Below are 72,089 nucleotides of genomic sequence, written 5' to 3' on the forward strand. Positions count from 1 at the left end.
TACATCTCTTTATCATTTTGTTTTTTTCAAAAAATTTGAGGATGGATCAATATATTAGGTTATTGTTGGTTAAAGTAAAGCAAAATGTGGGTGTCTACAGATGCCCCTCTTTGGTAGAGACGACGTAGTCATCGAATACCAAAGTCAAAATGACAGAACCATTTTGCGTAGCTTTAATCGACAAAGGACCCCCTAAACACAATGCAACCTAATATAATGCAAGACCTTAGATGAAATCCTAGAATTGGAATGCAATAAAACAAACCCGCTGCGGTGCCGCTGGCAACGAGAGAAATGGGATACCATTTTCAAATGGATTTTCGGAGGGAAAGGAATATCGCTTTTGAACAGCTTCAGAGGAAATGAGACGTCATTTTCAAATGGTCTCAGAGAATAATGGATGACTTTTGAAAGATTCTTAATGAAAATGCAGCATCATTTTTGAATGGGCTTGGGCAAGATGAAATACCGTATTTATACGGATTCCAAGGAAATGAGACATCATAGTTGTATGATGTTCAAAGGGTATAAGAGACCATAGTTGTATGGATTCGAAGAGAATGAAATACCGTATTTGTACGGATTCCAAGGAAATGAGACATCATAGTTGTATGATGTTCAAAGGGGATAAGAGACCATAGTTGTATGAACTCGAAGAGAATGAAATACCGTATTTGTACGGATTCCAAGGAAATGAGACATCATAGTTGTATGATGTTCAAAGGGGATAAGAGACCATAGTTGTATGAACTCGAAGAGAATGAAATACCGTATTTGTACGGATTCCAAGGAAATGAGACATCATAGTTGTATGATGTTCAAAGGGGATAAGAGACCATAGTCGTATGGACTCGGAGAGTGAAATACCGTATTTGTACGGACTCCAAGGAAGCGAGATATCATATTTGTGTGATGTTCAGAGAGAAAATATCTTTTTCCAAATGGATTCAGAGAGATATGATGATTTGAGCTTTAAGAGAAATCGAAATTTCCAATTAACAACTTTAGAAGCAAAGGATTTAATAACACTATGCAGCAAAAGAACTTCAGGGCTTAAATATGGGATGCCACTTCATTAGCAATCTGCCTCAGTTTGAGGCATTCTAACCTTCTTCTATTCGTTGACCAGAGATTATTCTTTCAAAGATCTTCGTCATTCGTGACAGCGTCACCTTTTTCCAAGTTCCTCAGAACCTGTTAATGAACCTGCCTTCAGAGTGATTGCACCCTACAACAATTCTAAAAATAAATTTTTTTTTTTAAATAGAACTACAGACACTTGTAATAAAAATACAAAATAAGAAAGATTACTCCAGTAATCTCGTGATGCTTCTGACTTATCAGTATTTTCTTTTGGGTTAGACTAGCCTCTTTTAAAGAACGTTTCTCCATTGATAAACATCTTCACTTATTTTTAATACAGTGATACCTCATATATCTTTCTATCAACTTTCAGATTGCTTCAAAATTAATGCCCCTAGTTTCGAGAATCATTGTGTATTAGCTTCGCCTGACCTACCGCGAGTTCAGAGACCGATGTAATTCTTTTGGCGTGAGTCCAATCTTACCACGACCAAGTCTTCCTTTTTTGGATTTTCAACTTGGTGGACCGCTCGGCCTTAACTTTTGCCTGAATCGCCTTTTCAGGTTTTCGACTCAGCGGGCCACCCCCTTACCTTTTGCCTAAGCCGCCCTTTCAGGTTTTCAACTTAGCAGGGGAATGATCCTAAATTTTGCCTAGATCGCCTTTTCATGTTTTTCAATCTAGCGGATCTTCAAGCTCCATTTCTTTTCTTTTTTATTATTTTTTTTTATCTTCTTTTCTTTTTACTTGAACACCAAAAGGACTTTATAGGTGAGGTAGGGCTTTTCAAAGAATGGCTTAAGGTTTTGCAAGGGTCTCGACCGAACCTATGAACAGGTTGCCTACGTATCCCAGTGTAGGAATCAGATCATGCGTAGTTCAGGGTGAATGCCCCTAGTATATTGGGATTTGAAGGAAAATTTTATTTAGGCTCAAAAGGGTTTGCAAAAGGTTATAAATTTTTTGATTTTTGGTTATGAATTTGGGATTTATTCGGCCAAAGGACGGCCTTCTGATGTTCAAGCATAGAACCTCTTAAGTTGATCAAGATTTGTTGGTTCTGGCAATATTTCTCCATTTAAATTACGGAGCTTGACGGCTTTTCCGGGTAAGATTTGGTCCACAATGTATGGTCCTGACCAATTTGGTTTGAACTTGCCCCTTGGGTCAAACATTGGTGCTCGATTCTCTTTTAGAACAAGATTGCCTTCTTCTAAATCTCTGACCTTAACCTTTTTATTAAAAGCACGGGCTATTCTGCGCTGATAACCTTGCACATGGTAAAGCGCCTTTAATCTCTTCTCGTCTAGCATGTTCAACTCTTTATACCTGGCATCTGCCCATTCATTTTCTGGTAACTTGACTTCAGTCAATACTCGGAGCGAAGGTACACGGATCTCAACAGGTAGCACTGCTTCCATCCCGTAAACAAGAGAGTAAGGGGTTGCCCCAGTTGAAGCCCTAATTGATGTTCTGTAAGCCCACAAGGCGTATGGTAACTTATTCGACCAATCTTTATAAGTTTCTGACATTTTGCTAATGATAGTCTTGACATTTTTGTTTGCAGCTTCTACCGCTCCATTTGTCTGCGGACGATAAGGCGAGGATTTATGATGCTTAATCTTGAACTCTTCGCAAAGAGAGATTACTTCCTTCTTGAAATGAGATCCATTATCTGAGATAAGTTCATGGGGAATTCCATATCTGCAAATTATGTTGGTGCGTATGAATTTAGCAACTGATGAGGATGTAAGCTTTGCATAAGAAGCGGCCTCAACCCACTTGGTGAAGTAATCAATAGCAACGAGTATGTACTCGTGACCATTAGACGACTTGGGAGAAATCTTGCCAATGATGTCAATTCCCCATACCGAAAACGGCCAAGGAGAGGTAAGAGAATGCAATTCGGTGGGTGGTACATGGATGAGATTCGCATGTATCTGACATTTATAGCATCTCTTCACAAATGTGTGACAATCTGCTTCTAATGTCGGCCAATAATACCCCAGACGTAGGATCTTCCTTGCCAACATCTTCCCATTCATATGAGGCCCACACACCCCTTCATGAATATCTGCGAGAATTTCTTCTGCCTGATCTTCAGTGACACATAAGAGTTGAATTCCATCGAAAGACCGTCGATACAACTCTCCTCCACAAATGACGAAATTAGCTGCCAATCTCTGCAAAGTCCTTATTTCTTTACTCGACGCCTCATTGGGATGCCCCTGGCCTGAGATGTAGTTCTTTATGTCTGTATACCATGGCTTTCCATCGGGACATCTTGCAGCTATTTCTATAGCATCAACATATGCAGGAGCCCATTGCTCTTGAACCGTGATGGGCCTCATCTTCATATTGTGAGGTATGTCAATCATGGAAGCTAACGTTGCTAAGGCATCGGCGAATCTATTCTTCAACCTTGGCAAATAACTGAAAGTGACGCGTTGAAATTGCTTAGCGAGAATATCCAAGTATTCATGATATGGCAATAGCTTTTCTTCTTTGGTTCTCCACTCTCCTTGAGTTTGGCAAATGATTAGCTTCGAATCTCCATATACGTCAAGATTCTCTATGCCTAAGGCCAATGCAGCCTCAAGCCCAACAATGCATGCTTCATATTCTGCCATATTGTTGGTGCAATTGAATTGTAACTTAACGGCAACGGGGACATGCTCATTTCGAGGCGACACAAGCAATGCCCCTACTCCTTGTCCTGTTTGGTTTGCTGCTCCATCAAAATAGAGGGTCCAACCAGTTTCTGGATACTCATCTTCAACCATCATGATCTCTTCATCTGGGAACATCGGCTTGAAATGCTGACTTTCTTCTCGGGGTGCTTCCGCCAATTGTTCAGCAATGGCTCGGCCCTTTACTGATTTTTGGGTTACATGAGTGATGTCAAATTCAGACAACAATAATAACCATCTGGCAGTCCTGCCTGTCAAGGCTGGTTTTTCAAAGAGATACTTCAGAGGATCCATCCTCGACAAAAGCAGGACCTTATGTGATAAAAGGTAATGCCTGAGTCGCTGAGTGGCCCAAACCAAGGCTAAGCAGGTTTTTTCTAGGACAGTATACTTTTGTTCATACTCCAACATCTTCTTGCTAAGATAATACACAGCCTTTTCATGCTTGGTTTCTGGATCTTGCTGTGCTAACATACAACCCATTGTGGTTTCTGTTACTGACAAGTAAAGCAGCAATGGATGCCCCGGTATCACTGGTGCTACTATCGGTGGCTCAGACAAACTTTGCTTTATCTTTTCAAAGGCCTGCTGACATTCCTCTGTCCATTCTTTGGAAGAGTTCTTCTTTAAGAGCTTAAAGATAGGTTCACAAGTTGATGTCAGATGAGCGATGAATCGCCTTAGGAACTGTATCCTTCCTAGGAATCCCCGAATTTCCTTCTCGGTTCTAGGCGGTGGCATCTCCTGGATAGCCTTAATCTTCTGAGGATCTACCTCTATACCCCTTTGACTCACCATAAATCCAAGCAACTTACCGGAGGTAACCCCGAACACACACTTGCTAGGATTCAGGCGAAGCTGGTATTTGAGAATTCTTTCAAAGAACTTCTTAAGGTTCGGGATATGATCTTTCCTTTCCTTGGCTTTTACAATCATATCATCGACATAAACTTCGACTTCTCTATGTATCATGTCATGGAGCAAGGCTGTAGCTGCTCTTTGGTATGTCGCACCGGCATTCTTAAGACCAAATGGCATTACCCGATAGCAATATGTCCCCCATTGTGTAATGAACGAGGTCTTAGCCATGTCCTCGGGTGCCATCTTAATTTGATTGTAGCCCGAGAAACCATCCATAAAAGATAGTAATTCATGCCCGGCCGTATTGTCCACCAAGATATCGATATGTGGTAGAGGGAAATCATCTTTTGGACTTGCCTTGTTCAAATCCCTGAAATCTACACACATTCTCACCTTTCCATCTTTCTTCGGTACAGGTACTATATTTGCGAGCCATTCTGGATATTCCACCACTTGCAGAAATCCAGCATTCAACTGCTTAGTAACCTCTTCTTCTACTTTCAGGACCCACTCAGGCTTCATTCTCCTTAGCTTCTGCTTTTTAGGTTTAATCCCAGGCAATAAAGGTAGCTTGTGCTGAACAATGTCTTCGCTCAACCCGGGCATATCTTTGTAGGACCAGGCAAAAACTTCTTTATATTCCTTAAGTAGGTTTATTAATTCATCGCGCTCTTCAGAGGATAGAGTATTTCCAATTCGTATTTCCTGTATTAAATCTTCTGTTCCGATGTTTATAATTTCGATTTCATCTTTAAGAGGCTGGGCTCGGCGCTCCTCCTCTTGTTTGAGCATATGCTGCAATTCAAGGGGAGTTTCGTCGATCCCCCCTTCCTCATCTGAGGAGGGAGTGTTATCATTATTATTAAAGTCAGAAGCAAACACAGAGACATACTGAGAATCAGATTTCATTGAATTGAAAGAAGTTACATCATTATCATTGGACTCATCCTGAACAGGTTCAGGATTCACATAGTAAATAAACTCAGAAAATGACTCGCCTGGACTAGGCACTGACACTGATTCACTCGACTTGACTAGACTTGACTTAGCAATAAAATAAGATGGAAAAACATCAGAACTCCAGTTTGAAAGATTTTCTGTTGCAGGTGCAATCTGACTCTGAGGTTCAGTAAAGGTATCATTACTCTGAATAACTGCCACTAGCATATCTTCACAATCTGTCTCTTCTTGTTCTTCAGAATAGTAATCAACATCAGGCACATTTTCTTCAAACAAAGATTCCAGCACATCTGGCTCAAGGTAGACTAACCAGTCCTCAACAGTTTTCTCAACATAATATATCGGCGGTTCTGTTTCTGGGAGAGCAAGGCCACTGAATATTTCAAAACCGGGTATCATGATCCCTGTCACTGAGTCATACCATGGTTCAGAAAACCCATAGTATGGAAACGTCTCACCTTCTTTGATAAAATGACCATTCATTGATAAGGGATATGGAGCCATTAGGAGTACCCTTCCGGTGCGGCGGATTTCTTCCTTCAATTTCAACAATTTTTCCATGGCTTCCTCCTCCTCTTCAGTAGGTACATATCCAAGACCGAAAATTCCATGGTTTGCTTTGATTGGGCGCCAGTGAGATGCCTTGCTTGGATCACGGCCCAAATTCATACCAGGGAAGTAGTTCATTTTTCTCATCATCTTGGCCACCACAGAACTGATGGCGAACGGCAAACACAACTCCTCCCGAGAGGCATCCTTGTAAGAGATAACAGCAACCTCGAATGCGAAACCATTCAAGTTGTAGTCATCTGCTTTTGCAACTGGAAGGATCAAAGTTTCTCCTGTTATTTGCCCTATTTCTGGCTCTTCATCACCTCTGACAGTGAACAACTTCCCATCTTTAATGAACTTCAATTTTTGGTGAAGGGTTGAAGCGACAGCACCTTCCTTATGCAACCAGGGACGTCCTAGAAGCATATTGAACGAGGCTTTGATATCAATAACTTGAAACTCAACCTCAAATTCTTGACCGCCCATAACGATCTTGGTGGTGAGGACTCCGACCACATTTCTTCGGGTATTGTCATATGCGAGGATACCAAGGGTTGATTCGGCAAAATCAGTGGGACCGAAACCCAAGGTAATGGCAGTTCTTAATGGACACACATTCAACGCGGATCCGTTATCTACCAACACAGATGGTACTTTCTTGCCTCCACAAACAATAGTGACATGAAGAGCTCTAGCATGATTCCGACCTTGAGGAGGCAGCTCTTGATCTGAGAAACTAATGGCCCTGGTGGCCTGGGTTAGAGCAACAACTTCAGCCAGTTGCTCCGGAGATATCTCTGAGGATACCTGTGTTGTATTCAATTCTTTTAACACAGCCTCTCTGTGTTTCTTTGATGCAATCAATAATCCCCATACAGATATAACAGCCTGAGTTTTCTTTAACTGCTGCACAACTTCATCATCTGGATCTTTCACATATTGCGGCTCCTCTCCTCGAGCCAATGCCCCTGGATTTTCGACTCTCAATTCAACAGGTTTGAAAATTCTTCCGCCCCTTGTCACATGTCTGACTTCATCCAATTCAGGCTCATCATAAGTGATAATTTGAGGGACTTGTGGCTCATAGGTGATTACCAAGGGAGGTACAGACTCTCTTAGGTGTGATTCATCACAGAATATGATTTGGGGTTCAGAGATGGGTTCTAAGGCACATATGAGGGTAAGAGGGTCAAACTCAGGATCTCCTATGGTTATGGCATTAACGGCAGCAGGAGGATTTGCATGACCAGGTAATGGGTTTTGGGTGACATTGGGTCTTGGCTGGAATGCAATGACTTTCTCATCAATGAGTTTCTGGATTCTAAATTTCAAGGCAATGCAGTTGTCAGTAAGATGACCAGGACCTCTGTGGTACTCACAGTGTAGGTCAGCTCGCCAACTTGCAGGTAGAGGATTGGGGGGAGGCCGGATGGCAGGTAAGGTTATGCGACCTGAAGCAAGACACTGCTTAAGCACCTCTGAAGATGGAATGGGAAGAGGGGTAAATTCTACCCGGGTTTGTTGCCGAGGTGCGGTTGCGGTTTGAGCATAGTCCATTACTAAAGGTTCTTGGGACCTAGAGGATTGAGCATTGGAACGGAAAATACTATTGACTTGGGCTGGAGGGGACTTTTTGAAATCTCTGGGGTTTGGGTTGCTACGGTTGAATACACCTTGAGCCATAGCCTCCTCTATCTGGGTGCCAGCCACGATGAAGTGTTTGAAGTCTGGATAGTATTGCAAAGACATGTGATACTGGAGCTGGGGGGAAATATTTTTCATGATTATCTGGACTTGTTCTTCCTCAGACGGGCGCTCCATCATCTGAGCTGCTATTCTCCTCCATCTTTTCACAAAAATCAAAAAGGATTCCCTCAAGTCTTGCTTTGTTCTCTCTAAATCCTTTCTGGTGATTTCTGTCCCATCATCATATTTGAATTGCCTGATGAACTGCTCGCCGATATCCTTCCATGTCCTGTAACGAGTCTTGTCCAAGACCATGAACCATCTCCTCGCAACCTTGGTTAGGGAAACTGGGAACAATTGAGCCATTTGCTCAGAAGATAACCCTTGAGGCTGACACATGATGGTGAACATTTGCAAATGTGTGATTGGACAACCCACACCATCATATTTGTCGAAATCGGGCATTTGAAAATTGGCAGGAAGGCGAATTTCGGGAAATAAAGTAAGATCACTGGGATTGAAACCACCCTGGTCTTGAAACTGAATGTCTTGAACTTTCCTGGTAAGAGTCTCTAATTTCTCCATAACAGACTTATCAACCATGGACTGAGAAGGCCTACTGTGATTCTCGCTGTACTGCTCTTTTTCTAAGTCTTCTTCGACTTTATCAGGGATATTGATGAACACTGTTTGGGCAGGTGCTACTGGAGTAGCTGCTTGGCGCATAGGCCCTTTATCCTTGGACAACGACGGTCCCAACTTTTCAGAAAGCTGAGCCTTGATAACTCGGTTTTCTTCTTTGAGTTCTTGAAGCTGTTGGAGAATCAAGGTAAGAGTATCGGTAATAGCAGCGGGTGGAAGACCATCTTGGTTGTCTGCCATTGGTGAGGATGAGGACGGGAAAGAAGGAGATGCTGGGGTTCTTAGAGAAGGTGGCGGAGAAACAGATTTCCTCTCTAACCGCGAAGAGACCCGAACCCAAGGAGTATTAGGGTTAGCTATGATGTTTATTGCCCTGTAATATCCGAAAGACATATTTTAAAATCAGAGAGAAGAATAGACGATGATGCACACATAGACAAAGATAATGAAAGAGAATGATGGACTTTATTGATCAATCATTAAAATTTGAGTACATGGTTCAATCTTTCAAAGATAAACATGGAACTAAGCATTCTTTTTAGACTTCTTCTTCGGACGACAATCTTCCTCAACTGACTCCTTTAAAGGTTTGATGATTCTTGCATCCCAAGCAGATGAAACAGCTTTGACAATCTTGGGCTTGAGACCCTCAGGCGGATAGAAATGATGAAGGGGAGGCACAATGGATTGCTCCCTTCCATACTGACGCTGAATCCTGGCAGGAACATAAAAGGAAGTCTTTTTGAGACCAAGAAGGCGAACGTAGTTAGCTTCTCCGGTGTTGAAGACAGCTTCTTGGATTCCGGGAATTTGCCAATAAATCTGATCTTCTTGGCGAGAATTTAACCATTCAACCCAATCGCTTTTATGATCGAAAGAAACATCATGACGCCATTCACTGAAGGTGTATAACGTATGATCAAAATGGACAGGAGCTGCAATTTTTAGCTTGTGGCATAACCACACTTGAAGTAATGCAGGACATCCTGAGAAAGACCCAACGAAAGAGCGAATATAAGAGCTTGGACCTGAACTGGCACGAAGGTGAGCCATATCATCCAATCCATTGAAAGTTTCTGCAAGCATAGTAGGAATTGGATTGGCGCCACGATCCATTTGATCAACGAGGTCCAGAAGAACAGCTGACGCAAAGCGAGAAGGCTGGACAGTGAGGAACCTAGCAAAGGAGCAGAATCTCAAAGCGCGCCGTCGAGCTTTTTGAATATCAACAGCACCAATGTATCCAACAGGAGGGTAAATGTCAATCAGTCGCTGCATGGACACTTCTTGGCCTTTCATGAAAGAGTTCATGGATTCATCTGGATTATCCATCAAGCAAAGGAACAAAGGACGATAATCTGGAACACAGGATGGCTTCACTAGAGGGCCATCCACAGGATATTCCAATAAGGCACACCATTCTTCAAAGGTGGGACACATTTCTTGGTTGCCAAAACGGAAGACATGATGATCGGGATCCCAACACTCTGATGCGGCATAGAGTAATCCCCAATCGAGCTTGATGGTTGCCACGTAGCCGAAGAGATTTTTCTCTTGTTCACTTATGGCGTAGATATGGGATTCTCTTAATGTACCACGGATCCAATCAAGAATTGTACGAGTAGACATAGTGCCCGTAAGCCAAGAGAAGGGATATAAGAATGATCAGGATTACATGAACACGAGATTGGGATAAGTTCCTGCCAGTACAAGGAAAGTATGAATACATGATCGAATCACACGATAGAAGAATGAAAGGCATACGATCGAAAGATTAGATGAGATAGCATAAGATTGCTTTCAACGGATAGATCAAGAATGACTAATCCTATGAGATCTTTGGAAATGATAGGATTTATATCCTAACCCCTAAAGGAAATTTTTTTTTTAATCTCGCACATTTTAACAGTGTGACCTGAAGGCATCAACCCTAATCCTAATCAAGCGGAGTGGAGAGAGGATCTCGACTCATGACTTTGTTCGTGTACCTAGGACCGATCGTAGCCATTGGAAGATGGTCTACGGCCTAATCTAGACACAAATAGGCAGGATATCCTAAACTAGGCTCACACACGTGATGCACATGTGTTCGTATACTACATGCATGTGTGGGTTAATCTAGGGGTAAGGCCAAGAGTTCCCTTAGCGCGAATCCCTGTTCGATATACTGTACCAGTGTCCGGCGTATCAGTACGTGAACAAGAGATCCGTTTACGTACCATAATGGTACTAGGCTAAGGGTGGAATGCTTCTCTAGCACAGAGGCACCAGGTGATGAAATCCCAGTCAACCATGCTAGATAACACTCCGGGTTCCTAAAATAGGACGTGTGTGCACGTGAGATGCAGAGTTTAGATGCAAGTGATGTAAGTGTGTGCAATATGTTTGCGCAATCTATGATGCCTTCAGATTTTGTTAGATTAAGTTTGAGTAAAGTGTGATGAGAAAATAAAACAAGACAAACTAATCTAACAAGTATAGAGTTTTTATGAGCCAATTAAATTAAATTCAAATGAATTATCTTTTGAAATTTTAATGAAGTTAGGTGGTCCCCAGCAGAGTCGCCAGACTGTGGTACCCTGATCCCGCGAGAGGGGTGTGGGGCGCGAGCCGCCGCGCTCTCTCTCTTGGTCTCTCGTATCCACGCGATTGGCGTGTGCATTTTAATTGTTGATTGTAATTCGTCTTTTATGTGAACTTGGGATTACTAAGGCAATCCGAATTCCACACGAAAGAGACTGACAGAGTCGCCACCTAGATGTGGGATCTAGGACCCATAATTAACCAGAAATCTAGACTCGCTACCTGGTTACGAGAATGGAAGGTATGGGGAGTTATCCACCACATGCACCATTCCTGCCCGATAATCGGTCTTCGATTCCAAAAGCTAACTCTTTTAAATTTATTTTAAATGGCTCATTCAACTCTATGTTAAAGTGCGAACTAAGTGACATGCATCCTAACATCTAATTTCAATGTGAATCCTAAATGTGTATCTTGATTTATTAATTTGTCTGGATTCAATCGAAGTGAAAGTTCTCATAAAATTCTAATTTCATGGAAAGTCCTAAGTGATTTGATTAAGCATTTACAAGAAAATTAATATACAAAACACCACAATTTGTTGTGGTGCCGACTCGCGGGTGGTATGCCGTCAGACATCCAAGCTGCCTACGTACCCAAGCCTCACTGGGATCAGAGTCGACGTAGTTCGGTGCACCTAAGCTAAGTTACATATGCCTAACTCAACTAAGACACCGACCTAGACGGGATTGACTGTTTCAACAGTTTTAGGAGAAGTTATTTAATTCAAGTTGAGGATTTTATTATCTTAGGATTTCATCTAAGATGCTATATGATTCTCATCTAAATGCAAATGGTCCCTTAGACTAATGCAGGTTTGCCTTACATCCTAGTTTACTAGGCTTGTCCTAGGGAAAGATTGGGTGACTAGTGTAACTAGACCTATGGCACGGTTGCTATACATAGCAAGCGTCCGTGATGAGGCTGGACTCCTAACTCTAGGACTCTCTAAAACTTAGGACACGACACGACACCGGTGTTCCTAAATTAGGCTCTAAGGGTCCTTACGACGGAAACCGTGATCCAACGGTTCCGAAAGACACAAGACAAATCGATTTAAATTCTCGAGGTTAGTGAAAAAAAAGATGGAAGAGATGATGAAATAGTGTGAGGGAATGAGAAAGATAGAGAAAGGTGCGACTGAACTTGGGAGTGCCAAATTGCCTACGTACCCCGCGATGGGGATCAAGCCACACGTAGTTCCGCTGGTGTGGTTGCTTGGATTTTGGAAAACAGGATTGGTATTTGGATCAGGAATCGGGTTTGTATTTGAGCATTGGACTTGAGATTCAGAAACATTGATTTAGCAATGGGATTTTGGAATTGGGAATTTGCATCAAAGAATTGAGCATATAGGAATCATCAAGGGTTTGAATTTTGGGAATTCAAAATGGGCGGGCTTATGAGATTCGGTCAAATGGATTCAGACATGCGACTCAGATTGTGTTGGGATATGACTTGGTTAGGCAAAAGGGAGGAAGTTCTATTAGGTGTAAAAGGGCATTAGTAGAATAGGGGAATGACTCGGTTGTGACATGGAAGGCCGCAACTTGGTCGAATGCGACTCGGTTGCATTGGGATGGGTTGATTAAGGAATTGGATTGAGTCAACTAAGGGGAGAGTCCAATCGGTTAAAGAGGTTGAGCATACTCGACTAGAGAGTTGGGTCAACTCGACTAGGGAGGTTGGCTAGAGTTGACTCAGTTGAGCTGGGTTGGGATCCCACTTGGATGGATTGTATTGGGGCGATTTGACTTAAGCTGCAGGTGGCCTGGCTGGGTTAGATTTAATGTAACCAGATTTATGGATAAATGGTTTGCCTCAGTGAGTGGACAAAGGTATGGCTTGGGTTGATGTGACTCGGTTGAGTTGTGCTAGGGTCAGGTTAGGTGGGGTTAATGGTTGAGTTGGATTGGATTGGGTTAAGGTCAAGTGCGGGTTGACTTGGCTTAGACTGGATTGGAACTGGTTGAGCGTGGATTGGGGTGCGGCTTGAGGTTTGGGTGGTTGGAGTATCTTAGGAACCAATAGGGCAAAGCGGCTCTTAAGGGGAATGAATTAATTGGGCCGAATGGGCCCGATGGCCGGGTTAACTGGGTTGGCCGGGTCTATTGTAGGGGTGTATGAGGGTACTGTTGGGTGGATGAATGAAAGGCATGTGGTGTATGATGTGTGGCTATGGTTATAGGGTTTAAGGCTTATGGGTATGGGTTTAGGTGTGGTTAATGGTTAGGTTGGATTGGGTTAATGGTTAGGGTCAAGTGAGTCGGGTCTAAGTTAGGAGCAAACCCGAGACTAGCCATGGTCTAACTAGGAGGAAGCAGGGTACAAACCAGGGTGCGGACCAGGGTGCACCAGGGTGCGAACCAGCAGGGAACCAGGGTGCGAACCAGCAGGGGAACCAGGGTGCAACCAGCAGGGAACCTGGGTGCAACCAGCAGCGAACCTGGGTGCAACCAGGGTCTAACCAGAGTGCGAACCAGCAGGGAACCAGGGTGCGAACCAGCAGGGGAACCAGGGTGCAACCAGCAGGGTACAAACCAGGGTGCGGACCAGGGTGCACCAGGGTGCGAACCAGCAGGGAACCAGGGTGCAACCCGCAGGGGAACCATGGTGCAACCAGCAGGGAACCTGGGTGCAACCAGCAGCGAACCTGGGTGCAACCAGGGTCTAACCAGAGTGCGAACCAGCAGGGAACCAGGGTGTGAACCAGTATCGAACCTGGGTGCAAACAGCAACGAACCTGGGTGCAACCAGGGTCTAACCAGAATGCGAACCAGCAGGGAACCAGGGTGCGAACCAGTATCGAACCTGGGTGCAACCAGCAACGAACCTGGGTGCAACCAGGGTCTAACCAGAGGCTAACCAGGGGGAACCAGGGTGTGAACCATTAGGGAAAAATAAAAATGAAGATAAGATGGGTTAAGAGAAGAGGGAAACATGTATAACTTCAAAGTCTACCATCAAGAAGAATGAGTAAAGATTGATCCTAGATGCTTCCTAACATGGTTTTTCTTTTAAAGTAAAAGATATGCATGAAAACAGACCCTACATAGAATTGAAATAAATGCCTACCTCTTTGAAAACCCACTTTGTGTTTGATTTTTCTTTGATCTTAATTCCTTGAAGATGATTCCTTGCTTGATAATGACTGCTTTTGATATATATCACCCAACGTATCACCCGATCCGGCAAGGATGGCCGAACCCTTGAAGAGATGAGGGAGAGGGATGAATTTTCTAAGAGAGGGATTCTTTTTCTTCTCTTTCTTGGATGGTGGGATGAGAGGGTATTTATAGGAGAATGGGATAGGAGGTTAGGTGAGGTTAGGTGAGGTTAGGTAAGGTTAGGTGAGGTTAGGTAAGGTTAGGTGAGGTTAGGTGAGGTTTGGGTGGTTAGGATGAGAGGAGAGGTTAGGTGAGGTTAGGTGAGGTTTGGATGGTTAGGATGAGAGGAGAGGTTAGGTGGTTTTGGATGGTGAGACCCAGGTCAAGATCTGTCATTGATCTAACGATTTACGGAAATCGGGTCTCGGAATGGAATCAGGGTCCGGGCTATGAAGTGACCCTAGCTTATTTTGTCCCGATTGATGATCCGTAAAGTCAGATCAAGATATTAATGACCTAAAACATATAAATCAATGATAGAGGGGGTTCTCACATGGATTTAACACACTAAATTCACTAATCAGGGTATTTTTCAATTTTTCGGATCTAATCATCTCACCAGGTACATCTCTTTATCATTTTGTTTTTTTCAAAAAATTTGAGGATGGATCAATATATTAGGTTATTGTTGGTTAAAGTAAAGCAAAATGTGGGTGTCTACAACGCCGAGTGTGAGTTACCTAGGGATTTCTATGCTTTCTCTCTTCTAAAGCAAAGAAACTAGGGTTTGTTGGGCAGAACCTCCTTTCAAAAAAGGTTTGAAAAGCAGAAAACTAGGATTTCTATAATTGAAAACCTAATTCTAAACTAGAAAAACCAAAAAACTCTAAGAGAAAAATTCTTTTTGAATTCAGTAGCTTCTGAATTCTAATTTTTACTTCTACCCCCCCTATATATAGGAATTCAGGCAAGAATTTTGCATAGTGAAAATTTTAGCACTCTGTGAAACTGGAAAAGTCCAATTTCGTAGAGTGCGAAATTTAACTTGATATTAACATTTCAAGTCGGCAACATTTCAAAAAATGTGATTTTTTATTTTTTTGGAGGCTTTTGCCGAAACTCCTCCGTTTGGACTTCGAATCGTACGCGGTCGGATCCATTGGATTCCTCGTTCCGAGGAGATTCCAACGAGTCTGATATCGCTAGATTTTGGGACGTGAAGTGTTTCTGGGTAAAAACATATCTTTTTTACTCAAAGTTAACTTCTTGGTTGAAATACCGTGTGAAAACGAGATCTTTGGGTGTGCCGTAAAAGGAGCGTGCCGTGTAAAGACGGGCTTTTGTTTCATCTCTGGGATAAAATCATTTTCGAGGAGTATTTTCCTGTTTAAATAACCTAGAGAGAGATCGAGAGAAAGGAATAGGGCTCTGGGACTCGTCATGGGACTCTTCCTCGTGACAACCTATCATTAGTTTTGCCTTTGTGGGACCCTCGAGGCGGACAGCGGGATGAGACCCCGCTAGCCTTGATCTCCACATGAGATGGAGAGCTCCGTGCGACTCTTGAATAGTGCACTCACAGTATGAGTTATGGCGTGTGATACCACTTGATTTGGAGTAAAACTCGAAACCAAGTCGTACCTCAATAAATGTCCCCACACAGATCCAAGGATCCGATGGGAAACTAAAAGAATAGAGTCGCTATCCAGGATGAAGGCCTAGAACCCATAAATGAACTCTGTGAAATAGATAAAAGCATATCCCAGAATGAATAGGTCCGTGCTTGGTTATGAGTGGGGAAGGTGTTAGGCACCCCACTCGCTCGAGAAAACTCTGTCTCTAATGTCATTTTTATTGATTTTAAAGTATTTTGCGCAAAAGTATGAAATGAAAACTGTCATCCCCGAGTAGACGACCTATCTACAGCATACATAGCTCAGGAATGAGCAATCACATCCACAAAGAAAAGAAAAACCATCAACAACCTAAGGAGGGTTGATATCTGCCGTCTCCCCCTCTCAAATATATATACAAACCACATGTACAAAAATGAATCAACAACCTCACATCTCTCATGAGGAGGCGGGAAAGACTAGTGCAACTCCAATATCATGTGACCCTGATACCTGTCTCCACTACGGCCTAACACATCTCATCTAAAAAAATGATAAACATCCACATACATGCTACAGCTAAGCATATAAGCGGATATCAACAGATAATGATAACGCTACAGCTAACCAAGAATATGAACATATATCATGAGATAATATGAGATAAAGAAATAATAAACAAGTAATCAAGAGATGAGATAAGTAGATAACGAGCTAAGCATGTGATCATAACAAGAACAAACATGTAATGCTACTGCTAAGCATGTATAATCATGTGATCAAAGTTAAAAAAGCAATAACTAGTAGTATGCAAAAGAATAAGTAAATATAAACATGTGATCTAAGCAAAGCTATGCTAAACATGTCAACATACAAATCAAAGGATCAATAAATCATTAAAGGAGTCTGCGGAAGAAAAAGGGCTTGATAGGCTCGAGAGGGCAAACGTCCTTACTTATAGCTTGTGTCCAATGAAATCAACTCTCATAAAAGTGTTGACTTCATAGTACCATCGACAACTACCTTTTCTTCCTTGTTATTGGTTGAAAACTGTTTTTTCCTTAGGTTTTCCAAAAATGTATTATTAGATTTGAAAACAAGGTTTTGAAAAGGTTTTGTTTGAAAAGTTTTTGAGAAATGTTTGACTGGACTTGGGAGGGCCCAAGCTGCCTACGTACCCTGTGGAAAGGGATCAAGCCAACGTAGTTTTGAAACCGCTTTTCGAAATATGTCCTTAGTGTTTTTTAAGTTTGTTAGCCCAAGGGTTCAACAAGTCTCCCATTGAAATGTTTTGATGATTAACAAACTCAATTTGTTATAAAATAAAGGTTTTATACACTAATGATTTCCATTGGCAAAGTTATGGTGTTGATAGCGTAGCATCCTCAAGAGTGCATGATAAATGACAAATCATTCAAGCTCAAAGTGATATCAAAGGCATGAAGAAGGCATCACCATCTCAAAGGTATTCAAAGACAAGGTTGAACTCTAGCCTAACAAGAATGGTAATCAACTCAAAAGTTCAAGCTTGGCTCAAGCATCAATGGAGCTGAGTGAAGACATGTCAAAGCCTCTACAAGGTGCCAACAAGATTGAAGACCAAGTAAATTTAGAATGTAAATGGTTCTTCATGTATAATCTAGGTCTATGGCACAAAGGAGAGTTAAAATCAAACTAAGTAGAACTTAATGGGTTTGTGAATGTTCATAGTGGTTGGACCCTCATGACATTCCATTTAACTTGATAAATTAAAGTTCCAAAAGCCCAAACAAAGACAGCAAAAATATAAGAAAAAAACTGTTGTTCGTAAGCTTCTCGGAGCTCCGAGAAAATTGTCAGAGCTCCGACAATGGTTCCAGGTTCAAAAAAAATAAGGACTCGGAGCTCCGAGCCCGGACTCCGAGAAGACCGTTGGGGAGATTAAAAATTGTGTATTTTTCTCCCCTCTATATATATGAACCTTGGGACTCTTGGAGAAGGAACTAAGGAGTTTACAAATATTTTAAGAGCACAAAAAGGCATTCATTCTCCTTCTCCTCAAGATCTTCACTCTCCATCTCTCTCTTGTGCCATTTACCTTAGATTATTCTTAAGAGACTTTAGGACTTTCATTTGTTCATCTTGTTCTTGTGAGAGTGAGTGAGCTTTACTTTAAATTAGCGTATCTAGAGGCAAGCAAGCTAAAACCTTTCATCTTCTTTGTATTTGGGACAAAGGGCGCCGTAGTAGACCCTTGGAGCTTGAAGCTCGATTTGTACAAGGCGGAAGGAACGCCGTATTTAAGTTCCTTAGAGAAGATAGTAGAATCCTCAAGGAGAATAACTTGAGAAGAGTGGAGTAGGTCTTGAGCAAAGACCGAACCACTATAAAAATCCTTGTGTCAAAGCTTCATTGTCTCTTCACCTCTTCTCTTATGGTAAGCTTTTTACTATTGCTTTAAATACTATTTTTGATTTCCTATTCAATCTAAAACTAGTGCAATCTAAGTTTTCAAAATCCTTAAAATTTGAAAAGAAACCCAATTCACCCCCTCTTGGGTTGCTAAGTGGAATTTCACTTGGAATCAAATCATAGGCTCTTCTTACATAGGATTTCTCTTTGAAAAGCTACAAGGGAAAGATCCAAATGGCAGCCTTTTCTCATAGCAATGAGGGACAATCCACTACTAGACCCCCCTTCTTCAATGGCTCAAACTATCCATATTGGAAAGCTAGAATGAAAGTGTTTTTGAAATCTTTAGATTTTGATGTTTGGAGAAGTATCCAAAATGGATATAAAGAACCTAGTGTTGATATGGTACTATGGGATGAAAATGAAAGAAAATAGTACACTATCAATGCAAAAGCAATGAATGCCTTGATTTGTGCCTTATCTCCCGAGGAGTTCAATTGAGTTTCTACTCTTGAAACCGCTAAGGAGATTTGGGATATGTTAGAGATAGCTCATGAATGGATAAGTCAAGTAAAAGAGTCCAAGATGAATCTTCTCTTTAGAGAGTATGAACTACTCATGATGGACCCTAATGAAACCATTGCCGAAATGCATACTAGGTTCACAAACATAACAAATGGGTTGAGATCATTAGGTAAACAATTGTCTAGCAAGGACTTAGTTACCAAAATACTTAGGTCATTACCTAAAGACTGGGATCCCAAGGTCACCGTCATTGAAGAAGCAAAAGACGTATAAAAAATGGGCTTAGAAGACTTAATAGGTTCCTTAATAACTTTTGAAATGGTTTTAAAGGGAAGAGAAACCTTAAACAAACAAAAGGAAGATACAAAAAGGAAAGGAATAGCTTTTAAAGCAAGAGTTGAGAGTGAAGAGGAAGAGAGTGAAGAAGACACACAAGATGATTTTGCTCTCTTCACCAAGAGATTCAAGAAATTTCTCAAGTTCAAGAGAGGAGGCAACTCTAGCCAAGGAAGAAATAGGCCTTCAAGCAAAGAGGAGATGAGATGCTATAAGTGCAACAAGGTTGGTCATATAAGGCCAAATTGCCCACTCATCAACAACAATGACAAGGATAAGAAGAATAGAAGAAATGGCAAAAAGGCTTTGTGTGCGGCGGCTTGGGATGAAGGGAGTACTTCATCCGGAAATGAATCCAACGAAAAGGATGAAGATGACCTTTGCTTCATGGGACTCGCCGATGTGACACAAGATATCTCCGTATCCGAGGTAAATGATGTTGATGATATGTCTCATGAATTCTCTAATGATGAACTAATATTTGCTTGTGAAAAACTTCATGAAAATTTGGATTTACAACTTGCCAAAAACAAAACAATGAAAAAGTCCTTACAAGATATAACTAGGGATTTTAGGTTCTTGAAAAAGGAATTCGATTTGCAAACCAATACAAGTGAAAAATTGATTTTGGAAAACAAAGCTTTGAATGAAGAAGTAGACAAATTAATCTTTGAAAACAAAAGCTTGAAAGAGGAAAATGAGAAACTTGTTTTGAAATGCAAAGAACTTCATTTAACGTTTAGAAAATTCTCATGTGGCAAAAACAAACTAGATGAAATTCTTGAAAATAAGCTTGTCTCTCTAGAAAAAAATGGTCTTGGTTACCAACCCCTTTCTAAAGGAGAAGCCTCATTCAAAAATAAGTTTATAACGAATTCCTCCCACATCCATGCTAACACTAGTGCTTTTATTCCTACTTGTCACTATTGTGGTAGAATAGGACACTTAATGTTTGCATGCAATGTGAAGAAATCAAAGCATCTAAATTTATGTGGGTTAAAAAAGATGAGCTTTATAATGTTGCTAACCTTGAAGGACCCAAGAAAAAGTGGGTACCTAAAACTTCAACATGAGCTTTGATTCTTGTAGGTGTGCTTGAAAGGAAAACCCTCAAAGGACAAGTGGTTCTTGGATAGCGCTTGCTCAAGGCACATGACGGGCGACGTAACCAAGTTCGCCTTTGTCACCATGAGTCATCAAGGAAATGTCACCTTTGGGGATGATACAAGAAGCAAAATCATCGGTGAAGGTACCATTAAAATTAAGGACATTAAAGTTGAACATGTTTTGCTCGTTGATGGTCTTTCATTTAATTTGATAAGCATTAGTCAACTATGTGATCTTGGTCACAAAGTTCTTTTTGAAAAAGATAGATGTAAGATTTTGAAGGATAAGAATAGTGAAGTTGAATTTGTTGCATATAGAGATGGCAATATGTATTCATTAGCATTAGAAGACCTTGAAAATCAAAATATCCAATGTCTCTCCGCCATGGATGATAACCCTTGGTTATGGCATAGGAGACTTGGTCATGCTCATATGGATTTGATTTTAAGATTATCTTCTAAGAATCTTGTGAGAGAGTTACCTAAACTCAAATACATTAGAGATAAAGTTTGTAGTGCTTGCATTTATGGAAAAAATGCTAAAGACTCTTTTAAACCCATAAGTGTATTATCTACCTCTTGTCCACTACAACTCCTTCACATGGACCTATTTGGTCCCATGAAGACTCGTAGTAGAGGAGGTAGTAGATATGTATATGTGATTGTTGATGACTACTCTAGGTTCACTTGGGTGTTGTTTTTAACTAGTAAAGATGAAACCTTCAAGAAATTTGTCAACTTGTGCAAGCGAATTCAAAATGAACAAGGGGTTTTCATAAATGAAATTAGAAGTGATCATGGAACCGAGTTTGAGAACATTGAGTTTGATACCTTTTGTAATGAAAATGGAATCAAGCACAATTTCTCGGCTCCAAGAACTCCCCAACAAAATCGGGTAGTTGAAAGGAAAAATAGATCACTTATTGAAATGGCTAGAACCATGTTAAATGAGCACAATGTTCCAAGAAACTTTTGGGCGGAAGCCGTTCATACGGCTTGCTATCTTTTAAATAGAGTGCTCATTAGACCTCCCTTAACAAAACACCTTATGAACTATGGAGTGGAACACCCCCCAAAGTTAGCTATTTCAAAGTTTTCGGTTGTAAATATTTTATATTAAACATGAAAGACACCTTGTACAAGTTTGATTCAAAATCCGATGAAGGTATCTTCTTAGGCTATTCAACCCATAGTAAAGCTTATAGAGTCCATAACAAAAGAACTCAAATTGTGGAAGAATCCGTGCATGTTAAATTTGATGAGTCATTTGAACCTCCTAAAGTCATTAATGAAGATGATGATGGTGTCAATCTTCTAGAGCCTCATAGTCAAGTAGAGTCCATTGTTCAACCCTTGGAAAATCTTGATTTAGAAGGTCAACCTATAGATGAACTTGAAGTAGAAGGTCTTCCCAAACATAGTAGAATCATGTCTAGTCACCATTCTACTCAAATCATAGGTGAAACCTCACAAGGAGTTAAGACAAGATCTCACTATAGGAATATTTGTGCCCACATGGCCTTTATCTCCCAAATAGAACCCAAGTCCATAAAAGAAGCTAAAAATGATGAATTTTGGATGATTGCTATGCAAGAGGAACTAAACCAATTTGAGAGAAACCAAGTATGGAGGCTAGTTCCTAGGCCTAGTGATCACCCGGTTATTGGGATTAAATGGGTGTTTAGAAACAAACTCGATGAGCATGGAGATATTCAAAGGAATAAAGCTAGATTGGTAGCCCAATATTACAACCAAGAGGAAGGTATCGATTATGATGAGACCTTTGCTCCGGTTGCTAGATTGGAAGCCATAAGGATGCTACTTGCATTTGCATCCCACAAAAACTTTAAGTTGTATCAAATGGATGTGAAGAGTGCATTCCTAAATGGGTATATTATGGAGGAAGTTTATGTTGAACAACCTCCCGATTTTAAGGATTTCAAATACCCTAATCACGTATATAGGTTGGACAAAGCCTTGTATGGTTTAAAGCAAGCTCCTAGAGCTTGGTATGAGAGACTTAGCTCCTTCCTATTAGAGAGTGGCTTTCAAACGGGCACGGTTGACAAAACCTTGTTCATTAAAAGAAAAGAAAAAGATATGCTTATTGTTCAAGTCTATGTAGATGATACAATATTTGGTGCTACCAATGATAAGATGTGTGAAGAATTCGCACAATCCATGCAAAAAGAGTTTGAGATGAATATGATGGGAGAGCTTACCTATTTCCTAGGATTTCAAATCAAGCAATGTAAAAATAGAATTTTCATCAACCAAGAGAAGTATACTAGGGAACTCCTTAAGAAATTTGGCATGGATAGCTCACAAATCAAGCCAACTCCTATGAGCACTTCCACCAAATTAGAAAAAGGATGAAATTGGCAGACCGGTTGATGAGAAGAAGTTTAGAGGAATGATAGGTAGTCTATTATATTTGACCGCTAGTCGGCCGGATATAATGTTTAGCGTGTGTATTTGTGCTAGGTTTCAATCGGGTCCTAAAGAGTCTCATTTGAGTGCCGTTAAGAGGATATTCAAATATTTCAACGGAACTCCTTCTTTAGCGTTATGGTATGAACGATCGAATGAATTCAACCTAGTAGGATTTTCGGATGCCGACTTTGCCGGTTGTAGAATTGATAGAAAAAGCACAAGTGGCACTTGTCAATTTCTAGGAAGGTCTCTAGTGTCTTGGTTTAGCAAAAAACAAAACTCGGTAGCCTTGTCTACTAGTGAAGCAGAATACATTGCGGTCGGCGCTTGTTGTGCACAAATCCTATGGATGAAGAACACTCTCATGGACTACAATCTTGCATTTAGTAATGTTCCAATCCATTGTGATAATACAAGTGCCATCAACTTGACAAAAAATCCAATTCAACATTATAGAACTAAGCACATAGAGGTACGACATCATTTCTTAAGAGATCATTCTTAAAAAGGGGATATTGAAATTAAGTACATCCACACCAATGAACAATTGGCGGATGTCTTCACAAAACCCCTTAATGAGGATCGATTTTGTGACCTTAGGAGTGGACTCAACATTTGGAGTTTGGATCAAGTCAAAGAGTTTGCACATGAAGCATGAATAGAAGATACAATTCTCCTTGTATATATATATATATATATATATATATATATATATATATATCTTGTTTTGATAGTGACTACATGGTTTTAGATGGTCCAACCCTAACTCTAAAACTCACTCAATTGGTACCCATAGCCCACTTCATTTCAAGGGGGAGTCGGTACCATCACCCTTAATTAAGATACCTAAAACTTTGGCCATGGGCCATCATCTAAACCTTCGGTAAGTCATATGTGTAATTCATGCATTGGATGATAGTTTATACTTGCAATATCACCTATATACATATCTATCTATGTGTATGTGTGTAACTATGTCCTCCTTACATTTAAAAAAAAAAAAAAAAATTTCTCGAAACTCCGAGAATATGGGCAGAGGGTACCTGGAAAGGTTCTCGGAACTCCGAGATTTCGTCTAGGTGGTCCTCGGAGCTCCGAGAAAATTTCTCGGAACTCCGAGATTCGGGCTAGTAGAAAATAATAAAAAAAATACGTGTGTTCTTGGAACTCCGAGATTTTTCTCGGAGCTCCGAGAATCGGGCCAGGAGCATTATAACCCTGGACCCGGTTCAGTTTTTCTCATTTTTTATTCTCTTCTTTCCCTCTTCCTTCCATTTCTCTTCAAACCCTACCTCGATTTTCATTGTTTTTCTTCATTTTCTCCCTACATCTTCCTCCAAAACCCTCTTCTCCCTTCCAAATCCCTCTCTTCTTGCTAAAACCCTAGTTTTTTTCCATTCAAACCCTAGGATTTCACCCTTTTTTATTTTTTCTTTCTTCCTTTTTCTATTTCTCCTGTTTTCCTCCATTTTAGGGCTATTTCTCCTTTTTTTTTAACATATTATTTTTCTCTCCACCCACATTTTCTCTCACCATGCCTCCTAAAACCAAAAATCTCAACATTGGAGGCTCCTCCCAAGCTGCAGACCCCGAATACGTTCCTGAAGACATTCCCGAGGAAGAAGGGCCTTCACAGAAGAAGGCGAAGGCCAAGGCTGTGGTGGCCGAGGTTGTGTCCAGCTCCTATTTCACTGGGGATAAGGCCAAGAAACTCTGGGCCGACGTCGGCACTAGGGGCATCCTCACCAGTAGGTACATCGATCCCCCTGTCCTTCAAAATTTTGATTTAAAGGCCAAATTTGATGCCGTTCATTGGACACCCATCCTTCACCTCAACGAACCCGTTTACCCTCGATTGGTGCGTCTCTTCTATGCCAATCTCACCATTTCCCCTTCATTCTTCAAAATCGAATCTAAGATCAAGAAAACTGTCATCAAACTCAACTATCACACTTTTGCCACACTTCTTGGGATTAGCCATGAGGGCCTCTTACACTATTTTTGGCCGGAAGATGGGACACATTCACTTGATGATATTGATCATGACACTGTCTATGGTCGGATAACACGGCTCTACCACCCTAATATGCCCGTACAATCTGCCGACCTCATTCCGGTTGCGCGCATGCTCCATAACTTCATGTACCACATCTTCATACCTCGTGCTGGGATGCGTGAAGCCCTAAGACCCTTAGAGGCATATATTATCTACAGCATCCTAGAGGGCCGCCATCTTTGTTTGCCTTATATCATTTTTCGTTACATGTTTCAGACCCCTGGCCGCTACCGTTCTTCCTTGCCATATGGCATGATTCTCACCCGTTTCTTCCGCCACTTTGGCATCATCTTGGATGGAGAGTTGACCATGACTCCGACTGCCCCGTTTGATGTTCAGACCTTTAACTGCATGGCTCTAAATCAAACAGCGACTGACATTGATTCTGACGATGGAGGCGGCTACGAAGCCGAGGACCAGGCTGCACCGGCACCCCAGCCGTCATAAGATACATCTCAGTTCTGCACTCGCCAGGATTTGGCTCACATGCAGGAGGCCATTGAGCGATCCATGGCCTCACAGTTTGTGCGGTTGTCTACCCATGTCGACTCTGAGATTTCGACTTGCTTCCAGACCATGACTACCCATGTTGATGACCAGTGGGCCGCCTATTATCGCTACATCTCCAGTGGCCAGTGGGGCCAGGCACCGGGCAGTTCTTCTCATCAGCCACTGCCTCCTCCGGAGCAGTAGATGGCTCTCGTTCTCTGATGATGGATCCCGTTTTGCTCCGATTTCTCTTTATATTAGGCTTATCTATATGTTTCGATTTGCCTCGTCTTTGGCTTATAAGTTGGTTGTATGGATCCTATTTAGCTAGATGCTTCTATAGTCAGTTGGATGTTTTTGAAATGTATTCGGTTTATCTAATTCTGTCACTGTTATGATGTGTCGTGAATGCTATGTCCGTTGACTGGTTGTATGCACTTTTATGTATGCCATTTCACATCATCTATATATATATATATATTTGGTTTACTGTGCGGTGTGCTTCTCTGTTCTATTTTTTGCTCGCATACCTTGTCTTATGCCTGCTTTCTCTATTGCATAGCAATTGACTTGTCGTATTGGCTTACACCTACCCTCTTTCCTTTTGTTCCACCTTTTTGGTGATGACAAAAGGGGGAGAATATTTGAGCTCCCAAGTCATAATAATATGCATATATTAAGGGGGAACAAAGCTCTATGCTTATAATTTTGCAATCAAATTTCTATCATTAAAAGTAATGCCTTAAATGTTCAATTAAATCAAACTCTTAGGGGGAGCCCAAATTGTTTTATTCATCCCTAAAGGGGGAGCTCCTACCCTAAAACAAATTATGTTTGTCATCATAAAAAATGGGGAGATTGTTAGCCCAAGGGTTCAACAAGTACTCCCATTGAAATGTTTTGATGATTAACAAACTCAATTTGTTATAAAATAAAGGTTTTATACACTAATAATTTCCATTGGCAAAAGTTATGGTATTGATAGCGTAGCATCCTCAAGAGTGCATGACAAATGGCAAATCATTCAAGCTCAAAGTGATATCAAAGGCATGAAGAAGGCATCACCATCTCAAAGGTATTCAAAGACAAGGTTGAACTCTAGCCTAACAAGAATGGTAATCAACTCAAAAGTTCAAGCTTGGCTCAAGCATCAATGGAGCTGAGTGAAGACATGTCAAAGCCTCTACAAGGTGCCAACAAGATTGAAGACCAAGTAAATTTAGAATGTAAATGGTCCTTCATGTATAATCTAGGTCTATGGCACAAAGGAGAGTTAAAATCAAACTAAGTAGAACTTAATGGGTTTGTGAATGTTCATAGTGGTTGGACCCTCATGACATTCCATTTAACTTGATAAATTAAAGTTCCAAAAGCCCAAACAAAGACAGCAAAAATATAAGAAAAAAACTGTTGTTCGTAAGCTTCTCGGAGCTCCGAGCTCGGAACTCTGAGAAAATTGTCGGAGCTCCGACAATGGTTCCAGGTTAAAAAAAAAAGGACTCGGAGCTCCGAGCCCGGACTCCGAGAAGACCGTTGGGGAGATTAAAAATTGTGTATTTTTCTCCCCTCTATATATATGAACCTTGGGACTCTTGGAGAAGGAACTAAGGAGTTTACAAATAGTTTAAGAGCACAAAAAGGCATTCATTCTCCTTCTCCTCAAGATCTTCACTCTCCATCTCTCTCTTGTGCCATTTACCTTAGATTATTCTTAAGAGAGTTTAGGACTTTCATTTGTTCATCTTGTTCTTGTGAGAGTGAGTGAGCTTTACTTTAAATTAGCGTATCTAGAGGCAAGCAAGCTAAAACCTTTCATCTTCTTTGTATTTGGGACAAAGGGCGCCGTAGTAGACCCTTGGAGCTTGAAGCTCGATTTGTACAAGGCGGAAGGAACGCCGTATTTAAGTTCCTTGGAGAAGATAGTGGAATCCTCAAGGAGAATAAGAGTGGAGTAGGTCTTGAGCAAAGACCGAACCACTATAAAAATCCTTGTGTCAAAGCTTCATTGTCTCTTCACCTCTTGTCTTGTGGTAAGCTTTTTACTATTGCTTTAAATACTATTTTTGATTTCCTATTCAATCTAAAACTAGTGCAATCTAAGTTTTCAAAATCCTTAAAATTTGAAAAGAAACCCAATTCACCCCCTCTTGGGTTGCTAAGTGGAATTTCAAAGTTGTTTATGACTTTTATCATTTTTTATACTTTTTTAATTTTTGTGAGTTTTCACCCTTTCAGCTAAAGGGAACTTATAAGACTGACATCCATGATCCACAGCATGGCGGAAGGTTGGAACTAAGGATAGAATCCCTGAAACCTAAGGGAAATCCTTAAACAAGTGAACTAGAGCATCTGAATGATATGATCCCAAGAAGATAGACAGAATCTAATAAGACTGAGCTAGTCGCTAAAAGAAGAGAGATAGATGTTTAAGCTAAAGGACATAATCCTAAGTAAAGGCAGACTTCTAGGCTATAGGAATGACTCCTAGGTTATAGGGCAGACTCCTGAACTATATGGCATAATCATAGGGTATAGGACAGACTCCTAAACTATAGACTCTAGGAGGGGAAGTAAAGTACTAATGAGACTATGTAAGTCTCCCTGAGAAAGGCTGCAAGTGACATTATCATTGCCCCTGTAATGATAAATATGATAACTAAAAGACTAAGTTAGTGTGGGAGCCGGTTCTTTCCCGCGTGCGCCGGGCGGCGGGGGATCACCACATCGGGTACTCCTGGGAGTGTTAGTCAATCTGCGTTTCTTGCGGACTCGGGACCGTGATCCTGACTCCATAAGAAAGAGAAACTCAGAATCGCCACCTAGGTTAGGGCCTAGGACCCATGCCTATTCTTCCGATGAAAAGGGGAGTGCTACCCGAGTTTCTTGGGAAGAACAGTAACCAAACGTGTTATTTTGCTCTAGGCCTAGAACCTTATAATTTTACTCTGTTTGTTAAGGTGTGGTCCTTACAGATATCTGGGTAATGGTTATGGTTACAATTGGGGAAGGTATTAGGCACCCCTCTTGCCCGGATGAATCCGGTCTCTTGACTTGATTTGACATTTTTCAAAGAATTCAATTAGGGTAAATTATCTTTTTATCATTTATTCGGATTATGCTTAGTTCCAGAATGTAAATATAATGAATTTATAAAAAGACCGAAAATAAGCGGTAGTTATTGTGGACCCCGATCTGAGAGAGATGGGGGACGAGCCCCCAAAAGTCTTTGGATCATCCACATGTGAAGGAGAGCTCTACCAAGGAACTCTTGAAACGGTGCCACCCTCATAGCATAGCACGAGTGGTGATAAATGAGATACCTCTTGATCTAAGGATAAATCTCCAAACCAAAACGTACCTAAAATAACTTAGAGTCGCCATCCATGGATAGGCCATGGAACCCCAAAAACAAATCCTCTGTGCAATGGATAACCAGAAATATATATGGGCTCGTGCCTGGTTACGAATGGAGAAGGTCCGAAGAGCACCCCCAACTCGTCCGAGTGCAAGCACTTGGTCTCTTATGCCATTTTCATTAACTCCAAAGAGTTTTAGGCAAATCATGTGAAATGGGAACAAATATCCCCGAGTGGACGTCTACCTAATCATGCATGACCGGAGATGAAATAATAAGCACACAAAAAATAACATAAAAGATGTGTCACCTAAGCACAACTAGGTTATGAGTGACATGCCTAACTGGTGTCTAAGTTCTGGTGGACAAGCACATGCATGCTACAGCTAAAAGTATAAGGTCTGCACAAGAAAGTAGAGAACACAACAAAATACACAACATGACAACACAACAAATCCTAGGACTCTAAACGATTTAGCCCGAGTCCTTGGATGGTCTGATGTTCATCCAAAGAAGCCTACGTATCCCCGCCTCCACGAAAATCAAGGCAATGTAGTTCTTCGCACCTATTCTAAGCTAAGATGCCTAAGACATCTAGACCTCTATCCTAGACTCGACCTAAAAGACCGGACTAGTTATTAAAGCTTCTTATGCGATTATTTAAATTCCAGTGGATTATGGATTTTAGAACACCCTATATGCCCTAACTAAATGCAGGTTAGCCCTAAGCTAATGCAGGTGGTTCCTACAACCTATGTATAACTAGGCTATGTTTCCTAAGGAAAACAAAGGGCGGACTAATGCATCCTATTCTAGTCATCAGTCGGCGATGCAGATCGCCAACTGACCGGACGGAGGCGTAACAAAGCCCTAACTCTAACACAAATACAAACAAACCACACAACACATCAAAGACAAACTCCTAACTCTAGAGGAATATCTTTTTGAAAAAAAGTTGTTTGAATAATTTTTGAAAGATTTACAAAGTCTATTTACAAAGTTTGGCTGGACTTGGGATAAAGATCCCAAGCTGCACTACGTACCTCGCGGAAGAGGATCAAACCAACGTAGTTCGAAAACGAACTTTTCTAATACGCTCCTAAAACCCAACACTTTAGAATTTTAAGGTTTTGATGTTTTAAATTTCTAATGTTTTTGGAGTTTAAAGTTTTCCAATGTTCTAATATTTTTGTGATCTTAAATGATTTCAATGTTCTTGCGATTTTAAGATTTCAAATGCTTACAGATTCAAAAATTTCAAATGTTTTCACCCTTTTGGTCAAAGGCCAAAGGGAACACACAATGCAACACCCTAGGGTAAAACCCTTAGTGTAAAGGGGAAACCCCAAACCAACAAACTAGTATCCCAAAATAAGATGTACAATCCACGAACAAGTAAACAAGTGCCCCAAGAATAGAGAAAAATGATCTAAGATCCCAAGCCGTCAAAGCTCTAATAAGACTGTGCTAGTCTCTAATAAAGAAGAATGACAACAACTCTAAAGGAGAAATTCCTAGCTAACCACACTAAAGAAGAGGTGCAAATGAGTCAATGACTCTCTAGTAACGCTACCCAAAATGCGAGGGCAAATAAGTCAAAGGCTCTCTCTTAGAAGAAAGGAGGGCTCTAACATGAGGCTAAGTAAGCCTCCTGAAGGGGAAACTCTCTAAATGAGACAAGGGTTATCTCCGATTAGGGGCACTATAAATGAGGCAAAGGCATGCCTCCTATACACAAAGGTGGGCTCCAAGTATCCCTATCATTGCCCATGCAATGAATAGGTAGGGCAACTAATTGACCGAGTTGGTCTTTAACTAAAGGGGTACAAGTTGGGATACAACTTAGAAAGATTCTATAAATGAGGCATTGTATGCCTCATATGGGTACCTCTCTATTATAATTAAGGCTGACTCACTAAAGGATATGCTCTAAACAATAGGGTATGTCTCCAAGGAGAACTGCCTAAATGAGACAGAGCGTGTCTCCTAGTGGGAGAGACTAGATGACTCTTTCATTGCCCTTGCAATGATAGAGGGGGTATAATATCTAAAGGTGTCCAAAAGACTGGGTTAGTCTACTAAAAATAAGAGGGGAATGCTATATGGACTAAGCTAGTCCCCTGAAGATGAGCTTCGGCTAACGCATTCATCGCCCCCAAAAGCGTCAATCTCTATAAATTTTTTTTATACCAAGTGCCACCGGATGTATTTAGGAAGAGAGCCATAAGGATACCCGACATAATCGCAAACACAAGCATAACAGCCACAACCTTAGCTCCTAGTAAAGGATGACCTGTGAAGCGCCCCAATATTCGAAAGAGAATCCCTATCACCATGGGCTATATAATTGTCAAAGCACCAGGCTTTATCATCTACCGCAAAGATGCAAACGTCACAATAGAAACACAGCGTCCATAACCTAATTTCTCTTGATAGTTCATGATACCAGGTCTCTCAATGAACTGTCTCCGGACTTCATTAACAACCTCTTGGGCTGTTCGACCAACGACAGAACAGGCCCACACACTGAGTAGGAAGATAAGCATAGAGCCCAATAAGCTGCCAACAAAACCCTCTGGAATTGAAATATCAACCTCCTTAAAAGAGGTGCGAGCAAATGAAGCTACTTCATCCATATATACACTAAAAAAAACAAATGCGGCAGATCCAATCGCAAATCCTTTGGTGGTAGCCTTTATAGTATTCCCAACTGCATCTTAGACATCTATGATCTTCTGAACACTTTCAGGCTGTTCACTCATCTCAACAATTCCACCAACATTATCAGCTATTGGGCCAAACATATCCATCCATAGTCAGAACATAGGCCACAGTGCTAAGCATCCCCCATCGTTGCTACAACAGTCCCAAACAGACTCCCAGATGGATTTCCAGCTTCGTCTACCAGGCCGGAGGTGCGATCCAGCCAAAAAATCTGAGAATATAGAAGCACTTATGACAAGAACTGGAAGAGCTATTGTTTCTAAACCCAAACTTATGCCAACAATATAGGTTAGTTCCATGGCCGATAGTGCTTGAAAGTGCTAACGTACATACAGGCTTGTGCTTGTAATCAGTATAGTACTTTGTGATCCAAACAAAAACATAGGCTGCCATGTAAACCACATAAGGCAAAGTTCAGCCATGCAGTGGGAGCTTGTTCGGTATAAAGAAACCGACGAGTTGACGCGCCAAATGTTAGAATGGCCAAATGTATTGTAACAGAATAGCCTTTTTCTAGTATTGCCATTGGATCTTCTATAGGAACTTTTGCTCTAGAGTTGTGCGTTCCCCTGATTGAAAGTATTCCAATTGATGATACTACCAAGTCAAAAGAATGAACCACAAGAGGAAACAATATTAACCATGAAGGATCTTCAATTTTACAGCGTTGAGCCACTGTTCCCCCAGTATCATAACACTGATTATCTCTGCCGCAATACTTTCGAAAAGATCAGCACTTCGAGAAGCACAGTCACCCACATTGTCTCCAACCAAATCTGCAATAACAGCAGGATTTCGAGGATCATCTTCAAGGACTCCCTGCTCTATTTTTCTAGTAAGATCAGCCCCAACATCAGCTTCTTTTGTGCATATTTCACCACCCGACTGAGCGAAAAGTACAACAAACGAGGCTGCAAAACCATAGCCAACCGGAAGAAAAGGCAACTCAGTAACCTTCATGGAATCTGGTGAGTTCCTTATACATATAGGCGGTGCTCATAAAGTGGAGCAGAACAAGAGTACTTCACATCAAGTCCAAATACATGAACAAACAGATATATGCGCAGGTTCACTTATATATAAGAAACATGTATAAGCAACCAATGGGCAACTCGAGAAGTATCTATTCAATAGGTGGAATTCCTTTTCAAAATATGATCCTTCAAAACGAGGTCCCACATTATGAGCTAGCTTTGAACTACACTTAATGTAGTCGACGGTTGATAGCCTTTTCACCTCATAGAAGATGCTCGGCCTTACTACTGTCTCAAATTCATTTCCTCTTTCATGATGGAAGTATTTATCAATCGGAACAGGGGATATGAGACAACTTGATACTATCATCAAATATTCATTGTACTAACATTTAAACATAAAGGGGACCGACATGGCTTATGCTCTTAGACCTTCAAAGGTATCAGACCAATAATGTTTATAACAAGGGGACATAACCCACATCACATTTTTAGAAAAAAGCAAAGAAAATCTAGCCATGAGTAAAGAGAGATTGATCACAGACCTGTGTAGAGAGTGGTCAATGGCAATCACCGAATGTTTGCCGATTTTCAGTGATCCTCGGATTCTTTCTCCTTCGCCTCTTGTTCAGCTTTATCTCTCTCTCTAATTTCTGAGATCGAATCCTTCTTCACGAGATCAGCTCCAAGAGATTTTTTTGATCGGACGACAGCAATAGTAGGACGTGATGGAGGCGATGATTGCCGGGGATAGCGAAAATCACCGGAGGAAGGCTTTGGCTAGAGTTATAAAATGGGTTGAGGGACCTTGGTAGGGTTTTCAATTGCAGTGATGGGGGGTTGATGTGGGTTTGAGATGGGTTTTGTCGAGAGTGGGGTCTGATGGTAGTGAAATTGGGGTGTAGGGAAGAAAAAAAAAGGGTTTGTGGCCGAGCAAAAGGAACAAGGGGAAGGGTGGCTTGCTGTAATGGTGATGGTGGCTGTGGGAATGAGATGCAGATCGGGAGAATCCAAGTGGGTTTGACAGAGGTGTTGCTGGGTTGATGGAGGAGGTGGATTTGGGTCTGTTGGAATTTTAATGGAGAGGTTGGAGTTCGTTGGTGAAGGGAATGGTGGAGTTAGGTTGCAGAGATGGGATGGAGGTGGAGATGGGGTTGTGTAGCTGAGAGAGGGGGTTTGATGGTGGAAAGGGTGATGGTGGTCGGAGAGGAGAGGGGATGGGTGATGACCTTGGGCTTGCCAGATTAAATGGAGGAGGCCTGATTCCGGCGGACTTGCCGGAGAAGATGAATAGCTTGGGTTTGGGTTAGAGAAATGGTGGTTGTGGTTGGATCTAGAAGGTGGTGGAAACAATGGAGGTAGTGGCTTGAGGGAGTGGTGGCAAAGGTCGGCGGAGTCGGGTCGAGGAAGAAGAGTTGCAGCCCCAACCTCCTTTTCTTTCTTTGAAAATTTTCCAACCCAAAAAAAAAATCCTCTCCATGCCCTAATTCGGTGGCTTTTTGTAATGGGAAATGATAAATTCGCACCCCCAGCATCTCTATGGACAGCCACCTCTAATGTGTATTTGTAACTACCTCTTTTTGCAAAACAGGGCTGTCCAAGCTAGAAAAAGGGAAATGATATATTTTTGCTTTTGCCCCATTTCTTTAATGGCCAACCCCCATCTTGCACTTTATTTCTTCCTTTTTGCACTTGAGTAGGCTGTCCCAAGTAATAAAAGGGACAAATATATCGCTCCTTTTTAGCTACACGCGGGGTTGGTATTGGCACACACATCTTTGATAATGCACCCCTCTTCTGCCTTCCCGAATTTACACAAGGATCAATCTTTCATACTCAGGTTGACTTTAAGGCACCTGCTCGACTTCGGAATTTTATTCGATTTTGAAAATTAGGGTTCGGTCAAAATGGGGTGTCTACAGATGCCCCTCTTTGGCAGAGTGTGCTTGTCACACGTATGGCAAAGCTGTCAAGACAAGACATTTGGCCGACCCGAAAATGAAATAGATCGGATTTTGGTTTTTGGTTTTGAAATAATATTCACAAGGGTAAACCAGCAAAAAGACTAAAAATGATATTCACAAGGGTAAACTAGCAACAAGACCTTTCATTAGATTCTACTCTGCGAACACTGGCGAGATAGCCTCTCTCCGACTGTTAACTCAGCAAAACAAACCATATTTGGTGAAACTACTTTTCACCTCAAACACTCAAAACAATAGGCAAACTACTTTCAAACAAGCATTCAGAATTAAAAAGAAAACTACTTTTTCACACAAACATTCCAAACCAAAAGGAAACTATTTTTCGCACAAACAAACCAAAAGGAAACTACTTTTCTGACAAACATCATAACCACGAGAAACTACTTTTCTCACATTCTTCATCCATGAGAAACTACTCTTTTCTTAAAAAAAACTCTATCTTCAAGAAATTACTTTTCTTCCAAAATTTTTCTTTCTGAGAAACTACTTTTCTCCAAAAATGCTATCTCTGAGAAACTACTTTTCTCTCCAAAATCTTCATTCTTGAGAAACTACTTTTCTCTCTTCTCTTTGATGGGACACAAATACTGCGTCGCCCCCAGATATCGCCACGTGTCATCCATGCACAAATAAAAGCACAGATCATCATGAAGAAAGGTGTGGGAAAATGGCAAGACCATACGGTCACGACACGTGTCGTTTCCCCGCCGTCCAGGCCTCATCATCACAAGTTATAGAAGGAAACACCCGGCAAAGCCACGCGCGCCGGCAAAGCAGGGGAACGGCCCAATCTCGCAAAGGATGGTTTTCTTTCCATAATGATGGAAAGGCCCGCCCGCCTCCCTTTAAAAGGGAGGGAAGGAAAGAAGGAAGGGATCCACACATTTTTGGAAAAGGTTTCCTCCATTCTCAGCTCCACAAAAACAACCGGGAAAAAGAGGCGAGGCAACAACAGAGGAGATTAGGAACTCGATCCTACTCTCCCTGCTAGTCCACTCTGACCCACTCATTCTCACCCCGAAAAGAACCCGCGTTTTGCTCCTGGTAACCCTGATCAAACCCCTTCCTCTTCTCGCTGTCCTTTATATTGATTGGTCGAAGGATCTGACTTGGGTGTCGAAGTGGTCGTCCGAGACCCACCCCGGACCCCTTGACCCCCTTTGTTTGTGATTGTAGACCCCGCGGAGGCCCTCTACCGACCGCCCGATCACAGATCCGGATTCAGACGCCATTATATTGGCGCCATCCGTGGGACTCATCGAGTACTGAACGCCTTATGGCGCTGAGAAACCACACCCAACAGCAAGAAATTGGGGTAATGACCAGGAGCCAGGCTCAATGCGCACAAACCCACACCTCAAGCTCCCGGGAGCCCAACTCACCGCTCTCGGACCGACACCAGCCCTCCTCCAGCACACCACAGACGGTCCCCACCATGGAAATGTTCAACGAACTCCACCGAGAGCTACTACAACGATTGCCTCTACCGGACCCCCCAGCCCAAGGGAGGCCCCTGACAACGCAGGACCAGATGGAAGCCTATGACAAAGGCGACGAGGAACAGCCAAGGGAACGTCATCCCCGGCGAAAGCGAGCGCCGACTCGCCGGACGCCGTCCCCATCGGCAAATAGCCCTTTGCCCCCCACCGCTAGGGGACACCAACGAGACAGTGGGAGGCAGGCCACGCTAAGCCGCGCTCCCCCTGTCCGGGCTGGTCGTTTCCAGGAACCACCTCCGGCTCGGGCGGAAGAATTAGCAACCTCAGCACAACCAGCCAGCATGGATCCGATAGCCGACCTACAAAGGCAGATTCGAGAGGTAAAACTGGAAATGAAAAAGCCCTACGCCCATGGCATCCTCGACGAATGGGAGAGGGAAACGGCATCCCCATTCACCTCGGAGGTCTTAAAAACCCCAGCAGAAGCAGGAATAGACCTCTCCCGTTTCGGTCTGTACGATGGGAGCACAGACCCCCTCGAGTTCCTTCAAACTTTCAAAAGGGTAATGACGCTCCGGGGCGCGTCGGACGGATTCATGTGCAGAGCCTTTGCCTCCCTGTTGAGAAAGACCGCTAACGACTGGTACATAAGATTGGAGCCCAACTCCATCGCATCCTTCCACGAATTCGGAAGGAAGTTCAGCGCGAGGTTCGCCAACAACCGCCTCCGCCATGATCCGGCGGACACCCCCTTAGCCCTCCGGCAGGGAAGAAACGAGACCCTAAGAGACTTCATGTTAAAATTCAACGCCGAATTGGCCCAACTTTCTAACATGGATGTCCAAATAGCGGTTGCAACACTAAAGCATGCCACCACCGATCCGAATCTCAAGTTGCATCTCACCCTCAAGCCGCCACGGGACCTGCAGGAACTTGAATCCAAGGCTGACAAGTTCGTACGAGCAGAAGAAGCCTGCGCCCGAGAGCAGAACCGGCCCGGCCCCGATGAAAGAAAAAACAACAACGGCCAAAGGTTCATGAGGCCAAGGGCCGAGGAGAAACAGGGGAGCTGGAACCCCATCCCCGTCTTCGAAAGACTGGGGAGCACCCCACTAAAGGTTCCCCTCTCTCATGTCCTACTAGCCATCAGAGATCAGGGTGTCCTGACCCCCCCCAAGCGAATGGCCACGAACCCAAAGAAGTGGTCCGCCAAAAAGTTCTGCGAATTCCACAAGGACCACGGCCACGAAACTGACCATTGCTTCCACCTCCGCCTCCAGTTGGAAAAGCTGGCCGAAGAGGGGCACCTGAATCAATATCTCAGGAGCCCTGGCGAAAGTTCGCGCGAGGTCCAGCATCCACCTGACGAGCCCAGAGGCAGGCGTCAGTCACCCAATAGGCGCCGGTCCAGCAGCCGCCACCGATCCCCAAGCAGGCATTGCTCCCAAAGCAGACGTTGATCCCGTAGCAGGCACGACGCACGCCGCCACCACTGCCCCCGGAAAGAAGAACCCCCCGAACAACCGCAGGCCCGCGAACAGCCACCTACCATCATAGGAAAAATCAATATCATCACAGGAGGGCCGGCAGCGGGAGGGCCGACAACAGCTGGTCGACGGGCATATGCAGAACGGGTGTTCTCCATGGACATGCCTTCCAAAAATGCCCGAACTGATCCGCCCCGTCAAGACCAGATCATCACTTTTTCCAACGAAAACCTCGACGGGCTACAAGTTCCGCACGACGATGCACTGGTCGTCAGGCTAGTCGTCGCCAACTTCGACATAGGAAAGATCCTGGTCGACACAGGAAGCTCTGTCAACGTATTGCACCTCAGAACCTTCAAAGAAATGAAACTGGGCCAAGAGAGGCTGGGACCCGCAGAGTATTCCATCTACGGGTTCTCCGGAGCATCCGTGCGGGTCAATGGCAAAATCGACTTACCCGTGACTTTTGGGACGTACCCCCTCCAAAAGACCATCCTGACCACCTTCATTGTTGTGGATATACCTTTCACTTACAACGCCATTATTGGGCGCCCCGCTCTAAGAGATTTGGGAGCAGTAGTCTCCACCCCCACCTCAAGATGAAATTCCCCACTCCGACCGGAGTAGGGGAGGTCCGGGGACAGCAAATGATAGCACGCCAGTGCTACGCAGCAAGCCTAAGAGGGACCAACACCCCGGCCGAAAACTTCACGATCGGTAGTGAAGATCCTCGGCAGCGGGCCCGAACAATCAGAGGAGAGCCCGCCGAGGAGCTAGACTCCATCCCCATAGCCCAAGATCAGCCGGAGAGACAAGTCCAGATCAGTTCCCTACTGAAAGGCCCCCTGCGAGACCAGATGATCAACTTCCTCAGAACGAACAAAGACATGTTCGCATGGTCTGTTAAGGACATGCCCGGGATACCCAAGGAGTTGGCCGTTCCAAGTTAAACGTGAACCCAGCCCTTAAACCCGTCCGGTAGAAAAAGAGGAACTTCGCGGTAGAACGTCAAACTCACATAAAGGCCGAAGTGGAGAAGCTGCTACAAGCCGGGTTCATCAGAGAAATCCGGTCCCCCGAGTGGCTATCTAACGTCGTCATGGTCAAAAAAGCTAGTGGAGGCTGGCGGGCCTGTATAGACTTCACAGACCTAAATCGGGCCTGCCCAAAGGACCCCTACCCCCTCTCGCGCATAGACCAACTCATCGACGCCACATCCGGGCACGAACTCCTCACCTTTTTGGATGCATTCTCGGGTTACAATCAGGTGAAAATGCAAGAGCCAGACATCCCAAAAACAACGTTCATTACCAATCAGGGCGTCTACTGTTAGACCGTTATGCCCTTTGGGTTAAAAAACGCGGGCGCCACCTATCAGCGGTTTGTAAATAAGCTATTCCGAGCGCAAATCAGAAGGAACGTAGAAGTGTATGTAAACGACATGCTGGTGAAAAGTCTGGAAGCCTCCAAGCACATCTCCGACCTTCAGGAAACTTTCAACACCATGCGGCAAGCCCGGATGAAGCTGAACCCCGCCAAATGCGCCTTCGGAGTAACTTCCAGAAAGTTCTTAGGGTTCATAGCTAGCCAGAGAGGGATCGAGGCCAACCCCGAAAAGATCCAGGCCATCCTAGACATGGAGCCCCCTATGACGGCGGTAGAAGTACAGAGGCTAGCAGGGCGAATCACCGCCCTCGGCCGATTCATGCCCAAGTTGGCAGAAAAATGCCAGCCCTTCTTCAAACAACTAAAAAATATACGAGAATTCGAATGGACCCCGGCCTGCCAAGAAGCCTTCGACGCCTTGAAGCAATACCTTTAGACACCACCCGTACTCGCCAAAACTGAGCTAGGGGAAGAACTATTTTTGTATCTGGCCATCAGCCCCACGGCGGTGAGTGCGGTGTTGGCCAAGCAAAGCGACAAGAAGGAGCACCCGGTGTACTACGTGAGCAAGACTCTCCACGGCGCGGAGGTCCGGTACCTAAACATAGAGAAATTCGTCCTCGCAGTCGTCAGCGCTGCCCGGAAGCTCCGCCCTTACTTCCAGGCCCACCTCATTGTGCTTTTGACCGACCAACCCCTGAGAAAAATTCCCAAAAACTAGAGACCTCGGGCAGGATGGTAAGTTGGGCCGTCGAGTTGGGATAATTCGACATACAGGTCTGACCGAGGCCGGCTATTAAATCCCAAGCCCTTGCTGACTTTATAGTGGAATCTACGGCCCCGGCAGCAGAACCAGCAACAATGGAAAATAATGAGGGCCCTACCAAACAGACGGCTCGCGAAGACATGGCGCCAAGCTCAGCGGAACAGAGCGACGAGATTCACTGGACCCTGCACGTTGACGGCTCAGTAGGCAAAACAGGGCATGGGGCGGGAGTGGTCCTCCGCGGCCCAGAAGGATTCATGCTGGAATACGCCCTCCGGCTAGATTTCAAAGCCTCCAACAATGAGGCCGAATACGAAGCCTTACTGGTAGGGCTAAGTCTAGCCACAGAGCTTGGCGCGGGAAAGTTAAAAGTCCATAGCGATTCCCAGCTCGTCGTCAACCAAGTGAACGGAATATATGAAGCCAAGGGCTTCAGAATGAAGAGATACCTCCAGAAGGTAAAAGAAAAGCTGCAGGGAATGGGAGAGGTAGAGATCCTCCAGGTACCGCGAGACATGAACAATCAAGCAGATGCATTGTCGAAAATGGCCGCCAAAGAGACCCATGACTTCAGCACCGTGCTCACAAAAATACTGCCCCACCCCAGCATCGACGAGGTGCAAGTTTTAGAGATCCCACCTGGACCAAACTGGATGGACCCCATCATGCGATACCTGAAAGACGAGATACTGCTCGCAGATAAGCTGGAAGCCCGGCGCCTAACCGCAAGAGCCGCCCACTACGTGGTCCACGGGCCCAGGCTCTACAAACGGTCATACACATGGCCGTATCTTCGATGCCTGGTACCCTCCGAATCAGAGTACGCGCTACGAGAAGTACATGAAGGAATCTGCGGAGACCACGGAGGTGGCAGGACTCTGGCTCAGAAAATCGTGAGGCATGGCTACTTCTGGCCTACGATCCTCAGGGACGCCAAGGAGTTCGTCAAAAAATGCAGCCCATGCCAAAGGTACACGACCACCCCCCGCCAACCGACCACACCATACGCCGTGATGGCAGGGCCCCCGCCTTTCGCCATGTGGGGCATGGATCTACTCGGACCCTTCCCAAAAGCCCCCGGGGGGCATACAATGTTGTACGTCGCCATCGACTACTTCACCAAATGGGTCGAGGTCAAAGCCGTGGCAAAACCCAATTTGAAAGTGACGGAGAAGTTCTTTTATCACGACGTGGTCTGCCGTTTCGGCATTCCAAAGACACTTGTGACGGACAACGGTCCCCAGTTCGCAAGTGCTGAATTCAGCAGATTCTGCGATAACCTAAGCATCGAACACCGTTTCGCCTCCGTAGCACACCCGTAGGCCAACGGGCAGGTAGAGGTAACTAACAGGATCTTGCTTCAGAGCCTCAAGAAGCGATTGGGAGAAGCCGGGAAAAACTGGGTAGAGGCGCTCCCTAGCGTCCTCTGGGCCTATCGAATGACGCCGCGGACCGCGACTGGAGAATCCCCTTTTAGCTTAATCTTCGGGGCCGAAGCGGTCATTCCGCTAGAAATCGGCCTCTCCAGCTTCCGCACGGAGAATTATAACGAACAGGGAAATTTCGAACTCCTCCGGAACACTCTCGATCTCGTGCTCGAAAAAAGAGAGCAGGCCCTCCTCCGAACCGCCTCCTACCAGCAAAGAGTGGCACGGTACTACAACGCCCGAGTAAAAAAGCGCTCGGTAAAACCCGGAGACCTAGTACTACGACGGACGGAGGTATCCGACCCCCGCAACGCCAGGAAACTCGCACCTAAATGGGAAGGACCATACAGGGTCGTTTGGGCACTCCGCCCCGGGGCCTACCAACTAGAACGCCTCGACGGGACCCCAGTCCCTCGAAGTTGGAGCATGGACAACCTCCGAGAGTTTTACCAGTAAAAAGATAGGGTAAGTTCCGTGTTTTTCCTTTAAAAGTATGACGAGTGTTTTGTTTGTTTCTCTTTTGTGTTTATAGAAGCAAAGATGTATTTTCCTCCTTAACAAATCAATGGAATAGCGTTTCTACCTAAGCCATACACATCTCCACTTTCTGGCCCATGATAAATAAGGGACTCGAAAGAAGACAGGGAGTGAGAGAGAGGTACCATCGGGGCCGCCCCCCCAAAGATACCCTAAAACGCTCCCCATGAAAAAAAAAGACAGGGAGTGAGACAGAGGTAGTATCGGGGCCGATCCCCCCGAGAATACCCTAAAACGCTCCCCATGAAAAAAAGACCTCCCCTTTAAGGGCAGGCGGGACCCATTAACCCCGAACTGATCACTCGAGGGGAAGATAGTCCTTCCATAAAAAAAAGACACCCTACGGGGTGCACCAGGAATACCCTCGGCAACAAAGATCACAACTCAAATAGCCCGAAGAGTAATACCGAAAGCTCAAAGAGCTCGCGGCACATCATATATAAAGGAAAGAAAGATAGTTCAAATGTTATTACAGACCAAATACGTCAATAAGACCAAAAAAAGAGAGAGCAAACTTCCCGAGGCATCCGAACATTACTGAGCCCCTTCAGAAGTCTCGGCAACTACAGGATCTACCAAGGCAGCCACCTCCTCCTCGGCCGGCCCCGGTACTTCCACCGGTACCGGTGAAAGACCCTCCGGAGCGCCTCCCTCAGCCTCATGCATCAGCTTGTCAAGGGGGAAGGAAGGATCGACCTCGCGGACACGCCGCCGGCATTCAGCGAATGCGTCTATCTCAATATCTACGCTGAACGCGGCCGCGGCCTTGAGAAACTCCTTGGAGTCGCACCATTCCTCCCGCGCCTTCGCCAGTTCCCTGGCATGCGTTCGTCGAGCCACCGCCAATTTGTCCGCCACACGGCTTCTCCCTTCCATGGTTGTCCGAAGGTCTTCCCGAAGTCGAGCAACAGTATCATCAAAGACCGCTTTCTCCGCCCGGGCTTTGTCCAAGTCCTTGCTCAGCTGCCGGACTCGCTCCCCAAAAGCACCTATCTCAGCCTCATCCTCGAGCAGGCACTGCACCATCCTCCTGGCATAGCTTTGGGACTGCAAAAGCAAGCCATCAGAAGATTTCCAACGTACGATCTAAAAAAAAACAAAGAGAGAAAAGTACAATCAGAAAAACCGGCCACCCGGTACTTACGCAAGATGTTGATTGAAAGTACTGCGCCCCCAGGGCCCTACGATCGAAGCCCCCTCCAACTCAGCCTCGTCGCCAGGAAGAGCGGTTGTCACCCCTAGCTCCACCCCAACCCGGGGATTCGCGAGAACGCTATCCTCAACGCCAATCTTCCAGTCAGGTTTAAATAGCTCTCCTCGCACCTGGAAGCACTGCGACGGAAGCTCCACCCGCTCCAGAAGAAGCTTGGTCATAACCGCCCCCTCCATCCGACTTGGCACGTTCTCCGAGAAGGTAGGAGGAGGCGCCGCACGGCCAGCATCCCCCTGTCGAGCGCCAAAAGAGACAACCCTCTTGGCGGAAGGCTCCGACTCCGGAGGAGAAGACCTAGCCGCCCCCTTTTCTCCAACCGTTCGACCAGAGGGGCTGTAAGGCACGGATGCCGGAAGCCTCACTTGCGACCGGCCCAGCCTGGCCACGGCCATAAAATCAGAAGAGATCTTCTTGCGGCTCGCCGGACCCTTCGTCGCCGCCGCAACCCCCTTCCCCTTACCAGCATCACCGGAAGAAGACATACCTCTTGCCAAAAACAGGAGAACAACAACCGCTCAGAACAAAGGGAAACAGCAACAAAAAAAAAAGAAAAAGGGGGGGGGGGGGGGGCTCACCACGATAGCTGGCGGAACTCTCCCCCGTTCCCTTGCCCATACAGCGGGCCCTCCTCTCCACAGCTCTCAGCAAACCGAGCCTCTTCAGGCCCCTTTCCCATCTAAACTCGGAAACATCAATAGCCTCCCCAGAGGCGAGCTTCCCCAAGTCGAACTTGCTGTAATCAGACTCGTCGGAGAGGGACTTCCTTCGCCACTCAGCGGAGCGCCTCCAAGAGCGAGGAAAGTCCCAGCCAACGTCCGATGGAGGAGTGATGAACACATACTCCTCCTTCCACTTTTTGATGGAAGAAGGCAAGTTCGCCGCAATTTTCACCTGAGGGAGCTGGGTCAGATATAACGAGCTATCCTCCCCCTTCACCAACGGGCTAAGGGCGACGCAGGCCCGGAGCAGCGGAAGGGTAGGCTGAACCTTATAAAGACCCGCCTTGGCCACAAAGGCCAAGAGAGTGCGCCAACTATTAGGCGCCAGTTGGGAGGGGGCCACCCGGTAAAACTCAAGGGCCTCTACTATAATGCCCAAGAGCGGGAACCTAACCCCCGCCCGAAAAGCCTCCACGTAGAAAGCTACCTCCTCCTCCGTGGTACCTTCACACACCCCCGCTGCAAAGGATGGAACCCTAATCCCGTAACCAACGGGAATGTGAAACTCCCTCCTAACCTTCTCCGCCGCCCCTTCTCCCAAGGTGTTCCTGAAACACGTCACCCGACCGGGACGAATAACGGCACCAGACCGGATGTCCCTAATCTCCGCCTCACGAGCAGAAGAAACTCGAGCAGGAGATTCCAAAGGAGCGGCCCCCACCTTTGACCCAGAAGCCCCGGAGCTATCTTTCAACTCTATAGGCTGCTGTACGTCTCGAGAGTCGCCGCCCCCTCCCTCCACAAACAACCGCCTCCTTTTTCTTGACGGAGCCCTCTCCACTACTTCTACCGACTCAGAAGAGGGACTTTGAGGAACAGTCGCGACAGACATCGTAAACTATCAAATGTCGAATGAAATAAAACACACAGAACTCACCAGAAGAAGGTTGGTGAAGAGCAATACGCAGAAAAATCGCCGCGGAAGAAAACCCGTTTCACCCGAGGAAGACGAAGAAATAAGACAGAATGAAATCCCTAAAAAGGCTTTAAAAAGGGCTAGGGTTTCGACACGCGTCGATTGATCTCCCTTCCTTTCTAATCCGATGGGATACGCACACGTGGCGCCGATTGGGAAACTCAAGGGAACCGCCAAAAGTCGAAGCGCCATGCTGAAAAGACGTTGCTACCCCTACCGCTAAGTGACTTCCCCAGCAAGCCATCCCTAAATCCTCCCCACGTACGATGGCAAAAGGCTCGGGACCCTTCACAAGGGCCCGGCATACAAATCCACGGGACGGAAAAGGCGACGTGCGATAGCAAAAGATTCAGAACCCGTCACAAGAGGCCGGCATACGAATCCGCAAGATGGGAAATACCGCGTACAGCCAAGAAAGGCTCAGAGCAAGTCACTAGGGCCCGACACACAATGCCGCCAGATGAAAAAATGCCAAGCACCGCGGAAAGGGCTCGGATTGCACAGGAAAGCAAACATAAGATACAAGTCGTAAAAAATCGAAAAAAGAGCCATTCATAAACTACTTCATTCTGGCCCACGGGCATACAAAGAGAAGTGAGCAAAAACAAAAAGGCACACAGGCCCGGGCCCCCAGCAACAACAAAAAAAAGTGGGGGGGGGAGGCTTCCTCCAAAATCCTGCTCATCCCGCCGCCTCCAGCTCAGAGCGACTAGCCGCTGAAAGAGTTTTCCGCATCGGAAAGCTCCTTATCACTCTGCTCCTCCTCTGAAGAGCTCCCCCAACGCCGATTCTCAGCAAATCGGGTCTGGTCATTTAGCCACCGCACCCGATTCCTCAACAAATCATTCTCCGCCCGCAAGGCCGCAATCTCCCGATCCATGTCGATCATCCGGCTACAAACCGCCATTTCCCTACGATGGACATGAGAGAAGAACGACCGGTGGCGATGAGCAAAAGCTTCATGGGACTCCCTCTCGTAAAGGGGAGGAAGGGGAGAGCGCGGGGAAAGCCCTGGAGGCGGGTTCCTCTCAGGAATCGTTTACCGGGGCCCCAACCCGTCGGGGTTAATCTCGGGACTGCTGGGAGGACTCCCCTCGGTAGCAACTCTCCCCCCACCACTTATAGAGAGATCCCGAAAAGACGACGACATCTCCGACGAGCCCGAAGAAAGGCCGAAAGAAAGCAAAGAAGGAAAAGAAAACGGAAGGGTAATCTGCATACAAAGCAGAAGACCTCGCTCCTTATAAACCCTATGAAAGACCCATGGGCAGGAATTCGAAGCCACTCGCCTACGCGTGTCGGTTGCCCATTTGATGGCCAACTGGCACCACATAATGTCACCGCAATTCCTCGGGAAGGAGCCGTCGGACGAAACGGCACGTCCTCTCGCACCCCAAGGCTCCCATAAATGCTTTCGTCACGATATTCCTTAACCAGGTAAACAAGCCTGCTCCCTTGGACCAGTCAAGGGATCAAAGGTAGTATTATGATAAGACATAAAAAATGGCACCGCTCTCAGTTTTTGCCGCGTGTCGCCCATACACCCATACAGCCAAACCTCACCACCACAAAGCACCTCCGACTCCTCCCCACCAAACGAGAGGGAGGGGCCCAGAGGCAGGAAACCAAGCAGAAGTGCCCGACCTCAGCCCCTCCAAAGAAAAACCCGTGCCCATGCCCGGGGCCCCAGCACGAGGCCACGGCGCGTGAACACAACAGGTGAAGGAAATTAAAAACACCAGGAAAAGGCTCAGAATCCCTCGCAGGTTCGGACAAGAGCGTCACTAGTCTTCACAATCAAGATGATTTATATCAAACAGACGGAAAAAGCAGCACAAAGAGACACGGCACAAATTCATAAAGATTGCCCTTTCACACCCTCCTGGCCCACAGGCCTACAAAAAAGGAAATCAAGAAACAAAAGCAAGGGCACGCAGGCCGCAAAATCCCCGATAGGAAAGGGGCAGAAAGATAAGTACGTAGAAAAAACAGGAAAGGTCAGGGACTAATCCGAAGAGGACTCCTCTCCTGAAGAGTTCCCCTCTTCCTCCCAGGAGCTCTCCAGCAGGGGGTCCACCTCATATTCAAACAGCTGCTCAGTGAGAAAGCGAACTTTCTTCTGCAAAGCTTCATTCTCCCGCTTCAGGTCCTCGATCTCCTTACCCATCTTCGAAACACGGCCGTGCAGTTCCATTCCCTGGTGATAGGCTCGCGAGAAAAAAGACCACTCCCTGGCAACACGGGACCGAGACGACTTGTCTTCTCTAGGCAAAGAGGAAAGGCAAAGGGAGGGGGGAACTCCGAAGAAGGGCCTGAGTTCCTCCTAGACTTCTTCCGACTAGCCGCGGGGTCCTCCCCCGGATTAGAAGACAAGTCGGGGTCACTCGACGATTCCTGGGGAAGACAGGCCTTGCCCCTGATTCGCGAAGGGGAACCAGACATGTTGTTAAAGAAAGCACGAAAGAACGCGTACTACGAAAAAAGGGGGAACGGAGAGCCACAACAAAACGCCAGGATGATTTCCTTTTCTTAAGCTCGAAAAAGGAAACTCGGCGCCTCGAAACAAGGTGACCCACCTAACGACGCCACCGCTTCCCGGGGACAGCTGCCGGATAAAACGGCACGTCTCCTCGTACCCCGGAGCCCCCATAAATGCCCTCATCATGACGTCGTTCGAACGAAATGTTACTCCCTTGGCCCATTTAATGGACCAAAGGAGTAAGGAGGAGTTATGATGGGACACAAATACGGCGTCGCCCCCAGATATCGCCACGTGTCGTCCATGCACAAATAAAAGCACAGATCATCATGAAGAAAGGAGTGGAAAAATGGCAAGAGCATACGGTCACGACACGTGTCGTTTCCCCGCCGTCCAGGCCTCATCATCACAAGTTATGGAAGGAAACACCCGGCAAAGCCACGCGCTCCGGCGAAGCAGGGGAACGGCCCAATCTCGCAAAGGATGGTTTTCTTTCCATAATGATGAAAAGGCCCGCCCGCCTCCCTTTAAAAGGGAGGGAAGGAAAGAAGGAAGGGATCCGCACATTTTTGGAAAATGTTTCCCCCATTCTCAGCTCCACAAAAACAACCGGAAAAAGAGGCGAGGCAACAACAGAGGAGATTAAGAACTCGATCCTACTCTCCCTGCTAATCCCCTCCAACCCACTCATTCTCACCCCGAAAAGAACCCGCATTTTGGTCCTGGTAACTCTGATCAAACCCCTTCCTCTTCTCGCTGTCCTTTATATTGATTGGTCGAAGGATCTGACTTGAGTGTCGAAGTGGTCGTCCGGGACCCACCCCGGACCCCCTGACCCCTTTTGTTTGTGATTGCAGACCCCGCGGAGGCCCTCTACCGACCGCGCGATCGCAGATCCGGATTCAGACGCCATCACTCTTCACATCATTAGAAACTACTTTTCTCTCCAAAATCTTCATATAATTGAGAAACTACTTTTCTCTTCCAAAATCTTCATATCATGAGAAACTTCTTTTCTCCCAAAAACTCTATCTCTGAGAAACTACTTTTCTCCAAAAACTATCTTTGAGAAACTACTTTTCTCTCCAAAATCTTCATTCTTGAGAAACTACTTTTCTCTTTTCTCTTCACATCATGAGAAACTACTTTTCTCTCCAAAATCTTCATATCATTGAGAAACTACTTTTCTCTCTAAAATCTTCCAATCCAAGGGGAAACTACCTATCACCCAATCTTCCAATCAACGGGAAAACTACTTTTCGCCCAATCTTTCAATCAAAGGGGAAACTACTTTTTGCCCAATCTTCCAATCAACGGGGAAATTACTTTTCGCCCACTCTTCCAAATCACGGGAAAACTACTTTTCGCCCAATCTTCCAATCAGCGGGGAAACTACTTTTCACCCAATCCGAAATCATGGTGAAACTACTTTTCGCCCAATCCAAAATCACGATGAAACTACTTTCCGCCCAATCCAAAATCACGGTGAAACTACTTTTCACCAGGCGATAGCTATACAAACCATTGCTGAAAATCCATCTATTTAGCTATCCGGGTAACTCTGACTCCTCTCTTTCAAGGTAGCGAATCACCCAAGATTTATATGGTCCTGCCAAACAGTTCCATATAAATCCACGCAGATATACCTGGCTCATAACTCGTTAGGTAGCGGTACATTGCGAAGCGATGATTAAGCAAGTCACTACTTGACATTTCACTGCTAATCATCTCGGTATTCAAATATTTGAGGAAACTACTTCTCTCCCAAACATTCAATACCCAGGCGAAACTACTTTTCACCAAGCAACAATTAAACAGGCCACTACTTGGCACCTCACCAACTAGCAATCAAAAGATTTTTTTTCTTAAAATAAAAAAATAAAAAAATGCCCCTTGTTTGGGTTTAACAAAGAAAAAGATTTTTTTTAGGCCCAAATGGCTGCAAACATGATCGATGGGTTTACCGATCTTTTATCGATTTTACTGATGAAAAAGACATCTCCTGCCGAGAAAAATGAGAGTGCATGATCATTGCTGAAGACCTGACTCGGAAAACTTGATGGAATTTTTGGGTATTGACTCTTTTAAAGAGAGGAAAAGAATTCTGCTAAGATTTGAAGATTGTAAAAGTGAATTCCAGACTCCGCTGGGGACTAGATTTTCTGAAACATTGACTCTTTCAAAGAATGAGTTCAATTGATGAATTTGATTCAAGAGAGTGTTCAAGCTTCTCTTGTCTCTATCTGTTGAGAAAATCTATCTCAATTATCAACATGCTTGATATCTTTTATGACTCAAGTCATAAAAGATGCCCCTAGTATGATGTACTTCCATGACAGAATTTATAGGAGAGTAAAACCAGGATTGGCAAGAAAGTTTAAGCTCGCATGGGTTCTTTCTCTGGTATATGGGTAAAAGGATATCCACAATGGCTGAGTCTGAGAATTTTTTTTTTCATTGCTCACTACTTGAGGGTTGATGTTTCTGGCAAGTTTGAACCAAATGTGTCTTGCCCCTTCCTTGATTTTCATACCAGGATCCACTTTGAATTCTCTTCAGATTTCAAAAGGTGTACTCTTGCTTTTCCAGTGCCACACACTTAGGATTTTGAGAGAAAAAGGATAAAAATAAGGAAAAAGGCTTCCAAAGACTCGATCAAAGAAGACTCAAATTACTCAAGGGACTTGACTCACTTTTGATTCACCCTTAGATAAAATGTGTTTTTTTTTTGTTATGGTAAAGCTAGCCACTTATACAGTAATCTCGAAAACAATGTCAAGAGGCTCTAATTTCCTCCATCGGGACATCCGTCATGGTTATTACCCCTTTGGGTTGCTCGGTTTTAATGCCCCTAGTTTAGAAGAGTATCAAAACCAGTCTCATTGACATTACTCGGATCCCAGGATCTTACCCTGTTTGAAGACTACTTCTCCATCTCCTTGATTTCTCTCTTCACAGGAAGTCACAACTATTGCCTTCCAGTTTGTGGTCTAAAAGAACACTTGTCTCAACTTTTGCTTTCCAAGTTTTCAGTCTAAAAGACCATTTGTCTCAACTTTTGCTTTCCAAGTTTTCAGTCTAAAAGACCACTTGTCTTAACTTTTGCTTGTTTCACCAGAAGGACTTTCTAGGTGGGCTTGGGTTCAAAAGGGTAAGATATTTCTTAGGTTCAAATGATTTGGACTGAATCTGGTCTTGCCAGACTTCCCACGTACCCAAAAATGGAGGATCAGGTCCGCGTAATTTGCTTTGGGGTTTATCAAAGAATGATTTAGCATTTAGCTTCAAAATTTGAAAGAGATTTTATCCCAAGGTTTGACTGAACCTGGATTAATCAGGTTGCCTACGTACCCCTGAAGAGTTAGGGATCAGGTCCAACGTAGTTCGGGTGCATAAATGCCCCGGGTTTATAATGCGTTTAAAAAGAAATGATTTAATTTTACTTTTGGCCTAAGGGGTTTACAGAAGGATTTTTAAACGTTGGGATTTTGGCCATAAAAGTTCAAACGTCCAAGGATGGCCTCCTGGTGTTTTGTCGTGAAAGCTCTTTTGCTTAAGGTTCAAAGGCTTTGAAATATTTTTTTTTTCGAGGAGTCTGGTGGCATGTCAAGTAAGACTTCAACCACTGTGCTTCACTCCCATCTCGAAGATCTTCAATTTATGTTTAAGATTCCACAACTCCTTATCTCTTTTATTTTCACTCCTTCATTTCTTTTAAATGTTCTCTTTTTTTTTACATTAAGAATGTCCTCATTCATGGAATATTCTACCTCGAAATCATAATGAAAAAACAGAGCCCAATTTTTTTATTTTTTTAGGGGCTCAAATTTATAATACAACTTCCTTGCCTTAAAGTCTTCTCTCAATATCTCATCAGCTCTACAGGATGTCTGATGCCCATCTTTCTTGAATTTTACTCTTTGACCTGATGTCTCAGGAGTCTTGCTTTGCACCATACCAAGGCATTCATCAGGTTTATCCTTATAGGATCAAGCAAGACTACTATGAACCCCTCTAAATAGGTTTATCAATTCTTCGCGGTCCTCGGGAGATAAAGTTTTGCCAATCCATCTTTCCTTAGTTTTGGATTTCGATACCACTATCAATGGCTTCGATTTCTTCTTCAAGTGGCTATGCTTGACGCTCTTCCTCTCGTTTGACCTTTTTCAAATCTTGAGGGGAATTTTGTTTGCATTCTCATCCGAGAAGGGGGTCTTTAGTTGTTTAAACATTAGATCTAAGAGTGAATCATAAAACATTGAAGATACAAAACCAAATGCTTTATTGAATTGAAAACTTTGAAGTACATAGATGACTCACAGACATGCCTCTACGGGCTCTTCATCAGTTCTGATAGAAAACAAAACACTGACTCTATATAAGAAAGACTGACAGACATGACACTTCTTTTTTTTTTTTACGTTGACACTACGAGACTCACAACCTTTCAACCTAGGAGTTGGTATAAACTTGAAAAAAAACAAATCTTAAAACAAGACGCTTGACACATGACTCTTGAAACATAACACTTGAACAGAGACAAGGAATTAGCACTGGCAATGAAGTTCCCAAGTAGCACGCCTTCGTCCATGATAATGTTAGCTAAGAAGTTCGATCTTGATTCAGAAACCTTGGAAAGGGTGGTCCTCTGAAGTCCTGTTGACTTGGCCCAAATTTTCTTTGAAAATCTGCTGGTGACATTACCTTCTCTGCCTGAACATTCTCAAGATATTCAAACTCTGACATTTTTTCTTTTCCCTTCAACTTATTCCCCAGCTCTGATGTGACATAAGTGACGGGATCTCTGGGAGGTTGAATGGTTCTTTCAAGTGTCTGGTTCACAAAAGCATAGATTTCAACGAGAGCAGAAGAGTCTTTCTCTATCTGGTTCTGGATTGCATGTTTTAAAGCTAAATAATTCTCCGTCAGATGACCTGGGCCTTTATGATACTCACCGTATTGATCCATCCTCCAATAGTTGGGGAGTGGTTCAGGCACAGGTTTAATATCTGGAAGTCTCAAACAACCTTCACTGACCCATTTCTTCATGATGACTATAAGAGAACAAGGCATTTGAGTGAATTCTCTTTCCCGTTTCTGACCCATCTTTTCTTCCTCTACCACTGGCTTCTTTAAAGGTGTGGGACCCGATCCCGCAAGAGGGGAAACGCGACCCACCTCCCTCTCTCTTGGTCTCTCGTACCCACGCGGTTGGCGTGTGCTTTTTATTATTGATTTTAATTACCCAACCAAGCAGGCAGCAACCAAGCCATAGGATGCAAACAAACGTGCAACCTAGTACCCATAAGGGCAGGGGTAAGCCGTCGAGCCTAGCAAGGTGTGATTTAATTCATCTTTTCCGTGAACTTGGGATCACTAAGGTAATCCGAATTCCACGCAAAAGAGAGTGACAGAGTCGCCACCTAGATGAGGGATCTAGGACCCATAATTGATTAGAAATCTAGACTCGTTATCTGGTTACAAGAATGTAAGGTATGGGGAGTTACCAGCACATGCACCATTCCTGCCCGATAATCGGTCTTTAATTCCAAAAGTTAACTCTTTTGAATTTCTTTTAAATGGCTCACTTAACTCTATCTTAATATGCGAATTACGTGACATGCATCCTAAAATCTAATTTTAATGTAATTCCTAAATGTGTATCTTGATTTTCTTAATTTGTTTGAATTCAATCTAAGTGAAAGTTCTCTTAAAATTCTAATTTCATGAAAAGTCCTAAGTGATTTAATTACTTTTAATTTAAGGATTAATATATAAAACCCCACCACTTATGTGTGGAGCCGACTCGGGCTTGGTATGCCACTCAAGTATCTAAGTTGCCTACGTATCCCAGCCTCACTGGAATCAGAGTTGATCGTAGTTTGGTGCACCTAAGCTAAGCTACTTATGCCTAACTCATCTAGGACACCGATCTAGACTGGAATCTAGTCTGGAATGACTGTTTCAACAGTTTAAGAGAGATTATTTAGTTCAAGTTGAGTAGATTTTATTATCGTAGGACTCCATCTAAGATACTACATGGTTCTATCTAAGTGCAAGACATCCCTTAGACTAATGCAGGTGAACCTACATCCTAGGTAACTAGGCTTGTCCTATGGGAAAAATGGGTAATTAGTGTAACTAGATCTATGACTCAATTGCTAATAATAGCAATCAGTTGTGATGATGATGAACTCCCTAACTCTAGGACACCCTAAAACCTAGGACACAACGCGAGGTAAGTGTTCCTAATTGGTTCTAAATGTCCTTACGAAGAGATACCATTAGGACACCCTAAAACCTAGGACATAACGCGAGGTAAGTGTTCCTAATTGGTTCTAAATGTCCTTATGAAGAGATACCGTTATCCAACGGTTCCAAAAGCATTGATCAAATGATCTTAATTTATTAAGTAAATAATTTTTAATTTTTCAAAGATTTTTGATTCCTAACATCTAAGGAATACCAAAGGCTCTATGGTTGGCAAATTTCAGCTTTGAGTTGCATCCATGGAAGGGCATCGTGCTCTCAATCCTTGTATAATTTAACACATAAATTATAGTATATTATTGCCTGGCATGATCCTCAGTATTTCCGTAGACAGTGGACCTCGGAGCCAACAACATACTATAATTTACAGGCTCAAATTATGCAGGAACGATCACAATTAGTATACGATTATGAATGCGATCTCGACAGTTAAACCGTCACGGCATAGTCAATTTACAAAGGGAATCTATAACCTCTAGGGTTTCTGTTTCAAACAATTTTAAGGTTAAATATATGATGAAAAATTAGGGTTTTCTAACTTTTGTGTTGATTTACTATTAAGTTGTGATTTATTAACATTAAAACCAGATTGCTAGGATTACACAGTAACCCTAAGCAATCGAACTCCAAATTCATTGCAAATTTTTTAGTAACAAGATATGAATGAGTTTAGACTACTGGAAGAGTTTCATGAATTTATAATAAGTTTTGCTATCAATTTCCGAATATCCAAAATTTAGGTCAGATTGCAAATTAACAAATCAACTCATAGTATACGAATCTCAAATTAAGTAAAACTATTACAGTATAGATAGAATCATGGTATTAGACTACTGTAAAAATTTCAAAGGTGTTTATCAAGATTGGATGCCAATTAAAATTCACATAAAATTCGGATAAAATCAATGAATCAATTAAAACATAGAATAAATGGTATCCTAAAATCATGTACAAATTCCAGTAGATATAAAATAGGTTATATGATTTACTGTCAAAATTACAAGACCTAATAATTAATGTTCCTCTATAAAATTTATTTAAAAGGGGGTTTCGTTTCCTAGGAATTAAAACCCCATTTTTTAAAAGCAAATTGTGAAATCATATTAAACCTTTGTAGAATCTTTTGAAAATTTTTCACTAATCTTCTAATGGCATAAACTACTGGTTTGTAGAAAAAAGATTCAAAATTTTATTAATTTAATATAAAAAGAATTACGACACGTAAAACGAAGAAGTGATTAGAAAACAAATAAAAAACCCTTTTTTAGAAAAAAAAATTCATGAGAAATTCAATTTTTTATTGAACATTAATTCTGGTGCGTTTCATTAATTTTTAAAACCTTTTGATATTTATTAAAAATGTCCGAAATGTAAAAGAATTTAAAACTGGATTAAACAAATTCAAAAAAATCCGAATATTTTTGGGTGGTCTGGAAATCAAAACATTGGTTTGGAAACAAGATTTCAGAAATTTTGGACATGGTTGGATATACTTTTGGCTTCGTTCATCAAGAAATAACCCCTTTTCGGGATTATTTTTTGAAAACTAAAATGAAAATTAAAACGGCCAAACCGCAATTGAAAATTAAGTTTCCAGTATTATTTTATTTTATAGAAATCTCAAAAAATATCAGTTTTTAAAGAAACCCATGTTTTCAAACACTTTCTTCGATAATCCGATTTAAATCGATATTGAATAAAAAATGAAAGAAAATCATTATTAAATGGTGAAAAATTAATTTTTTGGTAAAATTTTAGATTTTGAAAACTTATAATCTATATTATAACATACTGGAATTTCAAGAAAAAATTCATTGATTTGATCTATCAAAAGTAAAACCCTAGCATGCTTTTCTAGTTTTGATATTACAAAGATAAATATCCTACTGTTGATCGCGCTCCTTGTCTCTAGGGTGCGTAGATCCCAGGTATACGGTTTGTCGCACCCTTTTATATGATGAAGAAGAACACCCTAAAGATCCTTGATGTGTGATTTGTTGAAGAAGAAAAGGGAATTCAAGAATCCCTTTTGTGAGGAACCCTTAAGAGAGATGAACACACTTCAAGAGAGAATACGTTTTTTTTCTCTTTTTTTGGGAGAGGGAAAAAGGACGAATTTGGATTTTTTTTTGGATCCTTCCTAGGATTGTTTGCTTTGATTTTTATACAAAAAAGCTAGGGTTAAGAGAGAAATAATAGTTTTCAATGTGAGAGCTCCCATTTTTGGCTTGTTTTCAATTTTCCCCTCTTCCTTTCTTTCTTTCTTGTTTCCAAATTGGATTTGATTCCAATCTTAATTTCTTGTCAATCAAGTTATGCTATTCTCATTCTACATTGCTTCTTTGGAAGAAAACTTTTTTAAGCAATCATTCATCTTTTCCTTCTTTCCTTCCTTTCTTTTTTTATTATTTTCCTTTTTCTTTTATCAAATATGATGTCAACATTATGACATCATCAAGGTTGGGTGCTCAACTCATGTGGGTCAGCCATGTGGGGCGCCCACCATGGTGGTTGACCCATATGGGTGAACCCACATGAGCTCCATCTTTGCGGGCTTTAGCCCAATGGGCCATTTCACACGAGATTTGGATTTTTCCGTAAAAATTCAATAAAATCTTTCTAAATTCAACATTTTATATATGGACCTAACCTATTTGACATTTATGGTGCATCTCTCACACATGATCGGATCATCTTTTTTGGAAAATAACTTTTCGGACCAAAATGCTCCTATTTGACTGTTAGACATCCAAATGCGACCAAAATACCCTCAAATTGGTTCACCCTAAAGGGAAAAATTAAAAATGGAAAGTCTTTGTGGTCAAACTTCAAAAATAGAAACTTTTAAAATTGGTTCCTTTCGGTGAGCAATATTAAACAGGATCATTTGGTATCCCTTGAAAATACCCAAAATGCCCTCAACACTCAGAATTTCCAAATTAAGCAAAACCCTTGAGAAATTTTAAATTTAGCAGGTTTTCCAAAATTCAGGAAATCATTCATAATCTTTCAGACATATTTCGGGGATCAAAAGAATTACACAGGAAAAGGCCAAATTACCACGAGGTGCTAGAATTTGGCGAGACTAGGGAAAACCCTCAGAAATTCCTAAAATAGCAGATTTCTGAAATTTTATGAACGGACTCAAGATTTCTTAGACACAACTTAGGGACCAAATATGATATGTTGAAAATGTCTAAAATACCCCCGAAGTGCAAGACTAAGAGAAAATCTTGAAAGTCTAAATTTAGCAGGTTTTCAAAATCTTACGAAATTACTCCTAATCCATCAGCCATACCTTCAAGGTGGTTTTGAATATATGAGAAATGATTGAAATATCCATAAGATGATGAAAATGTGGAAGCCCCATGAGTTTTTAAAAATAGTAGCGTTTTCAAAATTTATAAAATCACTCAAGATTTCTCAAATATAACTCGGAGGTCAGACAAGACACATCGAGAATGACCAAAATACCCCTGTAGTGCAAAAATGGGCGAAAATGAAGGAAACCTTAAAAATTCCAAAAATAGCAAGTTTTTTCACTTGCTTGAAAACTTGATTTTACATCTTTCGGAGGCCAACGGAACCCCCTAGAGACCTTTAGGATCGCGGATCAACTTCAAAACTCCTATAACGAGATGAAATCTACCCTAAAATGCATGGATGCCTAATCTAAGGTAGAATACGGACTCGAAACTTGACAAACTACCAAATCTTTTGCTTTTTTAAAGTATAGCAAAATGGGGGTGTCTACAAAAGGTTGGTGAGAAGGTCCAACATTCTTAACCTCCCTTGGAGCCTACCTCGGAGCAATGAAAGGCTTCTTAAGAGGTTGTCGAGAAGGTCTAACACTTCTAACTTCCTTTGAAGCAATGTAAGGCTTTTTTTCATTATGCAAATCAACATATCTATCAAGGATTAAACTCTGAACAGAGGCCTCTTCTGTCATGGTACCCATATCAACAAGTTGCTTTGGAACAGAGTCACATTTAATGGACAAGTGCTTCATCTGAATTTTCATCTCCCTCACCTCCTCAGTTAGCATAGCTATCTGACCAAAGAGCTTGACCATCCAGTTTTCCATTCTGACAAGTGTAGTCCTCTCAACAGATTCTTCTACAGATCGGGTGTTTGATGGGATAAGTGGGGTCTCAGAAATAGGGTGAATGAGAGATGCAGGATCCAAGATAGTTCCTTTAGTAGAAATGACATTTATTGAAGCTAGTGGCGGGACAGCATTGTAGACACCCCATTTTGACCGTGCCCTATACCTCCATGTTTTGTGCTTAACTTTTTCAAATCAGTGTGTTAGGACCCTAAATTATACCTTAGGCTAGCTTAGGGTCCTACCAAGGTCCCTGTAAACTTTCGTCCGGATCCGAGCGCGTTTGCCTGGCGAACGAGCCAAGACAGTGTCGTGGTGCAAGTTCAGAGGGGGGTTGAAATATGTCATTTCCCATGTACAAGAGGGTATTCTTGGGAATTTACGTTGCTTCCCTCCCAAGCAATCTTTGATGGCCATTAGATCAGATCAGAGGGTTAGGACTCATGTATAGCTGAATGAATTTTTGTCCTGTTTTCTCCTTGGGCCACTCCTGCTAACAAAAATGAATAGTTATAAATATACAGAAGGGGGCTGTCTCGGAAGAAAAGAGGTGTGTGGAATTTGTCTTTTCCCTCATATAAACGCATCGAACTAGGGTTTCAAAAAGGAGGGGGGCTTCATTTTCTCTGAGAAAATTAGAGAGGAGAAGAGAGGGAGAAGCATAGTGATAGAGAGAGGCAAGGAGGCTGGCCTCTTTCTCTGGCAATCTTGCCTTGGATCAAACCCACCCTATCAGTTACTATCTTCATCTTCCCATCCATCTTCACCCACACCATTGCATCTACAACCATCTCTAACCCATTTCACTAACCACAGCCCTAGATCTAAACCCCAATCCTCAATCTACTCCGGCCGTGCCACCTCCGACCACCGACCCTACCACCACCTTCTTCTTCTCTAGCTCTCCCTTGCCGCCGGTCATCTCCAACCCCATCACCCATTTTCTCAAAACCCAACCTAGCTGAGCAACACCCCATTGATTCCGGCGAGAATCTCACCAGAATCTGACCATACTTACCTCATCCAAACCCATCTACAGACAGAGAGATGCAGAGAGATAGAGAGGGGGTTTGATTTTTGAAATAAAAATCTCAAAGCGCAGAAAGATAGCAGAGGAAGAAAGGAGGAGAGATCGAAACCCATTTCATCTTCTCCGTTGGTCTCGCCGGAGATCCGACCGTTTACCCCTTTCCTCCATTCTCCGGCAAGCTTGTTTTCTTCGGTTGATCTCAGGTGGGGGTCCGGCTAGTTATCACGTTCAGCTCATTACAGTGGCCACAAATTGCTTGCAAAAGGAGCAAAGAGAGTTCTAATTACAGCTCAGTGAGATCATAACGATGAGATCCGTAATTTCCAGGTAAGAATATTTCATTTGATTACATGATTCTTTGATGGAATTTCGATGTTCCTGTCATGATTGTTGATTTTGGCTTCGATCATCAAGATGTTGATTATAATGCTTTGGTTCTTTTGATTTTGAGTTTAGTGAATGGATCGAGATTTTATTAGTAATTTGTGAATGCTGTGTATCTTATTTGCTTTCAGAATTTAGGCATTTGTAGCAGGAGATAGCAATCAATTTCTTTAAACTTTGATTCTCCATTAATCACATAAAAAAGAAATACCTGGACTTTTGGCCAGTTTTTGCTTTGATTAGGAGATGAGAAAGGCTTAAGACCATCATTGAAGTTTGAAATAAAGCTATGTTTGTAGCATCACTTTTTGAAAGTTGATATCAACACTTTTGTCTTAATGGTTGCATAAATCCAACTGGACATTCAATAGGGTGCCTCTCAAAATCATGGCCCTATGATTTGATTTGCTTTCAAAAAAAATTTTTAGAAGAGGAAGAAGAAGAGAATAGAGAGCTTTTGAGACCAGCCTTATCATGTTCTTTGCTCAGATTGGAAAGCTTCTCTATCACAGACACAAACCCATGAATGATAGTAATATTGTGATTACCCATTGATCTGATGATGTTCTTCCTATTCAACAAATTCAGTGCATGCATTTCTACCCTTATGTCGCCAATGGCTCCTCATTGAATGCTTGGAATCCTTTTTTACATAGAAATGCTTTGCTCTCTGTGGACCCCGATCCGAGAGAGGGGCGGAGGGGATGAGCCCCCACACGCGAGGTCTCAGGATCATCCACGTGAATGGAGAGCTCTACCAAGGAACTCTCGAAAGAAGTGCCTCTCACATCATGAGTGGCGATATAAAAGGTGAGATACCTCTCGATTCGGGGACTAGCCCAGATTCGAGGCGTACCTTAAACAAAGAAGAGTCGCCATCCAAGGAAGTGGGCCAAGGATCCCATACTATGCTCTGTTGCAACGGATAACCAGAGATTATGAAAAGAGGGTTCGTGCCTGGTTACGAATTTGGAAGGTCTAAAGAGCACCTCATCCGCCCAAGTGTAAATACCTGGTCTCTTATGCCATTTATTTAATGATTTTGAAGAGTTTTGGGCAAAAGTCATATGAAATGAGAATCAATATCTCCGAGAAGACGTCTATCTAATCATGCATGTCTCGGAGATGAATAATAATCACACATAAAAGAAATGAAAGAAGTGTCACCTAGGAGTAGCTAGATTCTAAGTGACAAGCCTAAAGAGCTAGGTTATGAGTGTCATACCTAGTTGGTGGCTGAGTTCTGGTGTGCAAACACATGCATGCTACAGCTAAAAGTATAGGATCTGTACATGAAAGTAAGAAAACACAGCAAAACACACAACACAATTCAATTCTATACATAACTGAACAAAATGAGTCATAACTCTAATGTGACCTGACTCGGACCAAGATGGCCGTCCATCCCAGCTGCTCTACGTATCCCGGCCTCGGGAAGAATCAGAGTCAACGTAGTTCGATGCCCTATTCCAAACTACTATGCCTAACCGTCTAGAACCGCTATCCACTAGACTCAACTGATTTTTAAAGCTTTTTGTACGATTGCTTAAGTTCAAGTGAATTGTAATTTTTAGGACTCTCTATATGCCCTAACTAATGTAAGTTGATTAGCCTTAAGCTAATGCAGGTGGGCCCTACATTCTATGTGTAACTAGGCTATGCATCCTAACGAAAACCACGGGCTGATTATATGCTCCCTAGTCTAGCCATTGGTTCGACTAAATGTCTAACCGATCGACTTGAGGCCTCCTAACTCTAGGGACACTCACACGACAAGACACACCATATTAATACAAATCAGGACAGCCTCCTAACTCTAAACACCCTAAACAACTAGGACAGACTCCTAACTCTAAAATACTCCAAACAGCTAAGACAGACTCCTAACTCTAGGAGAAAGATCTTTTTGAAAAGGTTTTGAATATTTTTTGTATTTTTTTGAACGTTTGAAATGTTTATTTTTGAAAGTTTGGTTGGACTTGGGATATGAATCCCAAGCTGCACTACGTACCCTGTTGAAAGGGATCAAGCCAACGTAGTTCGGAACAGACTTTCCTAACTACTCTGAATGACTCAAGATTTTTAAGATTTTTGGTTTTTGAAATGTTTTTTTTGAATTTTCAAGTGTTTTTTACTCAAGAGGACAAATCCTACAATCATAAGAGTATGACAGACTCCCGAATGTCCCGCAAAGGTTGGACAGCATCCTATGCTTTGCGGGGGAAAAAGACAGAATCACGACTCTGCAAGGGTTGGACAACATCCTATACCTTGCGAGAGTGGATAAAAATCACATGATTTGATAAGAGGCTGGAAAGAATCCTAACCCCTATGATGATAGGACTGACTCCTGAAAGACTGAAGGACTGACTCCTATGCTAAAGACTGACTCTCTAACTAATGACAAAAACTTTTATGCTAAGGACAGACTCATATACGAAAGGACTGACTCCTAGTGCACAACCCTAAGAGGGGAGTGTTAATGAGACTAAGTTAGTCTCCTAAAAGAAAACTGACAGCTGATGCTTATGAAACATGGCCTGTCTAATAAACTAAGAGAGGACACATAAAGGTGTCAACGAGACTAAGCAAGTCTCCTAAATTCTGAGAGACATTATGACCAATGAGACAAAGCCTGTCTCCAAAAAGGTTCGACTTTTCTGCTGAGACATAGCTTGTCTCCCTAAAGATGGGCTCAAGATATCCCTTTCATTGTCCTTGCAATGGATGGGTTTCTAATGTTCAAGGGTATACACACCTAAAAGACTGAGCAAGTCTTTTAAGAGGGGAATGCTACTTGGACTGAGCAAGTCCCCTAATGATGGGCTTGGGCTAGCACCTTCATCGCCCTTGCGATGAATATAGACTTTAGCCTTTTACTATCAAGATATGTAAAATTAAATTCCAAAAGAATGAATCACAGTGTAATTGAGCCTAGGCCAAAATTTTCATTATGTAAATAATCATACAAAGAGTTATATAACCAAAAGGGAACTAAAATCAAAGACTAAGTCCACATTATTACATCACATAATGTACAGTTTAATCACATCTACTAAAATCTACAAGAGTAAAGCAAAACAACAGGAGTCAATGCAGGCCAATCTATCATCTTAAATCCAAGTCTCAAAACTATTGGCAATCAATTAGAAAGCTAATGACTTAAGCACTTCCGATACACTATTTCACACTTGCTAATTTTAATAATTTTTTTTTACTGAATTTAACAGACAAATATTGAGAGACTAACTGAAATTGACACTGGACTCCAACTACACTTCGTATAACAAATAAATATTGAAAGACTAAGATTTAACCCTTAGCTATCCATATAGGGACATCAATAATTTGAAAGAGAGAAATGCTATTTTGGAAATTTCTCATAAGGATTAGAGAAAACGAAAAGAATCTGGTCATTTATATGCATTATTATGGAGTTTAAAATTATGACTATAGTCTTAGCATGACTTATTTTCTTTATTAAAGCCAATAGTGTCGGCATTCGAGTATAGACGGGCATCCTCACAACCACGCTCTTAATATTTCCACAACCTATTCTGTCTTCTGACTGCGATTGGAATCCTCACAAAAGACTCTTATAAGCCACTAGAGAGATAAAACCCCTACTATACAGACATTTAAACATGGAAAGGACCAAAGAAATTGTATCAGCACAACTATATTTTGGTATTCTCACAACCTCTCTCATCTTTTGAATATAATGACAACTCCCGTAAAAGAATTTTGCAAGCTATAAGAGCGTCAAGCTTTGAGCATACAAACATAAAAGACATGCATGTGCTGGTACCTTCTATTTCAAGGTAAATTAAACTAGCATGCCGAATAAATCTAATTTTATGCTTCCTTCAATCACTCCTGCTACTACAAATCAACAATTTTAACTCCTAAACAACCACAGATTCATGGCTCAATTCCAAAAATTGCAACCATAAATTCCCTTTCATAATATTCTTTAATTGAAGCTTAAAATATCTTAAATGAAGCACATAGCATAGATTCTATGCAAAGGAAAGAGTAAAAAATATCAAGAAAGCAATCAATTATAACAGATATGTTGTTCAAATGGCTCAATTGTGCACCTTGCAATTCAACAAGACTAAAACCCTGTCCTCTTCACTCTCTCTTTTAAAAAAAAAATCATGCATCATCCAATATACATTCAAGCATTTTTCCTGAAGGATTTCAGAGTTTAAACATTATAACAATGAGATCAATTCCTTTATCTACCACTGAGATAGCACAAAATTTTTTTAAAAATAAAATAAAATAAAAATGAAGATCAAAGAAATTAGAGCTAACTTACCTGTTCAATGACAATGATCCGATCGATTTGGGCCTAAACCAGAATTCGAAGCTTTGAGATCCGAAGCTCTGAGATGATAACAAACAGCAAAGAGAACACAGGTCTTCTAACCAGAATCCACCAGATCTGACCGGAGTTTTGCCGGAGGTCAATCGGAGCTTGACCGGAGAAGATGACACAGAGGGTTAGGGTTTCGGTTGAAGAAAAATCAGATCTCGGCCGGAGCTCCGACAAGGTCACCGGGGAAGATGATCGGAGAAATGAAAATGAAATCCTAACATCACTCTCTTTTTCCCTCTCTCTCTCTCTCTGCTTACCAAAAACCTTAGATCCCCTTTTTGATTTCTCAAATCTAAAAGTTCAGAGGAATGACCGGATTTTGGCTGGAGGTGTGATCGGAGAAAATGTCCAGAAAATATGGAGAATGATCTGGCCGGAGTTAAACCGGAGAATGATCGGAAAAGGTATGGCGTCGAGATCGCAGAGCTTCCCTCTCTTCTTTTCTCACGGATTTCCTCTTTTCCTTTGCTCTCAGATCCAAGATCTATGATCTGAGATCCTCTCTCTAGCTGGAAAATGTTTTACCGAAAACCGACTGGATTATTGCTGGATCCTAGCCAGAGAAGAAGGGAAAGCGAAGTTAGGGTTTCAACTTGGAGATTTTCTGTACTCTTTCCCTCTCTTTTTCCTTCTGCTCTATTTCTCTCTTTGATCTCTCTCTACGGATGTTTCAATCTCTCACTCCCTCTCACAAATCTCTGCATAGATCTTAGATTTAGAGGGTTTGAAGATGCTCGACTAGATCTAATAGGGAAAAGAGATAACGTTGAGGAGAACATGGATTGAAGAAGGTAATGGTGGTACTAGCCGGAGTAGGGCGAAATTTTGACGGGATCGGGTCAGACGAGAAGAAGAAGAAGAAGAAAAAACAAGAAACCCTCTTTTTCCTTTTCTCTCTCTGTAAACGAAATGAAAAATCCCCTGTTTTACGAATTTTTTCTCATTTTTATAAGAATCAATGTGTGGTGATATTGGCACTACCGAAATGGATGAGCGCGCGGTTTCACAGAAAATGATAAGCGCACGAACGAATCGTGTCTTATCCGGCCTAGGATCGGCCCTCTCAAGGATAATTCGCCCCCCTTCTGTGAACTTGCACCACGACATTGCATGACTCGTTTACTAGGTAAACGCGCTCGAATTTCGACGAAATTTTGCGGGGAGCTAGACGAGACCCTAACCTAGCTTAGGGTGAAGTTTGGGACCCTAAATGATTGATTTGGTTGGGTTTTTTCTCAAACACGGGAGACTCAGGGTACGGTCAAAATTGGGTGTCTACACTCTCATATTGAAATCATGTGTTAGCTTTCTTTGTCAACTTCCATAGGGGTCAAAGGCTCTTTTGTCAATGGTTTCTCATTTGATTTTTAAATTGCAGAGCATGGGTCAGAGGCCCGGTTCTTCAACTCGGTTTCGATGTCTACTTGCTTCTTAAGCTCTAAAGAGCATGGATTAGGTTCTTGGTTCTTTGGAACTTATGTCTGTGTTTGGTCATTGAATAGCATGAGCTTACTTTGCTAAAATCATCCAAGGGTGTAAACGCAAGTCATTCGCTCTTCAAATAATGTGGGTTTGCTCTGTGGGGTCGTTGGAGTGTGATCTGATCATTTTAGGTTGTTCCGGTTATTTACAGAAATAGATTTCAATCCCAAACCCGGATTTCTCTTGATACCCACCTTCGATCTTATTTTTAGAAACAGGGATATAGCCTAATTCGGTACTCCTCGGACTGTTCGTGTTTCCATGTTGGAAAGGGATGAGTTCTGTTTAGTTTGGGTTGTGGTGCTCGGTTGTAAAGTAGGCCTCACTCTATAACCAAGAGTTCAGTCAAGGCGACAAACCCTTTATCACTTCTTCTTGATTATCCTTCATACTTTTCCTCAGTTTTTAGGATCTTCATAGTGTTCATGTGATCTTCTCAGTTTCGCTCTTCTTTGGAATTTTTGAGATCATCTTCGTCTTTCTAGATCTACCTCGGTTCTTCGGGGTTACCCCTTATATGTTCTTTTTAGGATCCCATTCAAGTTTCGGGATTCCACCGATTTCGGAAACATCTCTTTCGGATGCGGGCGATGATAGGGATACTTTGAGCCCTCCTTTGTATATAGGAGACTTGCCCAGTCTCATCAGAGCCCTTGTTTACGTCATTTGTGTCTCATGGACAAGCCTTGTCTCATATAGAGAGTTTCCCCTTTAGGAGGCTTACCTAGCCTCATGTTAGAGTGGCTTCCTCTTTTAGAGCGAGTCTTTGACTGGGTAGTGTTATTAGAGAGTCTCTGACTCATTTGTACTCCCTCCCTAGTGTTATTAGTTATGAGTTTTTCCATTAGAGACTAACTCAGTCATATAGAGCCTTCCCTGCTTGGGATCTTAGATTGTTTTCTCTGTTCTTGGGGCACTAACTTTCTTGTTGTGGATCGTCTCTTTGAGACGCTAGTTGCTTGTCGGGGTTTCCCCTTTAGCTTTAGGGCTTTGCCCTAGTTTGTGGTTGTACTTACGTGTTCCCTTTAAGAGTGAAAACATTTAAAGGTCTGAAACATTGGAAAAGCTTTAAAATCCAAAAAACATTAGAAATTTGAAACTCAAAAATATTTGAAAAATATTAAAACCGTTAAATCATTTGAAGTGTTAGGAGAGTTCGATTTTCGAACTACGTTGGCTTGATCCTCTTCCACGAGGTACGTAGTGCAGCTTGGGATTCTTATCCCAGGTCCAACAAAACCTTTGTAAATAAATCATTTAACCCTTTTAAAAAAAAATACCAAAAATTTTTTATACCTGTTTTCAAAAGCTCTTCCTCTAGAGTTAGGAGTTTCTCCTAGATAGAGAGTTTCTTTTAGAGTTAGGGGGTTTGTCTTTGATTTGTTGTGTGCTTGTTGTGTGTTTGTGTTAGAGTTAGGAATTTGTCCTAGCTAGAGCGCATCCGTCCGGTCAGTTGGCGATTCACATCGCCGACTGATGACTAGAATAGGATGCGTTAGTCCCCCCTTTGTTTTTCTTAAGAAACACAGCCTAGTTACACATATGTTGTAGGAACCACCTGCATTAGCTTAGGGCTAACCTACATTTAGTTAGGGCATATAGGGTGTCCTAAAATCTACAATCCATCGGAATCTAAATAATTGCACAAGAAGCTTTAAGAACTAGTCCGGTCTTTTAGATCGAGTCTAAGATAGAGGTCTAGGTGTCTTGGGCATCATAGTTTAGAATAGGCGTGAAGAACTACGTTGCCTTGATTCTCGTGGAGGCGGGGATACGTAAGCTTCTTTGGATGAATATCAGATCATTCGAGGACTCGGGCTAAATGGTTTAGAGTCTTAGGATTTGTTGTGTTGTTATTGTATGTTTTGATGTGTTTTCTTACTTTCTTGTACTGATCCTATACCTTTAGCTGTAGCTTGCATGTGTATGTCCACCAGAACTTAGACACCAGTTAGGCATGTCTCTCACAATCTAGTTGTCATTAGGCGACACATCTTTTATCTTACTTTATGTGTGCTTATCATTTCATCCCTGAGTCATGCATGATTAGGTAGACGTTCACTCGGGGATATTTGTTCCCATTTCACATAATTTTTACCCAAACTTCTTTGGAGTTAATGAAAAATGGCATAAGAGACCAAGTGTTCGCACTCGGGCGAATTGGGGGTGCTCTTCGGACCTTCTCCATTCGTCATCAGGCACGAACCTTCTGTATCTCTGGTTATCTGTTGCAAGCAGAGCATTTGTTTTTGGTTTCATGGCGTATCCATGGATGGCGACTCTGAGTTATTTTTAGGTGCATCTTGGTTTGGGGATTCATCCTTAGATCAAGATGTATCTCTTTCTTTTTATATCGCCACTCGTGCTATGCTATGAGGGTGGCACCGTTTCGAGAGTTCCTTGGCAGAGCTCTCTTTCATGTGAAGATCTAGAGGATGTAGGGACTCGTTCCCTCATCATCCTCAGATCGGGGTCCATAGGCATGAGTATCGAAAGGCTTTTGAGGAACACCAGGCTCTTCAATAGTGAGCTCGTCTTCATCGATCATATCTTGCACTCTATGCTTCAGAGTATAACATTTATCAGTCGTATGACCCGAACCACAATGATATGCACAAAATAAATCATTTCTCCAATTCTTAGGCAGAGGATTAGGTAGGACTCTTTGTTCAAGCAATTCGATCTTGTTGTCCTTGATCCTGAGAATGTAGGATAACGAGTAAGGAAGCAGAGTAATTTTTTTTGTTTATTTTTCTGCCGATTCTTCCCCTTCCAATACTGTTTTGACTGGAGTCCTAACAGAATTGACATTATGTACCTCCTTTGGCTCAACCATAGGTCTTTTCCCTTCTTTGATATCAGATAAAGCCTTGGCCCTCAGGCCTTTTGCCAAAGCATCTTCAGTCTGGGTTCCCGTTTTTATCAGATGGTAAAAACTTGGGTAGTGCTGAGGCGCCATAAAATAAAATACGGTGAAGATAGACTTTTGATCACCAATTTAATCTGGTCCTCCTCAGATAATCTCTGACTTAACTGTACCAACTTCCTCTTCCATCTACGAATAAAAGAGGTGAAGGTCTCCTGAGGACCTTGTTTCAACTGCTTCAAATCCCTCTTGGTAACTTCGATACCCTCTTCCATTGAAAATTGTTCGACAAGTTTGTTTGCTATGGCCTCCATGGTTCTGACTTCTTCGGGTTTCAGGCACAAGAACCACTGTTTTGCGATTCCCACAAGGGACACTGGGAATAACTGCGCCATCTGCTCGGGGTTGAGTCCATGTTGTTGGGAAAGCTTTATGAACGATCCTATATGACTCCGAGGACACACAGTCCCATCATATTTATCATAGTCAGGGGTTTTGAATTTGGGTGGCAGAATAGCCTCAGGGGGTATCATAAACTCAGAAATATCGAACTTCTTTGGTCCCTGAAATTTCATATTCTCTACATTTTGAGCCAACTTTCTGAACTTGTCATACATCTCCTTCTCTAACTTGTCATACATTTCTTTCTCTTTGTTGACCATAGGTGCACAATATTCCTCAGCATATTGCTCATCCTCTAAATTGATTTTAAATGGTGAAACTGTTGGTCTGTTAGAATCTGGAGACGCAATTCGAGGAGATTGGGGTATTGGCCCTCTAGAATTGGAGGCCTTGTCAGTACTTTGAACTTTCAAATGGGTAATCTCTTCCTTCATGCTCGCCATGTCGTGAGTAAGATTTTTCAGCATCTCTTGAATGGCTATCATTGGATCAACTGGGTCAGCCATTGGGTTAACTTCTGGTAATTCAAACAATTCAGACAAAGGGAGTAAAGGTATTCTCGATGAAGTGGGAGAATCAAATGAGTCTAGGTACTGAAGATGGTCTAGACCGAGCTGGTTTCAATTGGTTATCTCTTTTGAGGGTGATAGCGATAGTTGCTCACCTTAAGAATCCTGAAATGGAGGTTAAAACACTAGGTTAAATGAATAATAATGGGGATAAAATATCCTGTACAAATAAAGCCATAACAATCCTGAACACGTTTGAAGTACAAAACAGGTAAGTCAATCTATGAAGGTCAAAGAAAGGTAGGCATTGATAACATGACCTACACCAACATGATCTCAAGGAATCTTCAATTTATCCCTTTAAGTCTTTTTGGGATATGGCTGCTCTCTTTTGGGGTATGGAAAAGTTAGGAATGATACACACCCATAATCTAAATGAGTTTGGACCTCAGCAACAATCCTGCACTCGTGACAAATAAGCAAGATTTAGCTAATCCATCAATGATTTCGATATGATCCAAAGGTAAAAGGATATATGATTGGTAAACATGGATCAAATGGAAAATCAATGGCTCAGATTAATAGACCATGGCCATAAGAATGACAAAAGTAGGGTCAAGGACCAGATCTAAAATCTGAAGATGAATATCAACAACCGTACGATCAAGAACATCAGCAATGATAGACCATGGCCTTTGAGACAACGGAAAAGCCATCGACCATATCTGAGACAGAAAAGGTGGACATAATGAATAATATATACACCACATGAATCTATGACACAACAAAAGAATATATACACAATCAAAAGGTAGCAAATAGACTGTGGCCAAGAAAACATGTACAAGCCACTAATCTAATAATCAAAGTAATCTGACGAACAATCCACAAAATGGATAGATAAGAATAAACAAAAGGATCATGATAAAACAAACTCATGGTTTATCCTTGACTGGGTAAAATTCGACAGCATAACAGCTATACAAGAAGGTCAAGGTAAGGTAAACTCATGGTTTAACCTAACTCTATAGAATAACGGTCATGCTCAATATGTTCTGCGAAAAAGTCAGCAGCATAACGGCTAGACAATAAGGTCAAGGTAAGGTAAACTCATGGTTTACCTGACTCTAAAGAATAGCGGTCATGCTCAAAATGTTCGAGGTAAAATCAAGCAGCATGACTATGCTACAAAAGGGATCCCAAAACTCAACATAAAGGTATATAAACAATGGTGGTAAGATACGCTCATAATCGGTAAAAGAAATATGGTTACCAAAGAAAGGTAATCAAATGAAGGAATGATCATAGGTGAGAACATATGACAACGGGTCAAATCCTATGACCAACAGATCGAAGGACAGAACATGGCCAAGGTAATGGCAACTAAAAGCCACGGACCAGATCTAGATCTGGATAAAGAATGTATATAACCGATTGAATTGAATAAGGAACTCTAACTAAGAGGAGATATATATACATATACATATATCCTAACCAGGGGCACCAGCCCTAATTCTAATCTAGCGGAGTCAAGGAACTCTCGACTCAAGACAGACTGATGAGTGTACTAGGACCGTGTTGTGGCCATATAAAATAAGCTACCCTAGTCTACAAGTGGGACAAAGTTCCTAACTCTAGGCTTCACATGTGTAAGAAACACATGTTCGACCCTATATGAATGCAATATATATAAACATGGGCACTTCCTAGTTGGGTTTCACTAAGTCAGTAGTATATACATAATATATAAAACAAAGTAGTGCTCCGGACTCAATCTATTGGGTACTATGCGTATGAACTATACTTAATATGTATAACAAAAGTACGCCCAATGTTATACATAGTATGCTTCATTACTCATCGGCTGCTATAAACACAAGTACACCTAGTGTTTACGGCTGCAACACTAGCGCATAGCTTGGAAATAGATTCAACAGCGCCATCAGGGTAATGGCATCCCAGTCGGGCACGCATTGTATCTATCCCGTGGAGCAATAATGAAAAATAATAAAAAACAATGAAAGAAATAAATAATAAAAAATATGATAAGACATGATGTGCAGTGTGTGAATCACTTGTTTTAATTACGCACCTATCTGGTGCCCCTGGATTCTAACGATAGAATTCCCATTTAAAATTATTTTAGCCCAAATTTCACCAAAGTTAATTAAAATGGCATTTTTATAGAGTTAGGCAGTGTTTCAAGAACTCCCCAGCAGAGTCGCCAGCCTGTGGACCCCGATCTGAGAGAGATGGGGTACGAGCCCCCAAAAGTCTCTGGATCATCCACATGTGAATCAGAGCTCTACCAAGGAACTCTCGAAATGGTGCCACCCTCATAGTATAGCACGGGTGGCGATAAATGAGATACCTCTTGATCTAAGGATAAATCCTCAAACCAAAACGTACCAAAAATAACTCAAAGTCGCCATCCGTGGATAGGCCATGGAACCCAAAAAACAAATCCTCTGTGCAATGGATAACCAAAAATATATATGGGCTCGTGCCTGGTTACGAATGGAGAAGGTCCGAAGAGCACCCCCAATTCGTCCGAGTGCAAGCACTTGGTCTCTTATGCCATTTTCATTAACTCCAAAGAATTTTGGGCAAATCATGTGAAATGGGAACAAATATCCCCGAGTGGACGTCTACCTAATCATGCATGACCGGAGATGAAATAATAAGCACACAAAAAATAAAATAAAAGATGTGTCACCTAAGCACAGTTAGGTTATGAGTGACATGCCTAACTGGTGTCTAAGTTCTGGTGGACAAGCACATGCATGCTACAGCTAAAGGTATAAGGTCTGTACAAGAAAGTAAGAGAACACAACAAAATACACAACATGACAACACAACAAATCCTAGGACTCTAAACGATTTAGCCTGAGTCCTTGGATGGTCTGATGTTCATCCAAAGAAGCCTACGTATCCCCGTCTCCACGAGAATCAAGGCAACGTAGTTCTTCGCACCTAATCTAAGCTATGATGCCTAAGACATCTAGACCTCTATCCTAGACTTGACCTAAATGACCGGACTAGTTATTAAAGCTTCTTATGCAATTATTTAAATTCCAGTGGATAGTGGATAGTGGATATTAGGACACCCTATATGCCCTAACTAAATGCAAGTTAGCCCTAAGCTAATGTAGGTGGTTCCTACAACCTATGTATAACTAGGCTGTGTTTCCTAAGAAAAACAAAGGGCGGACTAACGCATCCGATTCTAGTCATCAGTCGGCGATGCGGATCGCCAACTGACCGGACGGAGGCGTAACAAACCCCTAACTCTAACACAAACACAAACAAACCACACAACACATCAAAGACAAACTCCTAACTATAAAACTCTTTATCTAGGACAAACTCCTAACTCTAGAGGAAGATCTCTTTGAAAACAAGTTGTTTGAATAATTTTTGAAAGATTTACAAAGTCTATTTACAAAGTTTGGCTGGACTTGGAATAAAGATCCCAAGCTGCACTACGTACCTCGCGGAAGAGGATCAAGCCAACGTAGTTCGAAAATGAACTTTCCTAATATGCTCCTAAAACTCAACACTTTAGATTTTTAAGGTTTTGATGTTTTAAATTTCTAATATTTTTGGAGTTTAAAGTTTTCCAATGTTCTAATATTTTTGTGATCTTAAATGATTTCAATGTTCTTGCGATTTAAGATTTCAGATGCTTATGGATTCAAAAATTTCAAATGTTTTCACCCTTTTGGTCAAAGGCCAAAGGGAACACACAATGCAATACCCTAGGGTAAAATCCTTAGGGTAAAGGGAAAATCCCAAACCAACAAACTAGTATCCCAAAACAAGATGTAACAATCCACAAACTAGTAAATAAGTGCCCCAAGAACAGAGAAAAATGATCTAAGACCCCAAGCCATCAAAGCTCTAATAAGACTGTGCTAGTCTCTAATAAAGAAGAATGACAACAACTCTAAAGGAGAAATTCCTAGCTAACCACACTAAAGAAGAGGTGCAAATGAGTCAATGACTCTCTAGTAACACTACCCAAAATGCAAGGGCAAATAAGTCAAAGGCTCTCTCTTAGAAGAAAGGAGGGCTCTAACATGAGGCTAGGTAAGCCTCCTGAAGGGGAAACTCTCTAAATGAAACAAGGCTTGTCT

General features: G+C 42.6%; 1 protein-coding gene and 1 pseudogene across 1 annotated transcript; both read right to left on the reverse strand.

Moving 5' to 3' along the window:
* Nucleotides 1-1,140: 1,140 nt before the first annotated feature.
* Nucleotides 1,141-14,337, reverse strand: LOC143861374 (uncharacterized). The gene is made up of 3 exons (XM_077372300.1): nt 14,134-14,337; nt 3,529-8,848; nt 1,141-1,194 (listed from the first exon to the last, which is right to left on the reverse strand). Exons 2-3 carry the CDS (start codon nt 8,713-8,715, stop codon nt 1,141-1,143), a joined length of 5,241 nt encoding a protein of 1,746 aa, XP_077228415.1. The 5' UTR covers nt 8,716-8,848; nt 14,134-14,337.
* Nucleotides 14,338-30,581: 16,244 nt separating this feature from the next.
* Nucleotides 30,582-43,958, reverse strand: LOC143861375 (uncharacterized; annotated as a pseudogene).
* Nucleotides 43,959-72,089: the final 28,131 nt, after the last annotated feature.

The sequence above is a fragment of the Tasmannia lanceolata genome, unplaced genomic scaffold (assembly GCF_043159265.1).
Source record: "Tasmannia lanceolata isolate RefF3 unplaced genomic scaffold, GAP_Taslan_0.1 ptg000037l, whole genome shotgun sequence".
In the NCBI taxonomy this organism is placed as follows: domain Eukaryota; kingdom Viridiplantae; phylum Streptophyta; class Magnoliopsida; order Canellales; family Winteraceae; genus Tasmannia; species Tasmannia lanceolata.

Bases quoted from the DNA above. Each gene is read 5' to 3' on its own strand.
- LOC143861374 (XM_077372300.1), bottom strand. From the start codon at position 8,715: ATGGCAGACAACCAAGATGGTCTTCCACCCGCTGCTATTACCGATACT. The intron at 1,195-3,528 runs GTCACTTTCAGT...GTTCATTAACAG, and splicing joins TCGCTAAGCAATTTCAACGC to GTTCTGAGGAACTTGGAAAA.